Source organism: Balaenoptera acutorostrata, chromosome 2 (genome assembly GCF_949987535.1).
Source record: "Balaenoptera acutorostrata chromosome 2, mBalAcu1.1, whole genome shotgun sequence".
Taxonomy (NCBI): Eukaryota; Metazoa; Chordata; class Mammalia; order Artiodactyla; family Balaenopteridae; genus Balaenoptera; species Balaenoptera acutorostrata.
This window is the reverse complement of record NC_080065.1, coordinates 47,389,805-47,461,893: the sequence shown is the minus strand read 5'-3', so window position 1 is coordinate 47,461,893 and position 72,089 is coordinate 47,389,805. Positions and strand designations below refer to the sequence as shown.

General features: G+C 39.0%; 1 protein-coding gene across 2 annotated transcripts; it reads left to right on the top strand.

Annotated features, from left to right (window-relative positions):
• Positions 1 to 40,545: 40,545 nt before the first annotated feature.
• On the top strand, positions 40,546 to 71,490 carry MIER3 (MIER family member 3). Of its 2 annotated transcripts, none has more exons than XM_057541459.1 (13): positions 40,546 to 40,650; positions 42,094 to 42,118; positions 45,096 to 45,241; positions 53,992 to 54,126; positions 55,820 to 55,940; positions 56,890 to 56,975; positions 57,167 to 57,239; positions 58,969 to 59,120; positions 61,347 to 61,428; positions 62,775 to 62,869; positions 67,023 to 67,150; positions 67,234 to 67,376; positions 67,489 to 71,490. In XM_057541459.1, the coding sequence occupies exons 1-13, from the start codon at positions 40,642 to 40,644 to the stop codon at positions 67,944 to 67,946; spliced, it is 1,653 nt and encodes a 550-aa protein (XP_057397442.1). In that variant the 5' UTR covers positions 40,546 to 40,641; the 3' UTR covers positions 67,947 to 71,490. The 2 variants fall into 2 exon arrangements, with proteins under 2 accessions (XP_057397442.1, XP_057397441.1); XM_057541458.1 differs by lacking the exon at positions 40,546 to 40,650 and adding an exon at positions 41,049 to 41,316.
• Positions 71,491 to 72,089: the final 599 nt, after the last annotated feature.

Genomic DNA, 72,089 nt, shown 5'->3' with positions numbered 1-72,089 from the left:
CTAACTTACGTGATTGGACATGGGAACGCACATTGGCACTTACCGTATTTAGTGTTCTGTTATTGAGCATTAAAATTGTTCTCAATTTTTCCTATAAAACAAATACTGCTATGAATATCCTTGTACATTAATCTTTGCTCACATCTTTATTTTCTTAAGATAAATTAATTGAAGTGGAATTGCTAATTTTTTTAACATCTTTATTAGAGTATAATTGCTTTACAATGGTGTGTCAGTTTCGCTTTATAACAAAGTGAATCAGTTATACATATACATATGTCCCCATATCTCTTCCCTCTTGCGTCTCCCTCCCTCCCACCCTCCCTATCCCACCCCTCTAGGTGGTCACAAAGCACCGAGCTTATCTCCCTGTGCTATGTGGCTGCTTCCCACTAGCTATCTATTTTACGTTTGGTAGTGTATATATGTCCATGCCACTCTCTCACTTTGTCCCCGCTTACCCTTCCCCCTCCCCCTATCCTCAAATCCATTCTCTAGTAGGTCTGCATCTTTATTCCCGTCTTGCCACTAGGTTCTTCTGACCATTTTCTTTTTTTTTTTTTTTTAGATTCTATATATATGTGTTAGTATACGGTATTTGTTTTTCTCTTTCTGACTTACTTCACTGTGTATGACAGACTCTAGGTCCATCTACCTCACTACAAATAACTCAGTTTTGTTCCTTTTTTATGGCTGAGTAATATTCCATTGTATATATGTGCCACATCTTCTTTATCCATTCATCTGTTGATGGACACTTAGGTTGCTTCCATGTCCTGGCTACTGTAAATAGAGCTGCAGTGAACATTTTGGTACATGACTCTTTTTGAATTATGGTTTTCTCAGGGTATATGCCCAGTAGTGGGATTGCTGGGTCGTATGGTAGTTCTATTTTTAGTTTTTTAAGGAACCTCCATACTGTTCTCCATAGTGGCTGTATCAATGTACATTCCCACCAACAGTGCAAGAGGGTTCCCTTTTCTCCACACCTTCTCCAGCATTTATTGTTTGTAGATTTTTTGATGATGGTTATTCTGACCAGTGTGAGATGATATCTCATTGTAGTTTTGATTTGCATTTCTCTAGTGATTAATGACGTTGAGCATTCTTTCATGTGTTTGCTGGCAATCTGTATATCTTCTTTGAGAAATGTCTATTTAGGTCTTCTGCCCATTTTTGGATTGGGTTGTTTGTTTTTTTGATATTGAGCTGCATGAGTTGCTTGTATGTTTTGGAGATTAATCCTTTGTCAGCTGCTTCATTTGCAAATCTTTTCTCCCATTCTGAGGGTTGTCTTTTCGTCTTGTTTATGGTTTCCTTTGCTGGGCAAAAGCTTTTAAGTTTCATTAGGGCCCACTTGTTTATTTTTGTTTTTATTTCCATTTCTCTAGGAGGTGGGTCAAAAAGGATCTTGCTGTGATTTATGTCATAGAGTTTTCTGCCTATGCTTTCCTCTAAGAGTTTGATGGTGTCTGGCCTTAAATTTAGGTCTTTAATCCATTTTGAGTTTATTTTTGTGTATGGTGCTAGGGAGTGTTCTAATTTCATTCTTTTACATGTAGCTGTCCAGTTTTCCCAGCACCACTTATTGAAGAGGCTATCTTTTCTCCATTGTATATTCTTGCCTCCTTTATCAAAGATAAGGTGACCATATGTGTGTGGGTTTATCTCTGGGCTTTCTATCCTGTTCCATTGATCTATATTTCTGTTTTTGTGCCAGTACCATACTGTCTTGATTACTGTATCTTTGTAGTATAGTCTGAAGTCAGGGAGCCTGATTCCTCCAGCTCCGTTTTTCTTTCTCAAGATTGCTTTGGCTATTCGGGGTCTTTTGTGTTTCCATACAAATTGTGAGATATTTATTCTAGTTCTGTGAAAAACGCCAGTGGTAGTTTGATAGGGATTGCATTGAATCTGTAGATTGCTTTGGGTAGTAGAGTCATTTTCACAGTGTTGATTCTTCCAATCCAAGAACATGGTATATCTCTCCATCTGTTTGTATCATCTTTAATTTCTTTCATCAGTGTCTTATAGTTTTCTGCATACAGGTCTTTTGTCTCCCTAGGTAGGTTTATTACTAGGTATTTTATTCTTTTTGTTGCAATGGTAAATGGGAGTGTTTCCTTAATTTCACTTTCAGATTTTTCATCATTAGTGTATAGGAATGCAAGAGATCTCTGTGCATTAATTTTGTATCCTGCTACTTTACCAGATTCATTGATTAGCTCTAGTAGTTTTCTGGTAGCATCTTTAGGATTCTCTATGTATAGTATCATGTCATCTGCAAACAGTGACAGCTTTACTTCTTCTTTTCCAATTTGGATTCCTTTTATTTCTTTTTCTTCTCTGATTGCTGTGGCTAAAACTTCCAAAACTATGTTGAATAATAGTGGTGAGAGTGGGCAACCTTGTCTTGTTCCTGATCTTAGTGGAAATGGTTTCAGTTTTTCACCATTGAGGACAATGTTGGCTGTGGGTCTGTCATATATGGCCTTTATTATGTTGAGGAAAGTTCCCTCTATGCCTACTTTCTGGAGGGTTTTTATCATAAATGGGTGTTGAATTTTTTCAAAAACTTTCTCTGCATCTATTGAGATGATCTTATGGTTTTTCTCCTTCAGTTTGTTAATATGGTGTATCACGTTGATTGATTTGTGTATATTGAAGAATCCTTGAATTCCTGGGATAAACCCCATGTGATCATAATGTATGATCCTTTTAATGTGCTATTGGATTCTGTTTGCTAGTATTTTGTTGAGGATGTTTGCATCTATGTGCATCAGTGATATTGGCCTGTAGTTTTCTTTCTTTGTGACATCTTTGTCTGGTTTTGGTATCAGAGTGATGGTGGCCTCATAGAATGAGTTTGGGAGTGTTCCTCCCTCTGCAATATTTTGGAAGAGTTTGAGAAGGATAGGTGTTAGCTCTTCTCTAAATGTTTGATAGAATTCACCTGTGAAGCCATTTGGTCCTGGGCTTTTGTTTGTTGGAAGATTTTTAATCACAGTTTCAATTTCAGTGCTTGTGATTGGTCTGTTCATATTTTCTGTTTCTTCCTGGTTCAGTCTCGGAAGGTTGTGCATTTCTAAGAATTTGTCCATTTTATTGGCATATAGTTGCTTGTAGTAATGTCTCATGATCCTTTGTATTTCTGCAGTGTCAGTTGTTACTTCCTCTTTTTCATTTCTAATTCTATTGATTTGAGTCTTCTCCCTTTTTTTCTTGACGAGTCTGGCTAATGGTTTATCAGTTTTGTTTATCTTCTCAAAGAACCAGCTTTTAGTTTTATTGATCTTTGCTATTGTTTCCTTCATTTCTTTTTCATTTATTTCTGATCTGATCTTTATGATTTCTTTCCGTCTGCTAACTTTGGGGATTTTTTGTTCTTCTTTCTCTAATTGCTTTAGGTGTAAGATTAGGTTGTTTATTTAAGATGTTTCTTGTTCTTATTTGAAATGTTTCTTGTTTCTTTTTTTTTTTTTTTTCATCTTGATCTTTTGTTAGCACTTTTATGAGTTCATCAGTTTTTCATTAGAGTTCTGAAAATGCTTATTCATTCAGTTCAGCAGTACAGTCAGTTACCAGAAACCTGTACTTGTCAGAGTCTTTTCCATGAATTTCTTGAAGATGAAACCCTTTTATAGGAACATATTTGCAAAATCATCAGAGTACACCCAGAACTGTCTGTAAATGACAAAAGACTTAAAAATGACCATGGTTAAAGATCTGATGAAAGTTCATAATAATGCAGTTGACAAGAAAATTAGTTATTTCTGAGATATACATTTTAAAGTAATAACTAGGATTATTACTTATAACATTATACCAGAACATATAAGATTTTTAGAAGTTTCCTGTAATGTCTGAAACATTTATATTAACATATTTCCATACATATTTCCATACAAATACAAATATAAGATTTTTAGAAATTTCATGTAATGTCTGAAACATTTATATTAACATATTTCCATACAAATAACCCAATGAAAGTTTAGTATTAGTTGTTTTGTTTGTTTTTTTATACTGCAGGTTCTTATTAGGCATCAGTTTTATACACATCAGTGTATACATGTCAATCCCAATCGCCCAATTCAGCACACCACCATCCCCACCTCACCGCCGTTTTCCCCCCTTGGTGTCCATATGTCCATTCTCTACATCTGCGTCTCAACTTCTGCCCTGCAAACTGGCTCATCTGTACCATTTTTCTAGGTTCCACATACATGCATTAATATACGATATTTGTTTTTCTCTTTCTGACTTACTTCACTCTGTATGACAGTCTCTAGATCCATCCACGTCTCAACAAATGACTCAATTTCGTTCCTTTTTATGGCTGAGTAATATTCCATTGTATATATGTACCACATCTTCTTTAGCCATTCGTCTGTTGATGGGCATTTAGGTTGCTTCCATGACCTGGCTATTGTAAATAGTGCTGCAATGAACATTCGGGTACATGTGTCTTTTTGAATTACGGTTTTCTCTGGGTATATGCCCAGTAGTGGGATTGCTGGGTCATATGGTAATTCTATTTTTAGTTTTTTAAGGAACCTCCATATTGTTCTCCATAGTGGCTGTATCAATTCACATTCCCACCAACAGTGCAAGAGGGTTCCCTTTTCTCCACACCCTCTCCAGCATTTGTTGTTTGTAGATTTTCTGATGATGCCCATTCTAACAGGAGTGAGGTGATACCTCATTGTAGTTTTGATTTGCATTTCTCTAATAATTAGTGATGTTGAGCATCTTTTCATGTGCTTCGTGGCCGTCTGTATGTCTTCTTTGGAGAAATGTCTATTTAGGTCTTCTGCCCATTTTTGGATTGGGGTGTTTGTTTCTTTGATATTGAGCTGAATGAGCTGTTTATATATTTTGGAGATTAATCCTTTGTCCGTTGATTCATTTGCAAATATTTTCTCCCATTCTGAGGGTTGTCTTTTCGTCTTGTTTATGGTTTCCTTTGCTGTGCAAAAGCTTTGAAGTTTCATTAGGTCCCACTTGTTTATTTTTGTTTTTATTTCCATTACTCTAGGAGGTGGATCGAAAAAGATCTTGCTGTGATTTATGTCAAAGAGTGTTCTTCCTATGTTTTCCTCTAAGAGTTTTATAGTGTCCAGTCTTATATTTAGGTCTCTAATCCATTTTGAGTTTATTTTTGTATATGGTGTTAGGGAGTATTCTAATTTCATTCTTTTACATGTAGCTGTCCAGTTTTCCCAGCACCACTTATTGAAGAGACTGTCTTTTCTCCATTGTATATCTTTGCCTCCTTTGTCATAGATTAGTTGACCATAGGTGCGTGGGTTAATCTCTGGGCTTTCTATCTTGTTCCATTGATCTATGTTTCTGTTTTTGTGCCAGTACCATATTGTCTTGATTACTGTAGCTTTGTAGTATAGTCTGAAGTCAGGGAGTCTGATTCCTCCAGCTCCATTTTTTTGCCTCAAGACTGCTTTGGCTATTCGGGGTCTTTTGTGTCTCCATACAAATTTTAAGATGATTTGTTCTAGTTCCGTAAAAAATGCCATTGGTAATTTGATAGGGATTGCATTGAATCTGTAGATTGCTTTGGGTAGTATAGTCATTTTCACAATGTTGATTCTTCCAATCCAAGAACATGGTATATCTCTCCATCTGTTGGTATCATCTTTAATTTCTTTCATCAGTGTCTTATAGTTTTCTGCATACAGGTCTTTTGTCTCCCTAGGTAGGTTTATTCCTAGGTATTTTATTCTTTTTGTTGCAATGGTAAATGGGAGTGTTTCCATAATTTCTCTTTCAGATTTTTCATCATTAGTGTATAGGAATGCAAGAGATTTCTGTGCATTAATTTTGTAACCTGCAACTTTACCATATTCATTAATTAGCTCTAGCAGTTTTCTGGTGGCAGTTTTAGGATTCTCTATGTATAGTATCATGTCATCCGCAAACAGTGACAGTTTTACTTCTTCTTTTCCAATTTGTATTCCTTTTATTTCTTTTTCTTCTCTGATTGCCGTGGCTAGGACTTCCAGAACTATGTTGAATAATAGTGGTGAGAGTGGACATCCTTGTCTCGTTCCTGATCTTAGAGGAAATGCTTTCAGTTTTTCACCATTGAGAATGATGTTTGCTGTGGGTTTGTCATATATGGCCTTTATTATGTTGAGGTAGGTTCCCTCTATGCCCACTTTCTGGAGAGTTTTTTTTTTTTTTTTTTTTTTTTTTTTTAATGGCTGTGTTGGGTCTTCATTTCCGCGCGAGGGCTTTCTCCAGTTGCGGCAAGTGGGGGCCGCTCTTCATCACAGTGCACGGGCCCCCCATTATCGCGGCCTCTCCTGTTGCGGAGCACAAGCTCCAGACGCGCAGGCTCAGTAATTGTGGCTCACGGGCCTCATTGCTCCGCGGCATGTGGGATCTTCCCAGACCAGGGCTCAAACCCGTGTCCCCTGCATTGGCAGGCAGACTCTCAACCACTGCGCCACCAGGGAAGCCCTGGAGAGTTTTTATCATAAATGGGTGTTGAATTTTGTCAAAAGCTTTTTCTGCATCTATTGAGATGATCATATGGTTTTTATTCTTCAATTTGTTAATATGGTGTATCACATTGATTGATTTGCGTATATTGAAGAATCCTTGCATCCCTGGGATAAATCCCACTTGATCGTGGTGTATGATCCTTTTAATGTGTTGTTGGATTCTGTTTGCTAGTATTTTGTTGAGGATTTTTGCATCTATATTCATCAGTGATATTGGTCTGTAATTTTCTTTTTTTGTAGTGTCTTTGTCTGGTTTTGGTATCAGGGTGATGGTGGCCTCATAGAATGAGTTTGGGAGTGTTCCTTCCTCTGCAATTTTTTGGAAGAGTTTGAGAAGAATGGGTGTTAGCTCTTCTCTAAATGTTTGATAGAATTCACCTGTGAAGCCATCTGGTCCTGGATGTTTGTTTGTTGGAAGATTTTTAATCACAGTTTCAATTTCATTACTTGTGATTGGTCTGTTCATATTTTCTGTTTCTTCCTGATTCAGTCTTGGAAGGTTATACCTTTCTAAGAATTTGTCCATTTCTTCCAGGTTGTCCATTTTATTGGCATAAAGTTGCTTGTAGTAGTCTCTTAGGATGTTTTTTATTTCTGCGGTGTCTGGTGTAACTTCTCCTTTTTCATTTCTGATTTTATTGATTTGAGTCCTCTCCCTCTTTTTCTTGATGAGTCTGGCTAATGGCTTATCAATTTTGTTTATCTTCTCAAAGAACCAGGTTTTAGTTTTATTGATCTTTGCTATTGTTTTCTTTGTTTCTATTTCATTTATTTCTGCTCTGATCTTTATGATTTCTTTCCTTCTGCTAACTTTGGGTTTTGTTTGTTCTTCTTTCTCTAGTTTCTTTAGGTGTAAGGTTAGATTGTTTACTTGAGATTTTTCTTGTTTCTTTAGGTAGGCTTGTATAGCTATAAACTTCCCTCTTAGAACTGCTTTTGCTGTGTCCCATAGGTTTTGGGTCGTCGTGTTTTCATTGTCATTTGTCTCTAGGTATTTTTTTATTTCCTGTTTGATTTCTTCAGTGATCTCTTGGTTATTTAGTAACGTATTGTTTAGCCTCCATGTGTTTGTCTTTTTTACGTTTTTTTCCCTGTAATTCATTTCTAATCTCATAGCGTTGTGGTCAGAAAAGATGCTTGATATGATTTCAATTTTCTTAAATTTACTGAGGCTTGATTTGTGACCCAAGATGTGATCTATCCTGGAGAATGTTCCATGCGCACTTGAGAAGAACGTGTAATCTGCCGTTTTTGGATGGAATGTCCTATATATATCAATTAAATCTATCTGGTCTATTGTGTCATTTAAAGCTTCTGTTTCCTTATTTATTTTCATTTTGGATGATCTGTCCATTGGTGTAAGTGAGGTGTTAAAGTCCCCCACTATTATTGTGTTACTGTCGATTTCCTCTTTTATAGCTGTTAGCAGTTGCCTTATGTATTGAGGTGCTCCTATGTTGGGTGCATATATATTTATAATTGTTATATCTTCTTCTTGGATTGATCCCTGGATCATTATTTAGTGTCCTGCCTTGTCTCTTGTAACATTCTTTATTTTAAAGTCTATTTTATCTGATATGAGTATAGCTACTCCAGCTTTCTTTTGATTTCCATTTGCATGGAATATCTTTTTCCATCCCCTCACTTTCAGTCTGTATGTGTCCCTAGGTCTGAAGTGGGTCTCTTGTAGACAGCATATATATGGGTCTTGTTTTTGTATCCATTCAGCCAGTCTATGTCTTTTGGTTGGGGCATTTAATCCATTCACGTTTAAGGTAATTATCGATATGTATGTTCCTATGACCATTTTCTTAATTGTTTTGGGTTTGTTTTTGTAGGTCCTTTTCTTCTCTTGTGTTTCCCACTTAGAGAAGTTCCTTTAGCATTTGTTGTAGAGCTGGTTTGGTGGTGCTGAATTCTCTTAGCTTTTGCTTGTCTGTAAAGCTTTTGATTTCTCCATCAAATCTAAATGAGATCCTTGCTGGGTAGAGTAATCTTGGTTGTAGGTTCTTCCCTTTCATCACTTTAAGTATATCATGCCACTCCCTTCTGGCTTGCAGAGTTTCTGCTGAGAAATCAGCTGTTAACCTTATGGGAGTTCCCTTGTATGTTATTTGTCGTTTTTCCCTTGCTGCTTTCAGTAATTTTTCTTTGTCTTTAATTTTTGCCACTTTGATTACTATGTGTCTCGGCGTGTTTCTCCTTGGGTTTATTCTGTATGGGACTCTCTGCGCTTCCTGGACTTGGGTGGCTATTTCCTTTCCCATGTTAGGGAAGTTTTCGACTATAATCTCTTCAAATATTTTCTCTGGTCCTTTCTCTCTCTCTTCTCCTTCTGGGACCCCTATAATGCGAATGTTGTTGCGTTTAATGTTGTCCCAGAGGTCTCTTAGGCTGTCTTCATTTCTTTTCATTCTTTTTTCTTTAGTCTGTTCCGCAGCAGTGAATTCCACCATTCTGTCTTCCAGGTCACTTACCCGTTCTTCTGCCTCAGTTATTCTGCTATTGATTCCTTCTAGTGTAGTTTTCATTTCAGTTATTGTATTGGTCATCTCTGTTTGTTTGTTCTTTAATTCTTCTAGGTCTTTGTTAATCATTTCTTGCATCTTCTCAATCTTTGCCTCCATTCTTATTCCGAGGTCCTGGATCATCTTCACTATCATTATTCTGAATTCTTTTTCTGGAAGGTTGCCTATCTCCACTTCATTTAGTTGTTTTTCTGGGGTTTTTTCTTGTTCCTTTATCTGGTACATAGCCCTCTGCCTTTTCATCTTCTCTGTCTTTCTGTAACTGTGGTTTTTTCATGTTTCTTGTTTCTTAAGGTAGGCTTGTATAGCTATAAACTTCCCTCTTAGAACTGCTTTTGCTGCATCCCATAGGTTTTGGGTAGTTGTGTTTTCATTGTCATTTGTTTCTAGATATTTTTTGATTTCCTCTTTGATTTCTTCAGTGATCTCTTGGCTGTTGTGTGTTGTTTAGCCTCCATGTGTTTGTATTTCTTACAGATTTTTTCCTGTAATTGATATCTAGTCTCATAGCGTTGTGGTCAGAAAAGATACTTGATACGATTTCAATTTTCTTAAATTTACCAAGGCTTGATTTGTGACCCAAGATATGGTCTATCCTGGAGAATGTTGCATGAGCACTTGAGAAGAATGTGTATTCTGTTGTTTTTGGATGGAATGTCCTAGAAATATCAATTAAATCCATCTTGTTTAATGTATCATTTAAAGCTTGTGTTTCCTTATTTATTTTCATTTTGGATGATCTGTCCATTGGTGAAAGTGGGGTGTTAAAGTCCCCTACTATGATTGTGTTACTGTCGATTTCCCCTTTTATGGCTGTTAGTATTTGCCTTATGTATTGAGGTGCTCCTATGTTGGGTGCATAAATATTTACCATTGTTATATCTTCTTCTTGGATTGATCCCTTGATTATTATGTAGTGTCCTTCTTTGTCTCTTGTAATAGTCTTTGTTTTAAAGTCTATTTTGTCTGATAAGAGAATTGCTACTCCAGCTTTCTTTTGATTTCCATTTGCATGGAATATCTTTTTCCATCCCCTCACTTTCAGTCTGTATGTGTCCCTAGGTCTGAAGTGGGTCTCTTGTAGACAGCCTATATATGGGTCTTGTTTTTGTATCCATTCAGCCAGTGTCTGTCTTTTGGTTGGAGCATTTAATCCATTTACATTTAAGGTAATTATCGATATGTATGTTCCTACTACCATTTTCTTAATTGTTTTGGGTTAATAAACCCATTGTTTATTGTTGGGTTAATAAACCTATAAATCATTGTAGGTCTTTTCCTTCTCTTGTGTTTCCTGCCTAGAGAAGTTCCTTTAGGATTTGTTGTAAAGCTGGTTTGGTGGTGCTCAATTCTCTTAGCTTTTGCTTGTCTGTAAAGCTTTTAATTTCTCCGTCAAATCTGAATGAGATCCTTGCTAGGTAGAGTAATCTTGGTTGTAGGTTTTTCTCTTTCATCACTTTAAGTATGTCCTGCCACTCCCTTCTGGCTTGCAGAGTTTCTGCTGAAAGATCAGCTGTTAACCTTATGGGGATTCCCTTATGTGTTACTGGTTGTTTTTCACTTGCTGCTTTTAATATTTGTTCTTTGTATTTAATTTTTGATAGTTTGATTAATATGTGTCTTCACCTGTTTCTCCTTGGATTTATCCTGTATGGGACTCTCTGTGCTTCCTGGACTTGATTAACTATTTCCTTTCCCATGTTAGGGAAGTTTTCAACTATAATCTCTTCAAATATTTTCTCAGTCCCTTTATTTTTCTCTTCTTCTTCTGAGACCCCTATAATTCGAATATTGGTGCGTTTAATGTTGTCCCAGAGGTCTCTGAGACTGTCCTCAATTCTTTTCATTCTTTTTTCTTTATTCTGCTCTGCAGTAGTTATTTCCAGTGTTTTATCTTCCAGCTCACTTATCCGTTCTTCTGCCTCAGTTATTCTGCTATTGATCCCTTGTAGAGAATTTTTAATTTCGTTTATTGTGTTGTTCATCTCTGTTTGTTTGCTCTTTAGTTCTTCTAGGTCCTTGTTAAATGTTTCTTGTATTTTCTCCATTCTATTTCCAAGATTTTTGATCACGTTTACTATCATTATTCTGAATTCTTTTTAAGGTAGACTGCCTATTTCCTCTTTATTTGTTAGGTCTGGTGGGTTTTTGCCTTGCTCCTTCATCTGCTGTGTGCTTCTCTGTCTTCTCACCAGTAAGTTGCTTAACTTACTGTGTTTGGGGTCTCCTTTTCACAGGCTGCAGGTTCGTAATTTCCGTTGTTTTTGGTGTCTGTCCGCAGTGGCTAAGGTTAGTTCAGTGGGTTGTGTAGGCTTCCTGGTGGAGGGGACTAGTGCCTGTGTTCTGGTGGATGAGGCTGGATCTTGTCTTTCTGGTGGGCAGGTCCACGTCTGGTGGTGTGTTTTGGGGTGTCTGTGACCTTATTATGATTTTAGGCAGCCTCTGTGCTAATGCATGGGGTTGTGTTCCTGTCTTGCTAGTTGTTTGGCATAGGGTGTCCAGCACTCTAGCTTGCTGGTCGTTGAGTGGAGCTGGGTCTTGGTGTTGAGATGGTGATCTCTGGGAGATTTTCACTGTTTGATATTACGTGGAGCTGGGAGGTCTCTTGTGGACCAATGTCCTGAAGCTGGCTCTCCCACCTCAGAGCCACAGCCTTGACGCCTGGCTGGAGCACCAAGAGTCTGTCCTCCACACGGCTCAGAATAAAAGGGAGGAAAAAAAAGAAAGAAAAAGAAAGAAGAAGATAAAATAAAATAAAGTAAAATAAAATAAAATAAAGTTATTAAAATATAAAATAAAAAATAATTAAGAAAAAAAATTTTTTAAGTAATTAAAAAAAAAAACACAAAAACGGACAGACAGAACCCTAGGACAAATGGTAAGAGCAACGATATACAGACAAAATCACACGCAGAAGCATACACATACACACTCACAAAAAGAGAAAAAGGGGAAAAAATAATATATCTTGCTCCCAAAGTCCACCTCCTCAATTTGGGATGATTTGTTGTCTATTCAGGTATTCCACAGATGCAGGTACATCAAGTTGATGTGGAGATTTAATCCGCTGCTCCTGAGGCTGCTGGGAGAGATTTCCCTTTCTCTTCTTTGTTCGCACAGCTCCCGGGGTTCAGCTTTGGATTTGGACCCGCCTCTGCGTGTAGGTCACCTGAGGGCATCTGTTCCCCGCCCAGACAGAACGGGGTTAAAGGACCAGCTGCTTCGGGGGCTCTGGCTCACTCAGGCCGCGGGGAGGGAGGGGTGCAGGTGCGGGGCGAGCCTGTGGCATCAGAGGCCGGTGTGACATTGCAGCAGCCTGAGGCGCGCCATGTGTTCTCCCGGGAAAGTTGTCCCTGGATCACAGGACCCTGGCAGTGGCAGGCTGCACCGGCTCCCGGGAGGGGAGGTGTGGAGAGTGACCTGTGCTCGCACACAGGCTTTTTGGTGGCGGCAGCAGCAGCCTTAGCATCCCATGCCCGTCTCTGGGGTCCGCGCTGATAGCCGTGGCTCGCACACGTCTCTGGAGCTCCTTTAAGTGGCGCTCTTAATCCTGTCTCCTCGCGCACCAGGAAACAAAGAGGCAAGACAAAGTCTCTTGCCTCTTCGGCAGCTCCAGACTTTCCTGGACTCCCTCCCGGCTAGCCGTGGTGCACTAGCCTACTGCATGGGCTGCAGTAGTTGTGGCACGCAGGCTCAGTAGTTGTGGCTCACGGGCTCTAGATCGCAGACTCAGTAGTTGTGGCTCACGGGCTTAGTTGCTCCGTGGCATGTGGGATCTTCCGGAGCAGGGCTTGAACCCGTGTGTCCTGCATTGACAGGTGGATTCTTAACCACTGTGCCACCAGGGAAGTCCCTGGAATTGCTAATTTAACATTTTATTCTTATAAATAGTTCAGGGTTGCCAGATTTCATTGGCCTTGACCAAAACCACAGCCATATTTTAATTTCATAGATTGTGTGACCAAGGGAGGTCTTGCCAACTTTAAATCATTATACCATGGGCAATAGAAGAAGGAAATGTTGAGTTTCATTACTTAGAATTACAATCTCTTGTCATAAAATAATTTCGGGGAAAGTTTACTACAAGTGAAATTCTTTGGAAAGTGAGATGTAAGCCTGTCCTGGGGTAGATAGACCCTTTGCCATTCTTCCACACTTTCCTCCGCCTGAGGTCTGCCTGGAAGGGTGCAGTTAAATACTGAGGTACATGTTAATCCAAGTGCTCCATTTAACATTCTGTAGAAATCATTCTGGTAGAGGAGACTTTTATTCTCAAATTTGTTTGAGAAATTATGGTTAGAAAAAAATTCCTTAAAATTTGATTATTTTAACTATTAACACCAGAGTTAGACGAAAATATGAGGGATTGGGTATGATTTTATTTATCTTAGGATAGCTCATAGAATGTTGTATATACTGCAGGTCTTACCATTGGAAGGTTTTTAAATCTCAGTTGACTGGTGGATTTCACAAATCAGTTATCTCAGGGCAAAAAAGGCAGTAGTATTCATTTTTCAATTTCAGAAAGGAGTCCGTGCTCTCCTGGTAACACCTCTCTCGTCTCATTGACGTTTTGCAACCAAGCAGCCCACACACAGTTACAAAGGCTCTTATCTTCCATCTGTGGATGACTTTGTGTGCCGTTGTCAAATGATCCTCTTTGGAGGCTGCGTGACCTTGCGATGAATGCCCTTCAACAGCAGGCTTCAAAGATGAAGAACAGTGCAAGTGGTTGAAGGCACAGATCACATAGATTGTGTGCTCAATTGTTGGTGTATGCAAGAGATATTTTTGGAAATACAGTGGCCAAGAACAGGCCTTCCTAAACATTTTTTTAATCAGGATTACAGATGTACTTTTAAAATATTTCATATGGCAATACTTGGTGTTGGTTTAAATCATTTGAATGGATGGATAGAATCCTAAGACATGATGTAAGTGCTTCACGGAGCCCAGTTTCATAAGGTGCCCTTATTGTCAGAAGGGTAACAAAAGGACAGCAGCTTGACAAAGTTGCACCCCCTCCATATCAGTGTTCCCTGCACAGCTCAAGCACCAAAGCACAGTCTAAGATGATTACACCTCATCAATATCTTCTCTAGGTGGTGTCTTAGTGGCCACGTGGAAAGTGTCACTCTTGGTGGTGTGTTTGTTTAAATAACAACCTGCTTTCCAGCAACTCAAAGCCAAGCAGATTTATGTTTCAAATCCTTTGAGTGTGAAGTATTGAAAAGAACTTAACCTAAAAGCAGAGGCTGTGTTTTGTTTTGTTTTGTTTTTTTAAAGATTTAACTTTATTTTTGGCTGCTTTGGGTCTTCGTTGCTGTGCGCAGGCTTTCTCTAGTTGTGGCGAGCGGGGGCTACTCTTCGTTGCAGTGTGTCGGCTTCTTGCAGTGGCTTCTCTTGTTGCGCAGCACAGGCTCTAGGCCTGCGGGCTTCGGTAGTTGTGGCTCGCGGGCTTCAGAGCACAGGCTCAGTAGTTGTGGCACATGGGCTTAGTTCCACCATGGCATGTGGGATCTTCCCGGACCAGGGATTGAACTTGTGTCCCCTGCGTTGGCAGGCAATTCTTAATCACTGTGCCACCAGGGCAGTCCCGAGGCTGTGGTTTTTATGTTGACCTCTGCCCAATGAAAAAGAAATAACTGTTTCAGTGCTGAATGATTTCTTGGCTCTTGACAATAGAAGTAAGTAGGCTTCCCCCTAAAATTGGTAGCCATATTCATTTTGCTGTTGCTTCAGGAAAAGATGTTTTAATGGTGGTGAGAGTTTTCATAATAGAGATTGCATACCTTGAAATGGAAGCTTACCTAAATTTTTCCTGATTAACGAACCTCTCTCTGAGAATCTCCTTTGAAGCACTGAATTGGCATTTGACACTGGTTCCTTTTCTCCTGCTGCAGGAGATGCTTCTAATAAACCATGCCCATCTACTCTACTTTGTAGGCTTAGGACTGTGTGACAAGGCTTGGTTGGCAGTAGGAGGGAGAGGCCAGGAACCTAAAGATAGGACAGACCCATGGCCCATACACCCCACATTTGATGGGTGAGCCTAACATGTCTTTTCTTTCCCTCAATCAGACCATCTGACCAATTTCCTAAAACTGGTGCTTTGCCCTTTTCAGAAAACAGTTATGTTCACTGATTAATATACATTTTTATACTAACCTCTCTGAATTCTCCTGCAATTTCAGTTGCCATGCTGAGCCATTAGTTAGATGTGTGATATTGGACAAGTCACTTCACTACTCCGGACCTAATTTCTGCCATTGAATAAGATCACTGGTTGAGCTCTAAGGCCCCTTCGAGCAAAGAGGGGACCAAATCCCTCCAAATTCTATGATTATAAAAATATGTATTGAGCCCACACTGCATGGTGGGCATTCTGTTGCGTGCAAACAACTTCAGATCTAATTCCTTGTGCTCTAGTAGCTTATGTCTCAGGCAGTAAATACCAGAATCAGGGCTAGGATGCCTGGGGCATGTGAAGTTCGACGAAGCTCCCCAGGTGATCCTGGTACTCACTCCCTCTCTCAGTTGAGAACTTGATGTTCATTCTGAAAAGGTTATCCACAAGAGACCATTAGGATACATTATTCCCCTATATACTGGCTAGAAAAATCAAGCTGGAAGTCACCCCACTCTTCACAGCCAGTTTCACCACTCCACTGCCTAGTGCGTGCGTCAAGTACTCTTTTAGCCAATGCTGGGTAGCTGGTCTTTCAGAGGCACAGGATTTCATTTGCGTGAAAGCATTAGTTATAAAATCTGTGAGTGATTCTGTTTCTTTTTGTAGTGTCAGGGAGTAAACATAAGGGCCTTGTCAGAGAAAGGACTGGTTTACTGGAGCATCCTTTGACTTGGGCCCCTCTTTGCTCCATATCCCATGGGGGAAGGAGAGAGTTGAACATGACAACCGTCGGCTATCAGGATGCAGCTGCCGCACATCTGTTGCCATTTGAGGGGTGAGGGTTTCTGAGGCAATTTAGGTCTTGTTACTCCCCTTTACTTTGTCACCAATCCCTCTCTAAGAGCCAGAGTAGCCCTCTGTGTACCTATTATACCCATCAACCCTTTGAACTCTTCCTCATGCATACACACACACACACACACATATACACAATCATACACATATCTGTATAGTGATGGTTGCACACTGCCATTTTCCTATCCTCATCAGTCATTTGTTTATCAGTCCATTGATTCTTTGAATCATTCACTGATTTATTCATTTGTCCATTCATTCATTTATTCTTTCCTTTGTAGATCAGCATCAAAAAGATTTATACCCAAGGATGACTCAATCCTAGCACAGAATGCTTTGGAGAGCAACCTGCAGTCTCTCTTTATACCACTTACTTTTCAGTTTCCTTCCAACTTTGACTTCAGTTAGAGCTGGTCCTTTTCCCTCCCCCCGTTCCTTTCGTCCAATTCTCTCTCCCATTTAGACACCTCTGATGGGCTTTGTTCAAAGAGAACGCTCACAGGTTTAGGAGGTCGGGGCTGGCTGCCTAGAAGGAGCTCTAGTGGCAGGTGCAAGGTGGCACCAGGGAGCAAAGAAGTCGACTGAGAATCAACTGCAGAGAACACTGTAAATATTTAAAATCTCAACCCAGAGCGTTTCCCAAGTTTTCCTTTATCTCTTTAGTAATAGCTCTGCGGTATGACCCATGGGGCTACTCCGGGGGCAGCAGGTGAGAAGGGAATGTTCTGCAGCCCAGAGACTCTAGCGTGCGGGGTACTGTGCTCACAGTGGGGCAACAGAGGCGATCAAGGGTCCCACTGCCTCCTGACAGCTGACAGCCCCCTCCTGCTTCGTCCAGTCTGGAGCCTGGTTTATTCCTTTTTCTCTCCCCAGAGAGCAGTCTTTCTCCTCCTGAGCTGAGCAACCCCCGTAGAGGTCCATAAGCGGTGCCTAATTTGTTCCTGAATGCTCCATCTTCTTTCACAGGCCCCATGTCTTGAGTCTGGGCTTCTGTATTTGAGCCTGTTCTCAATAACCTGGTGATGTCCCCATCTCCTCTTAGAACAGCTGCCTCCTTCGGCCTCGCCAGTCCAGATCCCAGGGATCAGAATCACAAATATCCCCAGTGCTGACAGATCCCTGGCTGGGTGTCCCAGACTTCTAAGGGTGCTCCACCTTGAATGCCCCACTCCTGTACTTCACATGCTTGCTGGGATCCTCTTCCTTCTCGGCCACCTGCTCAGCTTTCTCCAGTCGCGCCCGCCCTGGCAACGTGCACAAAACTGGAATTCCCTGCAGACGCAGCTGCTGGTTCCCTCTCCCTCCCTTGCGTTTGAGCCTCGGGACAGAGATGCGTCCAAGTCCTGCTGCCTCCTTTCCTTCTATCCATCCGTGAGTATTGTCAGGCCTGGCTGAATCCCACAGAGTGACACAGGAGACAGTCATGCGTGAATTAAAGGTTATGGCACTTGCTGTTCTGTAGATCCATGCCACAAAAAGAATGGCCAAAACTTGAATGAGCAGAGAAATTTCAGGGCCACATGCAAATCCTCTCTGAGTGAAATGTTTCAAACCAAAAAAAAAAAAAAAAAAGACAACTAGCTGCATAGTTTCACTGTTTCCCAATTTTACATCTGGGACATGACTATAAAGTATCCTTAGGGTATATGCTGTGCAGCTTCCTTTCATGCCAAACCCTTTTATAATGTGATTATTTTGTATTACTTTATCAAAGTCATTTTCACATGTCTTCAAAGGAACTGCTTAGTAGCCTAGTATCTTAGTTGAAAGAGCATTGGTCTGTGTCCCGGCCCAGTCTCTCTGGAACATACCAGCTGTTTGAACCATGCAAAACTTTAACCTGTGAGGGACTCAGTTTTCCCATCTGTGAAATGGGAATAGCATTTCTCTGCCTGCCTGGGAAAATGCCAGGGCATGGGGATGTGGTCTATAATATATATATATATATATATATATATATATATATATATATTTATTTATTTACATTTATATTTATACCCATTTTTTAAAAAGTTGGTTTCTTTGACAGTTACTAAAGACTTTTAGATTATTTGTAAACCTTTCTGAAAATCACCTTTATGTTATCATTTTATTTATTTATTTATTATTATATTTATTTATTACAAACCACTTTATAAAATAGGTTGAAAAGCATTATTGTTTCCATTTTATGGATGAAAAAACTGAGGTAAAGAAAAAGTAAATATGAGATTTTACCCAAGATATTGCTGATAAGCAGTAGAACCAGGGTAAGAACATAGTTCTTCTGCTTCCCTGGGCCAGACCTCTTTTATTCTCTTCATTCAGGACCTTTCTTTAACCAGTTATAATAACTGTGTTCTCCCTTTATCTAATCTCCTCACAGCCAGGGGCAGAGGTGAAGCAAGCATTCAGGTGCCAGGCAGGAGGGTGAGATGCTGAACACTAGTGGATGGCAGGGCTGGGCTCTCCAGAGAAGTGGACCAACGTTGAATTGCAGGGTTAGAGCAAAGTTCAGGTATCTAGCCAGAGATCAACTACCAAAAGAATAATAACAAAATTCTTAGTGGGTAAATATGACAGGCAAAAACAGTATAAGCAGATGAGGATCAAACCAACTAAAGCTGACCAGCTGTAATATGCAGAAGTTGGATCAGGAACAGAGTAGTCTAGATTTTTTTTTTTAATAGATCTTTATTGGAGTATAATTGCTTCACAATACTGTGTTAGTTTCTGTTGTACACTAAAGTGAATCAACCATGTGCCTACATATGTCCCCATATCCCCTCCTTCTTGAGCTTCCCTCCCATCCTCCCTATCCCACCCCTCTAGGTCATCACAAAGCACGGAGCTGATCTCCCTGTGCTATGCTGCCGCTTCCCACTAGCTAACTATTTTACATCCGGTAGTGTATATATGTCGATGCTAGAGTAGTCTAGCTTAATTTTCTGGGAAGGGGTCTGTTTGTGCCCGTTTGAAGTCTTGGGCCCTGACTCTGGGAATGTGCCCTCAATTGTCTCAAAGGCTTCTCTCTCATTTAGTCAGTCCGCATGCATGCACCAACACATACTTATTATTTACTATGGACCATGAGATGTTAAGTACTAGAGATGCAATTGTGAATAAATACCTATGTTACTGTTACTGTTAACAGTTACTGTTTTCCTGAAGTGCATAGTCTAGTGCAGGGTTCTCTACCTGGGCACTATTGACATTTTGTTGTGAGGACTGTCCTATTTAGTACCTTTCCACCAGACACTAGACCACCTCTCCAGTTGAGACAGCCAAAGAAGTCTCCAGACATTGTCAGATATTCCTGGGCTGGGGGAAGGAGCTGCAGGAGCAAGAGACACGTTGCCCAGGGTTAAGAACCACTAGTTTAGTATTAATAATGATTAACAATTACCAAACACTTACTAGGTGCCAGGTGCAGTATTCAGCACAACCAACCAAAAGGCAGATAACAATGGAAACTCCTAAGCAGAATCCACTAAAACAAGTCATCAGATTCTCCAGGGCTCTCCATTTCCTCCGTGACCCACAAGGATGAATTCCAAGGACACATGGAATATTTACAGCCAAGGACTCTGGTTTGCCTGTGCACTTCTGCTCCCCCATGTTGAGTCATACACTTACGAAATTATCTTTGTTCTCAAACCTGTTTGTGCCTATTGTACTTGTTACAATTGTGCAATTTGATTAATTAGTACATAAACATTAGATAGGAGTGTGAAGAGTTGTTCCTGAGAAAATTAAGTGGAATGCTCTGGAAAGGTATTATAAAAAAACTTTCTGTCGATTAAATATGGGTAAGAACAATTGTAACAGGTAGAAAAAACTTGTAAAAATATAGAAGATATAAATTCTTGATATACCTTAAAGAATCCCAAACTGGAAATTATTGCCAATGCGTTGTGGATTGGATTAGGTAAGAAGAAAGATGTGCAGTATAGCCAAAGAAAAGGCCTTTGCTCTATGTAAAGATGTATAAATAAATACATATTTGTATGTTTTAAGTTAAAAGAAAATGTTTAACATAGGTATGGCATTTTATGATTCTCCATTTTAAGTTGATCTATTTATCCCAATTGCTTCAGATGGGTGGGATTCTCTTATATTATCCCCATTTTAGAGATGAAAAGTTGAAAGAGAGGTAACTTGCCTAGATGTACACATCTAGGAGATGGTGAGCCTAGAATGAAGTCTGGATGTTTCTGGCCATGGTTCAAATTTTTGACCATGATGTGATATGTTAACAGCTCTCCCCTTCCCCAAAGATGTTCTTGTATTAAAATGAATGATTTCTGTTCAGTCAAGGATATCATGACCAAAGTTACTAGGTGGTAAATTGTGAGATGTTTGCAAAGTCTAAAATCAACAGGGGCTCAGTATCCAGAATATACAAGGAATTTCTTAAAACCAAAAGGAAAAGAAAGCAATCCCAAGATAAAAATGGGTAAAGAATGTAACAGGCGATTTACAGAAGAGGAATTCCTAAAGACTAAAAAGCACGTGAAGAAATGATCGGTAATTTTAGTAATCAGAGAAAAGAAATTTAAAACAACAAAGAGATACTACTCTACGCTTGTTAGATGGACAGAAATGAGTGGATAATGCCACAGAGAGTCAGAGATGAGAAGATACAGGAATCCCATGTATTGCTGTTGAGAATGCAGATGGGAGCAGCCCCTCCAGGGAGCAATCTGGTCCCACCTTAGGATTCAACAACTTCCCTCCTAGATGTACATCCCCAAGAAATCTTTATACAACTTAATAAGGGACACGTATGAGGATGTTTGGTACAGCATTATGGATTAGCCTAAGTCTTACAAAAAACAGATGCCAAGATGTGGGTTAAATCAATTAAATGTACAAAGATTTTACTAGGGAATATGCCTGTGAGAGAAAATGGGGAGGGTTGGGAGGACTGTCATACCATGTTACAAGTCTGATCCCAAGTGAAGGAGAGAGGGAAGAACTGTTGGTGGAAGTGTCCTAGACTGCTGTACAAACTAAGGAAGGTTCTTTGAGTCCAGCAGGAAGTCTTCAAGCCAAAATCAGCTGTGAGAGGAATCCCATGTCTCCCAGGAATGGGCCTGTCTTCGTGTCCCTGCTGCACTTAGTCACTGGCTGGGAGCAGCCTGTGGGAAACATGACCTCAGGTGAAACACAGAGCTGGATTTCAGAGTACAGCAGCTGGGGCCTTTGCTCAGTTACCCTGCCTGTGGCTGGAGGTCTGTGAGGAGCTTTCTCATGGATGCCACACATTACTGGGGGTAGCAGAGAGAGGAAGGCAGCCTATATTTCAATCACGGGGAGAGAAGTTTGGTAACATGTAGCGGATGCACACCAGTTAGAAGCAAAGATGTACACCTAACAGCATGGCTAGGCCTTAAAAACAGTGTGCTGAGTGAAAAAAAAAAGGGGAGAAAAAAAAAGAACCAGAATGAGCTGTCCAATGCAATAATATTTACTAAATTTAAGAATACTTGCATACAAATCAGGAACACTCCATATGCAAGTGTGCACATACTATCCAAAAGATGTTCATTATGCCCACTAGAATGGTTGCTTGGGTAGAATATAGGAGTAAAAAGGAATAAATATACAGGAATATACCCCCCCCCCCAAAGGCCTTATATGGGATCAAAGAGGATAAAATGTCTTGAACAGAGAATGAGTAAGTCAACTTCCTGACTCTGAGGACCTAAATAAACAAATGAACATGGGGCTCACCATCTGCCCCCTAAAGAGACCTGAGCACAGAAGCAGCCTCTTGGCACTTTTTAATAGCAACTATATAAGCAGTCTTCTGCCATAAAAACAGCAGCTTGCTGTACAGTAGTGTCTAGCCCATCCCTGGCCCTTTAAATTCAGCTCATCCCATCCATGCCTCATGTTGTAGCAAATACAGACCGACAGCAGCGGCACTGTAGTGCGGCCTAGGAACTGCCTCAGGCCATCTGCCTGCTTCCTCTTCCCTCTGGCTAATTTCTGGGTTTTCCATTCCTGCCCTGGCCCCCTGTATGTTTTGGGTATTTTTGTTTTTCTTCTAATAGCTTTATTGAAATATAATTCACATGCCCTACAATTCACCCATTTGAAGTGTACAATTCAATGACTTCTAGTAAATTTAGAGTTGTGCAACCATCACCACAATGAATTTTAGAATACTTTCCTCACCCCAAAAAGAAACACTGTACTACTTAGCCAACAACCCCCAGCCCTTCCATGTGCCTGTTCCCCCTCACTACTCTAGGCAATCACTAATCTGTTGTACTTTCTATCTCAATAGATTTGCCTATTCTGGGGGTTTTATTTAAATGGAATTATACAATATATGGTCCTCTATGACTGGCTTCTTTCATGTAGAATAATGTTTTCAAGATCTATCCATATTATATCAGTGCTTTATTCTTTTTTATGGCCAGATAATATTCCATTGTATGGATATACAACATTTTGTTTATCTTTTCTTCAGTTGATGAATATTTGAGTTGTTTCCACTTTTTGGTGGTTATGAATAATGCTGCTCTGACATTTGTGTATAAATTATTGTATGGACACATGTTTTCCTTTCTCTTGGATGTACATCTAGGAGTGGAATTGCTGGGTTATGTGGTAACTATGTTTAACCTGTTGAGAACTGCCAGAATGCCTTTCAAAGCAGCTGCACCATTTTACATTCCCACCAGTGGTGTGTGAAGGTTCTAATTTTTTCACATCTTCATCCTGAGTTATCTGTCTTTTGGATTATGGTCCCCGTAGTTCTTGCTATTGACTCCTGGCTTCCCCTGGGCTTCCTGACCTCAGTTGTCTTGCACTTCCTTGATATCAGGGCTCTTCACGTTTTCCTACAAAAGACATTTTCCATCACAGAGGCATAAGTAGCTCTTGGCTTCCCCAACTTAAGGAAAAGGAGTTGCAGATAGTGAGGTTCTCAGATTCCACCCTCAAAATAAAAGAGTAGAGAAAGAGGAAAGTTGAATGTGACTGACAGTTATTTAGCCCTTTTCTTTCTCTTTTGCTCTTGTTGCTGGAATGACAAGCTGAGGGGTGCAGGAGGAGCTGACTTGAGGGCAGCAGCTATTCTGGAATTCCAGCCTGAGAGAGACAAGGATGAGAGCATGGCCAGTGCAATTACCAATTTAGAGGTAGACTCTCATTTCCTCCAGTCTTTTCATTTTCTGCAAATGCAAAGATAAGAGACAGGAGGGTCAGCATTAGGCTTGGTTATAAAAAATCATAGTTTTTACTGACAGTAACTTACAATTGCTAATGTTGATTGTTCCTCTTATCAACAACTCTTTTATGGCTGGTTTATTTAGAAACAAGTGTTGGCATTTGTACCATTTCTATGTGTTCCAGGCTGAAGAGTCCTAGTTCAGGGTGAGACAGATTTCAAGATTATCTCAGCTAAAGAAGAAATGCTTTCAGCGCAATGAGAAAAACCATCAGAAAAGTCATGGATTGTGTTTCTGTTTAACCCTTTATTCTGAGGCTGAGATCACTTAAGTAGAGGTTTCTCCCTTGGAAAACTGACTTGGGTTTGGATTTCTCAAACATATTTGAATTTCACCCTAGGAAAATAGGCCCAGTGAGTACACTTCCCTACAGTAATGATTCTAGACACAGCAGAAGCCTTTACTTAACAACCATTTAGACTTGGAAAATAGATTAAATCCATTAACTAGGCCAGTGTTTTCTCTCTTACTGTGGTCATTAACCAAATTGCTAGCTTTAGTTGTAACACAGATAACCATGCTTAAAGTTAACCTAGACCTACTGTTTTAGCATTTTTATTTTAATGGGCATGACAAGGAAATACATTCTCAACCTATTCAGTTTCACAGAATTCAAGTATAAACTCTTAAACATCAACTCTCTTGAGGTGAAATTCACTTACATTTAAGTGCACCCATTTTAAGGGCATTGATTAATGAGTTATACATTTGTATAACCACTACAAATGTAAATTTGTATAAGCACTACCATAATCAAGATACAGAATATTTCCATCACCCTTTCCTCCTGCCCTGTGCTGTCACTCCCCACCCACTTTCTGCCACGAGGTAAGCACTGATTTACTTTCTGTCTCTAGATTAGTTTTGCTATTTCATGAATTTCATATGAATGGAACCAGAGTTCTCATCCATGTTGCTGCATGTATCAGTTCATTCCTTTTTACTGCTCAACAAGATGAATGTGTCATCGAGTGGGAATGATAAAGTAACATTTATCCCAGGAACGAAAGGTTGGTTAGATGTTGAAAATCACCATATTACCAGAATAAAGGTGAAAAACCATATGATCATCTCAATGTATGGAGAAAAGGTACTTGACAAAATTCAACACTCATTTACAATAAATAATCTTAGCCAACTAGTAATAGAAGGGAATGATGATAAAGGGCATATACAGGAAACATGACGATACTTAATGACTGTATTATTTATCTATCGTTGTGTAAAATATTACCCCCAAAACGAACAGCTTAAACAATAAATACTTACCATCTCACAATTTTTGAGGGTTAGGGATTTGGGAGCAGCTTAGCAAGGTGGTTCTGCTTGAGATTCTCTCATGAGGTTGCATTCAAGACATCAGTTAGGGCTATAGTCATCTGGAGACTTGACTAGGGCTGAAGGATCTGCTTCCAACATGGTTCGTTCATGAAGCTGTTGGGATAAAGCTTCAGGTTCTTACTCACTGTTTATAGAAAGCCTCAGGTCCTTACCATATGGAGCTCTTCACAAGGCTTCTTGAAAGTTCTCACGACTTGGCAAGTAGCTTCCCCCAGAGTGAGTGATCCAAGAGAAAGGGGAAGCAAGGAGGAAGCCACAATGTTTTATGACCTGGTCTTTTGGAAGTCACATACCATCATTTCCACCAGAGTCTATTCATTAGAAACAAGTCACTAACTACAGCCCACATTCAAGGGGAGGGGTATTAAGGCTGCACTTTTTGAAGGGAGGAGTGTCAGAGAAATCATGAATATATTTCATAACCACCACAACAGTAAAAAATAAGATGCCTTCCCCCAGGAATATCAGGAACAAGGAAGGATAAGTACTCCTAACGCATTTTTTTTTTAAACGTTGTCCTGGAGGTCCTAGCCATTGTACTACAGCAAGAAAAAGAGAAAGATATTTGGATTAGAAAGACAGAAGTAAAACTGTCTTAACTATAGATGACAAATTTGTGAATATAGAATATTCTACAGATGCTACAAAAAAGCTAGTAAAATAATAAATAAAATTTCCAAAAAGCAAAGTTGTAGGATACAAGGTCAATATATAACATTTAATTAAATTTTTATATACTGGCAACAACCAATGGTGAAATGAAAATTTTAAAATGTCATTTAAAATAGTCTTGAAAACACATAAAATACTTAGGGATAAGCTTAATAAAGGATGTGCAAGACCTGTACACTGAAAACTATAAAACATTGCTGAAAGAAAGTTAGACCTAAATGAATGGAGAGATATGTCATGTTCGTGGATTGCAAAACTCACTGTTGTTCAGATGTCATTTCTTTCCAGATTGATCTGTAGATTCAGTGCAATCTCAGTGAAAATATTGGTAGGCATTTTGTAGAAATTGATGAACTGATTCTAAAATTCATATGGAATAAGCAAAGGATGTTGAATAGCTAAAATAATTTTGAAAAAGAGCAGAGTTGAAGGGCTTACACTACCTGATTTCAAGATTTATTATACATCTTATTACTATAAGTCATCGAGACAGTGTGGAATTGTCTTAAGGATGGACATATAGAACAATGAAACAAAATATGAAGCCCAGAAATAGGCATTATATGTATATATATAAAATGTATATAATGTAATATAAATATCTCAGTTGATTCAGTTGAATATATATATCATATATACAGTCATCCCTGGGTATCCGGGAGAATGGTTTCAGGACCGCCTAAAGATACCAAAATCCACATATGCTCAAGTCCCTCATGTAAAACCACATAGTACAGTCTGCTCTCTGTATTGGTGGGTTCCACATCCACACATTCAACCAACCTCAGATCAAAAAAATTTTTTTAAAATATTTATTTATTTATTTGGCTCTGCCACGTCTTAGTTGCAGCATGCAGGATCTTCACTGTGGCATGCAGGATCTTTAGCAGTGGCATGTGGAATCTTTAGTTGTGGCACGTGGGATCTTTTAGTTGTGGCATGCGAACTCTTAGTTGCGGCATGTGGGATCTAGTTCCCTGACCAGGAATTGAACCTGGGCTCCCTGCATTGGGAGTGTGGAGTCTTAGCCACTGGACCACCGGGGAAGTCCCAGATCGAAAATATTTTTTTAAAATTCCAAAAATTTCCAAAAAGCAAAACTTAAATTTGCCACACTTCAGTAACAATTTACATAGCATTTACATTGTACTTGCAACTATTAACATAACATTTACAGTATCAATATTAGGTTCTGTAAGTAATCTAGAGATGATTTAAAGTGTATGGGAGGATTTAGGTTATATGCAAATACCATACCATTTTACATTCACATTTTACATGTGTCCCTCTCACATTTTTTTTTTAAATTTTTATTTATTTATTTATTTATTTATGGCTGTGTTGGGTCTTCGTTTTTGTGCGAGGGCTTTCTCTAGTTGCGGCAAGTGGGGACCACTCTTCATCGCGGTGCGCGGGCCTCTCACCATCGCGGCCTCTCTTGTTGCGGAGCACAGGCTCCAGACGCGCAGGCTCAGTAGTTGTGGCTCACGGGCCCAGTTGCTCCGTGGCATGTGGGATCTTCCCAGACCAGGGCTCGAACCCGTGTCCCCTGCATTGGCAGGCAGACTCTCAACCACTGCGCCACCAGGGAAGCCCTCACATTTTTTTAAGTTGAATTATAGTTGATTTATAATACAATGTTGTGTTAATTTCTGCTGTACAGCAAAGTGATTCAGTTACACATGTATGTACATTCTTTTTATATTCTTTTCCATTATGGTTTATCTTAGGATATTGAATACAGTTCCCTGTGCTGTGCAGTAGGACCTTGCTTATCCATTCTATATATGATAGATTGCATCTACTAACCCCAGACTCCCAATCCATCCCTCCCCCACCTCCTTCCCCCTTTGCAACCACAAGTCGGTTCTCTATGTCTGAGAGTCTATTTCTGTTTCATAGATAGGTTCATTTGTGTCATATTTTAGATTCCACATATAAGTGATATTGTATGGTATTTGTTTTTCTCTTTCTGACTGAATTCACTTAGTATGATAATCTCTAGTTCCATCCATGTTACTGCAAATGACATTATTTCATTATTTTTTTATGGTTGAGTAGTATTCCATTGTATATATGTACCACATTTTTATTTATCCACACATTTTTTTAAACATCTTTATTGAAGTATAACTGCTTTACAATGGTGTGTTAGTTTCTGCTTTATAACAAAGTGAATCAGTTATACATATACATATGTCCCCATATCTCTTCCCTCTTGCGTCTCCCTCCCTCCCACCCTCCCTATCCCACCCCTCTAGGTGGTCACAAAGCACCGAGCTGATCTCCCTGTGCTATGCAGCTGCTTCCCACTAGCTATCTGTTTTACATTTGGTAGTGTATATATGTCCATGCCACTCTCTCACTTTGTCCCAGCTTACCCTCCCCCCACCCCATATCCTCAAGTCCATTCTCTAGTAGGTCTGTGTCTTTATTCCCGTCTTGCCCCCTAGGTTCTTCATGACCAATTGTGTTTTTTTTTTTTTTAGATTCCATATATATGTGTTAGCATACGGTATTTGTTTTTCTCTTTCTGACTTAATTCACTCTGTATGACAGACTCTAGGTCCATCCACCTCACTACAAATAACTCAATTTCATTTCTTTTTATGGCTGAGTAGTATTCCACTGTATATATGTGCCACATCTTCTTTATCCATTCATCTGTCGATGGACACTTAGGTTGCTTCCATGCCCTAGCTATTGTAAATAGAGCTGCAATGAACATTGTCGTACATGACTCTTTTTGAATTATGGTTTTCTCATGGTATATGCCCAGTAGTGGGATTGCTGGGTCGTATGGTAGTTCTATTTTTAGTTTCTTAAGGAACGTCCATACTGTTCTCCAGTGGCTGTATCAGTTTACATTCCCACCGACAGTGCAGGAGAGTTCCCTTTTCTCCACACTCTCTCCAGCATTTATTGTTTGTAGACTTTTTGATGATGGCCATTCTGACCGGGTAGTTTTGATTTGCATTTCTCTGATGATTAATGATGCTGAGCATTCTTTCATATGTTTGTTGGCCATCTGTATATCTTCTTTGGAGAAATGTCTATTTAGGTCTTCTGCCCATTTTTGGATTCGGTTGTTTGTTTTTTTGATATTGAGCTGCATGAGCTGCTTGTAAATTTTGGAGATTAATCCTTTGTCAGTTGCTTCATTTGCAAATATTTTCTCCCATTCTGAGGGTTGTCTTTTTGTCTTGTTTATGGTTCCCTTTGCTGGGCAAAAGCTTTTAAGTTTCTCTAGGTCCCATTTGTTTATTTTGTTTTTATTTCCATTTCTCTAGGAGGTGGGTCAAAAAGGATCTTGCTGTGATTTATGTCATAGAGTGTTCTGCCTATGTTTTCCTCTAAGGGTTCTATAGTGTCTGGCCTTACATTTAGGTCTTTAATCCATTTTGAGTTTATGTTTGTGTATGGTGTTAGAGAGTGTTCTAATTTCATTCTTTTACATGTAGCTGTCCAGTTTTCCCAGCACCACTTATTGAAGAGGCTGTCTTTTCTCCATTGTATATTCTTGCCTCCTTTATCAAAGATAAGGTGACCATATGTGTGTGGGTTTATCTCTGGGCTTTCTATCCTGTTCCATTGATCTATATTTCTGTTTTTGTGCCAGTATCATACTGTCTTGATTACTGTATCTTTGTAGTATAGTCTGAAGTCAGGGAGCCTGATTCCTCCAGCTCCGTTTTTCTTTCTCAAGATTGCTTTGGCTATTTGGGGTCTTTTGTGTTTCCATACAAATTGTGAGATTTTTTTGTTCTAGTTCTGTGAAAAATGCCAGTGGTAGTTTGATAGGGATTGCATTGAATCTGTAGATTGCTTTGGGTAGTATAGTCATTTTCACAATGTTGATTCTTCCAATCCAAGAACATGGTATATCTCTCCATCTGTTTGTATCATCTTTAATTTCTTTCATCAGTGTCTTATAATTTTCTGCATACAGGTCTTTTGTCTCCTTAGGTAGGTTTATTCCTAGATATTTTATTCTTTTTGTTGCAATGGTAAATGGGAGTGTTTTCTTAATTTCACTTTCAGATTTTTCATCATTAGTGTATAGGAATGCAAGGGATTTCTATGCATTAATTTTGTATCCTGCTACTTTACCAGATTCATTGATTAGCTCTAGTAGTTTTCTGGTAGCATCTTTAGGATTCTCTATGTATAGTATCATGTCATCTGCAAACAGTGACAGCTTCACTTCTTCTTTTCCTATTTGGATTCCTTTTATTTCTTTTTCTTCTCTGATTTCTGTGGCTAAAACTTCCAAAACTATGTTGAATAATAGTGGTGAGAGTGGGCAACCTTGCCTTGTTCCTGATCTTAGTACCACATCTTCTTTATCCATCCATTTGTCAATGGACATTTAGGTTGTTTCCATGTCTTGGCTATTGTGAATAGTGCTGCTATGAACATAGGGGTGCATGCATCTTTTTGAATTATAGTTTTGTCTGGATATATGCCCAGGAATGGGATTGCTGGATCATATGGTAATTCTATTTTTAGTTTTTTGAGGAACCTCCATACTGTTTTCCACAGTGGCTGCACCAGCTTACATTCACACCAACAGTGTCACCCTCCTTTCACATTTTTAAGTTAACATGTAAATTTTTCTCTTATAAATCTAAATAATTGAAAAAGATGTCATTTCTGGCATGTCATATATTGTACCTTGGCCTGCAAATTTAGCCAATTTAGTTTATGGAAATGTCTGCTGTATAATTGAAATGGTGAAGCCAGTCCTCATTGTCAGACCCATTAACCAGATTGAATTTTCAGTCAGAAAAAAAATCTGACTTCATTTATCAATTAATATAAATGTGTTCATATGTCTCCCTGTGATCAACTTCTCTTACTTTTGGATTATAATTCTAAGACATATAGATGGCTGCATAAGGTTCAGAGGCTTGCAGGAGTTTGTCACCTGCACGAAACAAGATGCTGCAGCTTTAGTGTTTTTATGAAGCTCTTTCGCTCTGCACCCAGGGAACTGCCTCACAGTTTCTTCTCACAGGAGGGAGCTGTAGACTCAAATTGTCCCTTACGGGGTGTCTTGGAAGTTTTTATACCTGGGAATGTTTATTTGGGATTTGGGGGAAGGGTCATTGTAAAAGGGAGGTGGGAAAGGAGAATTGGCAGACTGTGGAAGACCAAATTTAGGAAAGATTGCAAATGGAATTGGAGATAAGTAACCAATCAGCTTAGAACAATCTGCCTGCTCACCCCTGGGAAGCCTACATGTACCCTGGGGGTGGGGTTTCTCAGTCTCAGCACTACTGGTGTTTTGGGTTATTTAATTCTTTGTTGTGGGGACTATCCTGTGGATTGTAGGATATTTACCAACATCCTTGACCTCTGCTTACTAAAATGCCAGTGGCAACCCCCTCGCCCCAGCTTGACTGCCAAAAACATCTACAGATATCGTTAAATGTTCCAGGGACCGGGTTGGGGGGGCGCGGCAGAATCGCTGCTGGTTGAGGCCCACTGCCCTAGCATCCTCCAGTTTGAGGATTGCTGTCCTGGAAGACAGTAGCTTCACAGAACTCACCTGCAGCCTGGAGAAGGGGCCCACGGTTGCAGTGTGGGACCCCGTTTTCCTCCTTTTCTGGTCCACAGAAGTGGAACTCGAATCTCATTTCCCCATAGGCTGGGTGGCAGCAGGAACAGGGAGCCAGGAGCATGGACCACGTGGTCCTTCTTGCAGGGGTGAGCAGAGGGGGTGGGCAGTGGTCTTCACCCTCGCTTCTAGCCTTCGGCACTAAGGAGAGGGTGGGGACCATCTGTAAATGTGGTTTGATGACATCATCAGAGATGACCCTTAGAGACCCCAAGAAAAAAACTGAGGAAGATTTTGGAGGACTACGGATCTTTTAACAACAGAGAAGGGCAAATGTTAGAAAAATTCTTTCTTTACCCTTAAAACAAGCCATTTTTTAAACCCCATTCAAGTGTGGTCTAGGGCAGTACTACTCGAAGTATGTTGGTCCATGAACTGTTGGTCTCTGACTAGAGAAGGAGCTTGAGCCAAAATATGAATCAACACATATTGCTTCCTTCATTGAGAATATCTTGCTATGAAAAAATGTCAGCTGAATTTAGTGCTTAATGACTTTAGTGCATAGTGACAAAGTTTATTTACATTCTGGCTCCAGTTCCTTAACTTGTCACGGCAGCAGCCCACACTTAGAGTAGCTAAGAAAATACACTGAGGGTTTTTGAGGGTCATGAAATCAGTTTTGTGACTTGCAACCTTTCTTTAAAAAAGTCTAATGAAATAAAAAGATATCAGAGTCCATGCTACTTAGAATAAATATTGTTTAATGAAACTTTCGTTTAAGTTATATATGTGTAATTATACAAACACACGTGTACTGGGTCACAATGTAAAATTATATTTCTAACTGTGGATATTGGTCAGAAAAGTTTGAAAAGCCCTGGTCTAGGGAAACATGAAAGCACAACTGTGCTGATTTAAGGCTGGATTGTGGTCCATTATGATTCCCAGATCTTTTTCAGTTATATATCAGCAACAGATACTGCCAATGTTTGATCCATATTCCTCAGTCTACCCTGGAGTTGTCTTTGGACAGTACCTGTACACACCTGGTTCCCGCATCTCTATGCCTAAGGTTGTTCTCTGCCTGAGACAGTGGGCCTGGCCCTCCTGAAGGAAGGGCAGGCCAAAAGTGCCCAGGAGTGAATGCCAGGAGTGACCTTCAATGGGGATGGGAATTGGTGGATAAAATTCCAACTTCCTCACCCCTCAGTGGGACAATTCTAAAGCATTACACATTGTTTCTAAGAGGGTTAGAACACAGATTGACAAGAGGAAACTGAGGTTCAGATAAATTAAATGACTTCTCCAAGATCACATGTGCAAATAACATTTGAACTCAGGGCTGTTTTATTCCAATGTCCACTATGCTATAGCTGTGTTACATATATATTTTTCCCCTAAGGTACAGTACCCTGACCTGTAAAGTTATTGACCTTCTAACAACTTCTCCAAGTTATTGACCTTCTAACAACTTCTCCAAGTTAACCTGTCTTGTTTTCTGGGCCAGTCCTTACCCTGTGCTGTTAATTTCACTCTATATCCTTCCCTTGAACTGCTCCATATGACAGGCGCCAATTCCTGCAGGCTGCATTTCCCAGGCTCCTGGGTCAGCTGGCTTCTTCCCAGTTCAGGTAATGGGAGGCACTGGCAGGAAATTGGAGGGGGAAGAGAAAAGCCAGGGTATTTGTCCTTTTCTTTCTATGCCTAGTTGCATCTCCAGCACAGCTTTATCTTCAGCTGTAGCTAGTCAAGCATACAGTAGTGCCAGCTTCCCCCAGTGACTGGCCTCTGGGCTGTGGTAACATTGATTCTTCCTTTTGTCTTTCCAGCTTAGAAGGCGTAGCACTTTCTGCTTTTGCAAATCTATGGATTGCTTCACAGTCCCCTGTTTGGCATCTCAGCCAAACCTATGACCTATGTAACCAATTCATGGATTAATTTCCTTTGTTTTAAATCTTAGAATGGTTCCCAGTTGGAACCAACTGATATACTTTCTAATCTCATATTTCATAAAGAGTGATGAGTCCTCTGAACATGATGTATATAATGCAGGAGCATGTTATTGATTACATGGTATTCAGCTCAGAATCAGCCCCAAGATTCCTTGTCAATGTTTGTCTCTAACTAATAGGGTTGTTTTTTTGTTTTTGTTTTTGCTTTTTCAGTCTCATTTTCCAGCTGGCAAGTATGCCAGTGTTCTATCCTGGGTTCCCTATTAAATAGAGCCTGAGACAAGGATTAAGAGATGATGATTTGGGGAAGTGCAAAGCCATGGTAGCAAGAGTGAAGAAAGAGGGAAGTTAAACAGGGAAGGATGGGAAGCAGTGCCAGGTGATACATAACCATGCTGGTCATTGCTTCTTGACAAAGCCACAGGAGACCCGGCAAGTCACTCAGCAAGTACATCTGCTCAACCACTGGACATCTCAGGACAGGCTGGGTGGAGAAACTGTGCCCCAGAGTCATCCACCCAAGGGAGGGAGGAAAGGGAATTTAATTGCCTGGCGCCCTGCAGTCTCCCACATCCCCATTCATCTAAGCTTGCCTCCTATGGAATTAAAACCTCCACGTTTTTGGCTTACACCATCCAATCCCCCTAACAGTCACTCAGGAAGCCAGATTCCATGCTTTGCAGCTATGTATTGTCTGAGTGCAGAAATGGCAGAAGAAGCCAGACACCAGCAGGAGCTGTGTGCATGGAATTGGTCATCCACAGTGGAGGCTGCAAGTGTGAGAGGCAGATTGGGTGGAAAGAATCTGAGGGGGCACGTGTTATGGATTGAATCATTTCCCCCCTCCCCCGAATTAATATGTTGAAGTCCTAATCACCCAGTACTGCAGGCTATGACTGTATTTGGAGACAGGGCCTCTCAAAACATGACTAAGTTAAAATGAGGCTATTAGGGTGGGCCTAATCCAATCTGAGTGATGTCCTTATAATTGGACATTTGGACACACAAAGAGAGACCAGGGATACGTGTGCACAGAGGAAAGGCCATGTGAGTATACAATGCGACGGCAGCCATCTGCAAACCAAGGAGGGAGGCCTCAGGAGAAGCCAAACCTGCCGACACCTTGGTCTTTGACTTCTAGCTCCAGAAATGTGAGGAAATAAATTTCTGTTGTTTGAGCCACCGAGCCTGGGGTACTATGTTATGGTGGCCCTAGCAAACTAACACAGCACATAAGATGTTTCTGATACAATCAGTTCCTAAAATTCCTTCTTTCTATTGAGAGAAGTTCTCCCAAAGTATAGGCTTGTTCTTGTACAACTTTGACATGGTAATTTTGGAGAGAAATCCACCCAGTGGTGGGGTGGATTCATTTGTGTGTAAGTATAAATGTCGGGGCGTAAGTATTTCAAAAGTTGAAATACGAGTTAGTGAATGAGGAGAGCTGTTTTGCAGTGTAGACTTATGATGAATCTCCTTATAGATCCCAGCACAATGAGATCATATGTCCCTTCTTCTCCCGGATGGAAGGCCAGGTAGAGCTGATGTGGCCAGTATGGGCCAGGAAAAACTTTCAGTTATGGGTGAGTGGAGGTCTCAGGGAGATGCTGAGAGTAAAAGCCAAAGAAGCATGTCCCAGTGAGTCACACAAGTAAGGGAACCCTGTGGGATGTTACTCTGTGGTACGACATTGAGGAGAGTTGGGTATCTGAGGTGGAGGAAGGAGAAAGGACCACAACAGGTCAGAACAAGTGAGCCAGTAGGGCTGCCTGACTGCACAGTGAAGTCAGAGGGCCGGTGTCTGTGGCTGGGCTTCCTGGTACGTGTACCACATGGGCAGTCCCAATCTAACCAAAGGCCAGGGATGGAAATGGTTTTGTAAATCTATTAATAAGTGAATGACTGTTGCCTCTGTAATACCGTTCCTAATGATGCATTAGGACTCATTGCCTATTATCATCATTATTGTATACCTTAGGTCATTTCTCTCTAAGGAAGTGGCTACCATTGAACTAGATTCTGATTCATTCATTCAAATATATTTACTGAGTGTACATGCACTGTGTGCCAAGCAGTGTGCTAGTCCAGATGTTTGCAAAAAACGGGACTGAGACGGACATGGTCTCTGTGCCCTCCACTTACCATCTTTTAAGTACTGTATAACTCAGATTATTTTCCTTACTGTATTATTGTTACAATAAGTTGATCTGATACACATTTTTCTTTTATCCAGTTTCACAGGTTATTCTAAAAGTTGGTCCCTTAGTTTAGCACTTGTTTTTTCCCAAGAGAGATAGCTTAGTCTCATTTATAAAATTATCAAGATTTCACTTAAATGCTATCTTTTCGTTTTCTAATGGTTCTTGGTTCACTCATTAACATCTTAATATGAAGAAAAGAGCTCAGGCTTTAAATTCAAGCAGACTTGGGCCCAAATTCAGCTCTGTCATTTAAAAGCTGGATAAGTTTGAATTTCTCTGAGCCTTAGTTTCCTTATCTATAACGTGGAGACAATAACAGCTACCTCCAAGGTGATGATGAAGAAGACTATACGAAAAAATATGTACTTAATAGGTACTCAAGGGACTTCCCTGGCGGTCCAGTGGTTAAGACTGCACTTCCCCTGCAGGGGGCACGAGTTCGATCCCTGGTCGGGGAACTAGGATCCCACATGCCACACGGTGCGGCCAAAAAATATATATATAGGATTCTAGCATTAAGAAATATTCATCCATAAATACATGAACTAATTTTTTTAAGGTTCCATTCATCTTATTAAGAGATTGGTTTCCAATGTAATTTGTATTTTTGTTCAATAAGATTTAATCAAAATTTTTAATACATTTATATTGTTTTGATCAATTATGAATTAATAATTGTATTGATATTCTAGAGGAAAATTATTTAATTTTGAGTGTCAATTTATAGAGATATATTTGTGGCAGAGAATGATAATGGGGTATCAACAAAGACTTCTAGGCATAAAGCATATTACACTGGGATAAAATTCTTTGCAGGAAATAGAATGAGAATATGAATTCAAGGAGAAAAAGAAATGTAAAATTTCCTATTGTTAAAGAAGAATTATGTTCTTTTTTATAGAATGATGGATATATCAAATTGCTATGGTATTTAGATTCCATTGCATACATTTTGTAGTGTTATATAACAGCTTTATTTTTATTTTAGTTATTTATTTATTTTAATTTTATTTATTTTTGGCTGTGTTGGGTGTTAGTTGCAGCCTGCGGGATCTTTTGTTGTGGTGCGCAGGCTCTTTGCTTTGGTGCGTGGGCTTCTCTCTAGTTGTGGCGTGCGGGTTTTCTCTCCTCTAGTTGTGGTGCGCAGGCTCCAGGGCACATGGGCTCTGTAGTTTTGTGGCATGCAGTTGAGGGGAGCGAGCTCAGAATTTGTGGCTCGCTGGCTTAGTTGCCCTGCGGCATGTGTGATCTTAGTTCCCTGACCAGGGATCGAACCTGCGTCCCCTGCATTGTAAGGTGGATTCTTTACCACTGGACCACCAGGGCAGTCCCTAGCTTTATTTTTAAATGACCACCATTACAATATGTTGGAAAGTATTAATATATCCTTTGCACCTATTTACATTTATAATAAAAAAATTAGATGCAACTTGGATATGTGGAAAGGGATACAGTTATTCAAAATTCTTTTGAGAATGGCCCTTAAATTAAGGGACATTACTGTTATAAGATCTTACAATTGGGTTGCCTTACAAAGGTGTGTTAGCCTGATAATGTCCATCTTGTTTCGAGGACATCCTTGACTCATGGGTCCAGTAGATTCTCATGTCAGTGGACCAGGTTCCTTTTTTCTTTGTAATGAACTGAGGATTCATTCTCTCTTTTTTGTCTCTGTGAAAGCTCTTTTCTTTTCTTTTTTTTTTTTTAATAACTACATAGACCATCTCCCTTCTGTTAACACTCTTTGTTTAGGCAAAGCTTACTACAGTGAATTAGCTTTCTCAGAGAGTAGTCATCCATTCCGTCAAGAAATATTTGAGTTTCACGCAGGATAAATGGATACGTTTAGAAAAATGCAAGAAGTTTGATGTGATAGCCAGCTGAAATGTTGGTATTACAGTCTTACACGAAGCCATGTTGAGAGGTAAGGTTAAGAGATCCTAAGAGTCTGCAGACTGGAAGCTCACAGTTCACGTGATTTATTTAACGTGGTTTATTTAATCTACATTGTGTTGAACATTTTTTTAAAATCAGTTGATAAATTTTAAAAACCAGGAGATGTCACATAAAAATCCGGCTTTCCAGCTGTTCTTGGAAATTGAGAATGCCTGGAAGCACTGGGCCCACGTTCTCACAAGGCTAGAGCCAGTCTGCTGAGACTGAGTTAGTGGGTGCTCCATTCCGCAGGGTCACTGGCTACTGGTTTGCTACTGCCTCTACTTTCGTCCTCACAATGGCCAGCTTCACTTGTTTGTTGCGCCTGCCTGACTAGCACAGGCACTTGAGATTGAGACATTAACTTTGGATAGTCTATTTGGGTTAGATGGAATCTGTAGAAAGCTAAATATTTGTATTGCATTACCGTGGCCCTGTTAAAACTGCTTTCAGTAGGTCATACATTTATAGGGTGCCCTCAACTGTCATGGATGGTCACTAAAAGAAACAGTGTTGTAAACCCTGCCAGTGCCCTTTGAGGATCTGGTAGAGGATATTGCCCTCTACAGTACTACGTTATTATGTAGCTCAGGCAAGACATTTCTTTAAAGGTTCTGAAAAGCTTTGTTTCCATGGAAGAATTTGTACATTTCTTCTCAAGGACAGTGAGAATCAAGCAACGATTGTATTTATTTTTTATTTTTTGCTTTAGCTCCAGAAAGCTCTAAGCCAAATTTATGGTTTAACTCTCATGTTGCGTATCACACCTCATTACCTGCATATTCTTGTTCTAACTTCTTCTCTGGTGTTAATCTCCTAGGCTAATTAGTTTCACTGGCCCTCATTTTTTATACGTACATTTTCTTATTTTATTGTATATATTTATTGTAAGACATCTCAAACCATACATTTATAATCTTTTCTTGATTTATTTCATTTCTAAAGATGGCTGGAGGATGTTATTACATTTTGGTTCTCCTTAGGTGTTACTGTGGTTTCAGTTTTGAGTTTTTCTTGCTCTGATTCCCATCCACCACATATAAAAATTACTCAGTTACACGGTAAGCTTTGACAAGGACTTTTACGGTGATCCCATGGTGCCCAGCGTCCAGTATAGGACTTACTTTCTATATAATGCCACCTGTTGTGTATAATAATAACAACAGTAAAAAGTAATTTTTTATTTCAACTCCCTAGAACAAGGGGACTTTTTATCTGTACCAACTCCTAGAAGCCTTGGCATCAAAAAGAATGAAAGATCCATGTACAAACAGTAGACTTTACACACTTTATCATAAAAGGAATGTGTTATGTAAGACTGGGTGGTATACTTTTTCTCTGTGGATTAGGAGTGGAAAGTGGCTCTGTTTCCTTAATCTGCAAATTAATTTAGCTTCACTTATCTTTCTATGAATCCTTATTTAATAGCTTGGACATAGACTACATGAATTACGTACTAGGATGGAGAGAATATAAGCAGCCAAAATTACAAGTGCCTATGCAAAATCTTTATAGTTTAATAAAAAGAGAATCTGCAGACACTACTAAGTTTACGCAAGTGCAGGAGTCTGTATATTTCTTAGATAGGGCAAAATGGAACCTAAGGCCACATTTATAGTTTGGATTAGCCATGTTTTGCTATGAAGGAAACGTTTCTCCTTAGTGTTAAGTGTGACAAGACACCTGCTGGAGACAATTTCTTCATGACTCGATCCCAGCCCCATCCTGTGGTGGCTTGGCCTGTGGTCCAGCTCAGGGCTCTGTCCATGGGATGTGTTCACTACCACTTTTCTAAAGTTAATCACTTAATTTCAAGCCATTTTTTACTTTGAAAACTCTAAACGCCTCACTGAGGACAGTACATACAATGTGTGCCAAGCCCTCTGGTTTCAAAGTTCAGCTGTTTTTGAGTTATTTGACTGGACAAAATGTCGAAAGATATCTTTCACAGCAGGGAAAGTGTAATTTTCCATGTCTTTATGATGTTTTGAAATGGTTGAGGTGACTTTTCTCCTAAAATTTCCATAAATAAATAACTTTCACCTGTGGAATAACTTTAATTTTGAGAAGCCTTGCTTAAAAAGGTTGAAAGTAATCCTCTCCCCTCCTATCCATAATCCAGTCTCCACCATTGGAGGGGAGAATTGAAGGCAACCCCAGATTAAAATCCAGACCTTTCATGTTTGGACTAAAAGAATGGAAAGTTTAAGCTTCTAAAAAGTCTCTCAATTTGTGAGATTACAACAAATAACCTCAATTATATTATTTAATATTACGGGTTTTAGCAATAGTTGATAGAAGAGCTCTGCTGTCTGAGATTACACTCTTCTCCAAGTTTCTATAGGGCCCTGCTATACTTTTGTAATTGTGTTTGCATCTCACTTATCCAGGACCTTACAGTCGACTTCTCTTTTCCACTTTTTTTTTTTTACTTTGTTTTCCATACATATTATTTCTGGCCTCCTGCCTCAAGACATTTGTGTGCCAAGGCAACTAGGAATACGGACTCGAACTTCTTGCAGGATTTACCTCTGTGGGCTACCAACGAGTTGTTGGTGAATATTTTTGTGTACTTTGCTCAAGTTGTTCAGTGTGAAAATGGACCTGCCAGGAGTTAGACTTAGGTCTCCCAATGAAGACCAAACGGCCATAAGACATGCCTAGGAGAAGGTACACCTCTTAAACCTTGTCCTCCATCCTCAACCCATCCACTTGCCCACACGTCTAGTTTCCCATTTGACCCTAAGCAAATGCTTGACCTTTTGGGAGGGAGGTGGGTCAGTTTCAGGCCCTTGAGTATTCCTGCCCTTCCACAGGTCTATCATGTGTGTACCTCTGGGTCATCCCTATTTGGGATCAACCCTATTCCATTATCACCCTATCTGGCGATTAACAACCTCTTGAACTGTTCTAATTTTTTTTTCCCGAACGTGCAGAGTTTGTATTTTATAAGCATCCTCTTTGAATCGTGCAAGTCTATTCACTATCACTTCTTTGCCCTGTTGATCTTTTGCCTTTTCTTCCGTACTGTCACTATCTTCCAGAGCCTGTCTGGCAAATGACCACTTCCACCGTCCACTCCATGGGCCAGTGTACGCTGATCTGCATCCCCCATTCCTGCAGGCCTCTTAGGGGAAACCGCAAAATGCCTGGTCGCTGTCCTCTCATTCTGGGCTGACACTGCCTTCCATCAGCCACTTCTTCCATTTCTCGGGGCTTCCTCTCGGCCATCCACCACCTCCTCTCTTCTTACTTAGGGAAGTCTGTCGAGTTGTCCCTCCAAGTCTCTTGCCCCTCTCCCCAACGCCCTCCCGGACCGGAGCGTCTGTCGGTCGGTCCGCAGCCGCCCCGGCCGGTTCTTGGGCCTCGACTGGCTGGACGTGGGTCTGTCCTGCGCCGATGTTTCCATCCGTCCCCCGTCTGCCTCCAATTCGGCAGGAACTTTACTCCAGCCGAGAGGGGATGGGCGGGTGAGCGCGGGTACGGGTCGAGGCGCCCGCAGCGGGCGCGGGGCGCGGCGAGGGGCGCCGGATGGGGTGGGCTTGCGAGCGGGCCGGGGGTGTCGCGGGCCGCCCTGCCCTATAAGGGGCCGAGCCGCCTCCGCCGCCGGGCGGGTGCCGGGCGGACCGCGGCGGCGGCGGCGGCGGCGGCTGCTATTGGCTCAGGCTCCCCATCCGGGGACTGGGCTCGGCGCTGCTCGTTCGCCCTAAAGGTACCAATATGGCGGAGGTGAGCAGGGAAACCGGGCAGGAGCGGCCGGGCTGCAGCGGGTGCCCGGCGGCCTCCCGCGGTCCCCGAGCCGGCTTGGGGGATCCGGGGCCCTTCCCGCGGCCCTACGGGGGGCGGCGTGGCGGCGCGGGGCCGCGGGGCGGCGACGGGCGGCGGCGGGGCCGGCCGGGGGGCGGGAGCGGGCGCGGGAGCGGTCTCCCTCCGGGACTAGGCCGCGGCGGCTCCTGCCCCGACCCGGCCGGGCGACGGGCCCGGACGGGAGGCGGCGGCCGGCGGCAGCGAGCCCCGGCCCGGGGACGCCGCTGTGCCGTGCCCCCGGGCAGCTGACGCGGGCCGCCGGAGCCTCCGCGCCGCCTCCTGGGGCCGGGGTGGGTGGAAACCGACCGATCCCCCCCCCTCCGCGGCCGGATTGCAAAGCGGGGAGCGGGCTGCGCCACTACCCTGCTGGAGGAGTGTTCTGTGCCCCCGGCCCATTGGGTCCAGGCTGCGGCGCGAAAGAGCCTCACGCTCCACTTTGCTCCGGGCGCGGAGGCGAGCGGGATGCGCGGCCGCTGGGCTTCGCGAGAGGCGAGCGGGACTCCCCGCCCCGCAGCCCGGGAGGTGCGGGAGCTCCTGTGGGTAAACGGGGAGAACCAAGACCCTCGACGCTCTCTCCACGGACTCTCGGTAGCCCCACTTTCCTCCGGGTTTAAGGGGGGAGGCAGGGCGAGCGGAGCTGCCCTGGCCGTGTCCCCCGGGACTAGTGAGCTGGGGGGAGGGGGTGGCGCAGCAGAAGCCCCTCGGCAGGAGCCCGCTAGGGCGAGGGGCTCGCTGGCGGGCCCGGGAAGCGACTGAACACCCTGGAAGGAACCAGCATCTCTGGGACTGCGGATCCGCGTCTCCGGACGCCGGAGAGAGTATGGGGGGCTTGAGCTTTGGTTTGGGGGCGAGTGTCCGGTTGAGAGCTGGCTACGCTCGGGGGCAGAGGAAAGCCCAGGAATTGGGGCTACCGGGCCCCAGGAGGTGGACTAGATGCGCAGGGCGAGTCCCTTCTAGGAAAGGGTGTTAGGTTGCGAGTTGTTGTTTGGGGCCGTGGAGAGCCGGGTGGGATTTTGGGGACTCCTGAGATGCCGGGGTATGGGGGACCGATGCTGTGAGCCGACTGCTCTGGGTTCTGCTTCTCTACTTTGTAACTTGCTGAGCTCCAAGCGGAGTCTTGGAGTTGCCAGTTAGACACCGGGCTTCGTCCCCGGTGTGCGAGTTTGTACATTACGGACTCGGGGAGGAAGGCGAGGCAGCCAAGAGGGGCCCGAAAGGGGCCGGGAGCGATTGGAGCGAAGCTACGTCTTGCACTTTTGGCAGCTGCGGAGGAGCGCTGGGCTCCGCCTCCTCTGCGCCCTGTTGCCGGCGCTGCCTCTTTCCCTGGCTGCGCGATCTAACCGCACGTTTTCTTCTCTCTCCTAGGCTTCTTTTGGAAGTTCGAGCCCAGGTTTGTCCTGTTTTCTTACTTTTCAGTGGGTCCCAAAGGGTGATGGGGACCCAAAGATCTATTGCTCAATTTTTCCAACAAAAATTTGTCTTGCGAGTTTCTCATCATTTGTTTTTAAGACGTTTCAGTGTTCATTTTGGTAATTAAGCTGTTGGAGGAAGGAACAGTTATACTCTTTTCTCTCTTTTATCTGGCATGTTGAAAAAATACTTTTGTATCGAGAGCTGCTACTTTTGTTACAGAGCTGCTAATTGACAAACGTTCTTTTTAAGTAATAGATCTTTAATTCTCACATATCATGTTTTTTTCTCCAAGGCTGAAACGGTTAATCCCAAATCTTTCCCAAACTTTCCACTAACTTTAGCAATTTAGTTTAGATTTTAATTTTTTTGAGAAATCGTCTCTTTAATTTGTCAGAACTTTGGGGGTGCTTATATTGATCATTAATCCTGACTCTCCATCTCCCCCTATTTTGTCTCATACATTTTTCATAATTGAGAAGTGTCTGTGGATTGTATTAAATTCAAAATTGAGAGTTACGTAAAGCTGTCCTAATCAAAAGAAACACATACTTTCTGAGTTTGGCACAGAAAAGTGGTAATACAGAGTTTTTGAGGTGAGACAACATTAGATCATCTAGGGCAGTGTTTCTTAACCATTTTGGTGTTAGAAACCCCTGTCAGGATCTGATGAAAGCAAGGGACTCTGTCTCCAGAACTCTGCACATAATGGATAATTGCATATAACTTGGGGTTTGTGGAACCCCTGAAACCCAGCTATGGCAGAAACCTTTCCTCATGTGCTAAAATGTTAAGGACAACTTTGTTTCAGTTTCTTATTCTCTTTCCAGCCCCCTTTTGGCTGCCTCTTTTCCCTCTCATAGTCTCCAGGAAAAGTGCCTCTGAACTAGTTCAACTCCCTAATTTTACACTTGAGGAGACTTCTAAATAACTCTATCAAGAGTTACCTAGTTAATAACAGAGTCTGGATGGGCTCCCAAGTCTTCTGTTACTACATGTTGCCTTAGAGTCCATTTCCCTGCGTATTACTTCGTGTCTTTAGTCAACCTTTAATGTCTCACTTGATTATCGTTTAAGGTATTATAAAATAATTAACACCAAGTAGAAGAAATTTGTGGCTATTTTGAAAATAGCTATGTCTTTACATTTAAAAATTGTTTAAAGTTTCTTTAATTTTGAGACAAACATTTCTTTGTTATAGCTGATTTCAGGGAAAGAATATTTATGTACATGATGCCAAACATCTGGATGATAATGGAATTTTTCCATTTTGCATCACTGTCTGCTTTTAAGAAGTTGCAATCTAAATAAAAAGCAAAAAGTGTGGTTTTGGTGTTTAAACAAACTTATAACTTGTTTATAATCAATTAGCCAATTTTTAAGAGCATTTTAGAACCAGAAGAGACTAGAGGTCATTAAGCCAACCCTATGAATTTTATAAATGAAAAACTGGACCCAGGCCCCGACGGTTTAAATGACTTGCCTCAGATCCCAGAAAGCCAGGGACAAAGCCAAGAGTAGACCCTCAAGCCCTTCCATTTCTGGCCGTTATTGAATGAACACTTTCCTTTTCAGGGGAAACCCTAAAGTGTGCCAGGTGATATGTGGATTAGAAGGAGGGTAGCGCTCTGCCTTCCAGGAGGTAGAAAAGTTACCATCTACTTCATACCTTGCACTTTGGCATACCCCAGAAGTTTCCAGGAATTTCTCAAAAAAAGAAAATTTGTAATGGTTTCTGTTCTGCTTTTCAGCTATTTAACAAATATTCATCTTTCTCTAAAGTTAACTTAAACTACCTGTACTTCAACAGGCTTTTAAAATGAGCAGGTTAATATCTTTCAGCATTCAAAAAATAACATTATAATGTAAACCTCCTAAAGAATAGAGTCCCATAGAAATTTTATTATTTTTAGGGCTAATGATTAGAGTTCTCTGAACTCAGAATCAAAAACATTGAATTGTCTGTGGTTTTCTCCATAGTGAAAAATCTTTGGTCTAGTTCAGTGTTTTGGTAATGATCTTAAATGTTTGAAATTTTAAAATATTAAATAGCTTGACTAAAAACACATCAAACTTTTTGTGTTGAATATGCTTCCTTCCATTTCTCCCTTTCTCCACTCCAAGATTCTAATACTTCTTTCCTTGCCTGCTCTGAGAGTGATCTAATTAAATTACATAGTAGAGTAAAACAAATGGAGAAAATCCTGTTTTTCATAAATTTGACTTCATTTTCTCGGGATTATGAATAGTATTCATTTCTCCACTTGGTTTTCAGGGTATCCTGTTGACTTCAGATTTGCCATTAAAAAGCATTACCATCTTTGTTTTTTTTTTTTTTTGGCCACACCACCTGGCTTGCAGGATCTTAGTTACCAACCAGGGATCGAACCCATCCTCCCTTAGTGGAAGTGCAGAGTCCTAACCACTGGACCACCAGGGAATTCCCAAGCATTACCATCTTATAAACAAGTTGGAATTTACCAAAACAACTTGCAATGGGATACATCTTCCAAAGCTCTTAGATATGATTTTCTGTATTCCCTTCACATATCCTGAAGAACTTTATTAGTAGTCCAAAGAAAAGCGTGCTCTTATGGTTTAATGCTGGGGAGCTTGAAATACTGTTATAGACGTGAAAAGTGAGGTAGTGCTTTTGAAGACTGAATTGCTGTATAGCTGCTTCACAGAAACTTGTATATGTTCTAAAAACCACATTTCTGTTGTGATTTGAACCTTTATTTGAGGGTTAGAATTTGAGTAAAGTTAATATTCCCTTCTACTGAAGTTTTTAGCCTCACTGTATAAGACTCTTGTTAAGTCTTCCTTTCATAATCCTTCTCACATTTTTCTACTGCTTTTAGACAAGTGTATTAAGGAACTGGCAGTAGAACACAAATTATTTTCTTTTGTAAATAGCTTTGTGAACCTGTAAAGTGATTCAGTTTGTTTCCTTCCAGTTGGGTCTTTGTCTTCTGAGGATCATGATTTTGACCCCACTGCTGAGATGTTGGTCCATGACTATGATGATGAAAGAACTCTTGAAGAAGAGGAAATGATGGATGAGGGTAAAAACTTCAGTTCTGAAATTGAAGACTTAGAAAAGGTAAAGGATTTTACTTTAGTATTTTGATACAAACTTATAGTAAAGATTTTGACATTCTATTATAAATTATTTATAACCTACCTGAAATAAAAATAGTATCAGAAGGACCTACTGTATAGCACAGGAAACTGTATCTTGTAATAGTGTATAATGGAAAAGAATCTGAAAAAGAATATATATATATATACACATATTTATAAGAATATATATACACACACACACACATATATAAATAGCTGAATCACTTGGCTGTACACCTGAAACTAACACAACATTGTAAATCAACTGTCCTTCAATTAAAAAAATAGTATCAGCGTATTTCCTTTTGACCTAACTTATACAGAAAGTTACTGATTTTCTTATTATTTTGAAGGCTAGCCTAATAAGTACATTTTCATATAATTTTTAAAAGTTATTTTATTTTTGTTAACCTGTTTTTAAGTTTATACCAGGACAATGAACTAGGTACATTTACAGATGAGAATATTGAGATATAGAGAACTGTAGGAAACATAGTTCTGAATCATAGCCCAGCCTCTTTGCATTATATCACACTGTTTTACTGGGGGGCAAACTTGAGTTTAACTAAGCACTGCAGTAGATACAGGGAGAAGTCTTTCCTTCCAGAAACTTAAAATCTGATAGATTACTATAAGGAAATTGAGAGAGAAAAGGTTTTACTCTGTTTTTAAATGTGAATTAGTAATATCCTGTTTCCTCCCCACCCAGTCATCTTTTAGAAAGTTGGGGAGGTAAATGTAGTTTATAACTTTTAAAACCCCAAATCAGTATAAATTCACATGAACTGGATTTTAAACATATATTTATACCAGGAACTATAGAGAGAGGGGTTCCTTGAAAAGATTATACTTATCTGTAAATTAACCTTATTTGTAAATTTCTAATCAGCCCAGAGTAACAAAAGTTTTCAGGAATAATACTGAGTTTTCATACTTCTTTTTCTTAAAGAAGACAAAGCACATTCTTATGTAATCTCTTCTGTTATCTTTGTGAGGCAGGGCTGTGCTATTATTGCATTTCTTCTTTCATCTTAACACACAGGGAAACTGAAGCATAGTCTTCAGGGCCTAGACCCCAGGCTTGCTCCTGTAGACCTGAAATCTTCTAAACATGTTTATTCCTTTGGCAGATTAATCCAACATGGTTGTGGTTAGATTTAATCATTAAAAAAAAAATACATATATCTCCTATAAAAGCCAAACAGATTTGGGAATATAGAGATAAAATTGTTAGGAAATAATCAAGAAGAAAAGTCTTACCTATCACTTCTTTCAGGGGTGATGATAAGTTGTTGCCTGTTGATGAGAAAAGATACCCAAGAGTCTCAAGCTCTGCCTTGACTTTATTCAGGGAATTCGTTTCTACCTCTTATGAATAGGTAGCCTAGAATAATTGAGAATTATAATCCAGCTAGCATTATCACTAAGCCAAGGACTGTGGTGGGTCCTGGGATTGCAAAAACGAGCAATTTGACAATGTTTCTGATCTCTAGGAGCTTACGGTCTAGTGTGGGGTGACGAATGAGAACAAAGATATTTTTGATGTCCTCTGCTAAGAACTGTGAAAGCAGTAAGCAGTGAGAGCTATGGGAGGAAGGATTTGTCTAATAAAAGGTGTTTAGCCTCATGTGGAAGTTCATGGAAGGCTTCTTAGAATACATACTTCTCTCCTGTAGTTTTTTATGTCAGGACACTGCTGTGGGCTTGGTCAAAAGTCCCAGGTGGTCTCATAATGCACCTTCCTTAATTATGTGTTTGCTGTTAAAGATAGGGAGACAGCAGTCTATTTACAGCATGACATAAGAAAATAATATAAATGTGCTAGACTGTGCTTTAACCACACAAATAGATGTTTTGTCAGTAAACTAGTAAGAATTTAAAATTTCATTTAATGTGTTAACGTAGTTACTACTTGAGTATGGGTAATCTGGTAGAGATTTTTATGGGTTGGTAAAATTTTGTTTTTCAGATTTGTAGGTTTTATTCTTCCAGAGATTATAGTAATAGCTGCTTTAATCTGTGTGGTGAGTTTTAAAAGAAAATTAGGGAAGATATAGAGAAATAATCAACAGCAAAGAGTTACTCACTTAGCTATTCACAGAAATACCTAGTTTCTGTTCCTATGATTTTCATTTTGTTTAGTAAACTCCAGTAATTAAATCTTTGTAATGATACCTATCACTGAATTTGTAGATTCTGAAAAATTACAGGCCTTTAAATGTTTCAACTTCTCTGTACTTAGGCAGTTTTGCTTCTTGGCATTTTGTCGCATTCTTGGAAATTGAGACAGAAAAATCCAGGTGATTTTTAAACAAATTCTAGTGAAGACCTAAGAGCTGTGTCCTTGCTCAGAAGGCTAATCCTTCTCTCATTGAGCAAAGGGACAAGAGGAGCTGTCTCTGAGAGTGGCTGACTGCTCGCTTCATCTCAACTGTGATTCTTACCTGCAGCAAGATGTAGATGTGGTCTCTGTTCTTTATTGATGTTTAATGAAACATGAAAACAAAGAAAAGAAACAGTAGATAGAGACACAAATATAAAGAGTAAGGATCATTTTATTTTTAGAAGAAGTTTGAAATTATTTCTATACAATTTAAAATAATGTATTCTATTAATCTTATATTATTGGCACAGTGATTTAGGTGTTGGTACATGGTAGCAGTCTTAGAGCCTTGGTGTTAATGTTTTAAAAAACTACAAGTTGTTATGCTCCTAGTAAATAAATTTGATAGTTTGTAGTCCATACATATGGCCTTTATTTTGGTGCTTACAAATTTTTAGTACATTATATGTTGTGGAAAATAAGAGCGGTACAAAATCAGTTTTCTTACAGTAGCACTTTGGTAAGTATAGAGAATAGATTATGTGACAAGATTTTAGTTATTAACCATACTAAAATAAGGTTTATGTTATATCGTTCTATATTTTAATTTATTCATGTTACTGTTTCCTGAGAGGTTTTAATTTAATAATCCTAGATTTAGACCTATAACTTTTAAAAAAGTAATTTACATTTCTTCCTTTATTAATATATAGATTTCTCCTCTGATATGCATTGTGAAATGAGACTTTGGTCTAGGTCCTTATTGATTTATTTTTAAAGCATTTTAAAAAGTTATATGTATGCTGTTTTGCATCCTGTATTATAAGATACCAGACTGGTGTTATGTGAAAATTAATTTGTACCTCACTTAGTGTCATTTGACCCATTCAGCAACACCATCAGGTGTGTCAGACAAGTATTAGCATTATTTCCTTGGCTCAGAGGCCTTGTTGATTGTAAGATGTACCATAGATTTAGAAATAGCATAGATGGGAGCAGGGAGGGACATTACTATGAGAAATCTGTACAGTGGTAATGAGATGCATCCTGATTTCTGATATGTGAGGTTATGCATGATAGGATTAATGAAATAATGTGCTTTTCTATTTACAGATGAGGAAATAGAGGTGAGAGGGGTTAGGTGATTTGCCCCCAGTAGTAGTTAGCAATTAGTGAGTCCTCTGCCTCTAAATCTTGTGCTCTTCCTGTTACAAATCCTTTGACTTACAAAACAGTTCATTTGTAAGTGTGACTGGACTCAGATGTGTCCCTTGAAATTTAAATAGGTTCAACAAAATGCCTGAGAAATATTGTAGAAGAGAAAAATCCTCATCCCTGGGATAAGGTGCTAGATCAAACTTCTAAGCTGATCTAGCCACCACAGATCCTCAGAGACTTTGAGATTTGCTAATTCAATTTTGAAAACATTTCTTCTATGCTTCAAAGGACTAAGTGCTTTATTAATAGGCTCTAACAGAAAGCTCATTTGTAAAGTGCTTCAGAGACTGGATTAATCTTTTCCAGTTTTGCTTTAAAGTTTTAGTACAGATAATTTCTGTGTTTTAGCACCAGCGCCTTCTAGGGGTCATTACAGTGTCATCCTTTGACTGTATTAAGGAGGTTTCCACTAAGATGGTCACCTTCTCCCTCAACAGATGATCATGCTTGTGTGTTTGTAGAGAAAGTAGGATTTTCATGAATGACTACCCAGAACCTCCTGTTTGCCCCCCACATGCAAACTTAACTTTTATGCTCTTTCTTCCTTCCTTCTCTCCGATCCCAAAAGTATCTTCCACATCCCAGGCTAGTCCCTAGATTCCACCCCTTTAGCCCTCAGTTTATTCTTCTACTTATTTTTTTATTTCAGTATGGCCTCCTACTCATATATTTCCCACATTTGGAAATTCTCTTTTGACCCTGTGTTGCCCTTCAACATTTTCTTTTTATAGTGTATGTACCTTCTTCCCTCCCATTCAGTCCTCAGCTTTGCTTCTCCCAACAGGCTGTAAGGTCACCAATAATTCTTTTTTTTTTTTTTTTTTAATGAGGATCTTGAATCAGATGCGTATGTTTGATTGATTGATTGATTGATTGATTTTGGCTGTGTTGGGTCTTCGTTTCTGTGCGAGGGCTTTCTCCAGTTGTGGCAAGCGGGGGCCACTCTTCATCGCGATGCGCGGGCCTCTCTCGTTGCGGAGCACAGGCTCCAGACGCGCAGGCTCAGCAGTTGTGGCTCACGGGCCCAGCCGCTCTGCGGCATGTGGGATCTTCCCAGGCCAGGGCTCGAACCCGTGTCCCCTGCATTAGCAGGCAGATTCTCAACCACTGCGCCACCAGGGAAGCCCTCACCAATAATTCTTGATTGACAGATACAAAGAATTCATGTCTGCTTTATCTTGCTTGATCTTTCTTTGATATTTGACCCAAGTGACCATCCATGGTTTCTCCACCCTTGCTTCTTTCTTAACTTACATAATCCTGCATTTTCTCCTAGTTCTACTTCTACCCTCTGGTGTTTCCCTCTGTAGTATTTATGGACTTTTCTTTCTTTACCCTCATTTTAATTGATGGAATTCCCCAGGGTTCTAGCTTTTGTCTTCTCACTCTGTATTCCTTTTCTGGATAACTCATTCAAGCCCAGTGCTTCAACTTTCACCTTAAATCATCTACCATCCCACCTTCCACCCTTAAGTTTATTTGTCTTTTGTTTTGGTCTTATAATGATGCTGTAGCTATTTAACCTTCTCAGGCCAGAAATGGGCAATCCACTTAGACTCCTGTGTTACCTACTTCCCTCTATCACGTCAGTCAAGAAACAGATTCTTTAATTCCCTTCTTAGTTCAGGCTCTTATTCTTCTACTCCCCCTAGGATGTTTTTCTCAAAATGCAAATCATATCTAAAATTTTCCAGACGTGTCCCATTGCCTATAAGGTAATATATCTGAAAATTCTTCTAATAAAGCATAGATCCCCTTCTCTTTACTCTCTCCCTGAGTGAGCTCATCTACTCCTGTGGCTTTAAATATCATCTAGATGCTAATGAATGCCAGATTTATATCTTTAGCCCAGCCTGATCCTCTGAGCTCCAGGCTCTTAGCCAACTTGACTTTTCCACTTGCATGTTTCATAGTCCTCTCAAACTTAACTTTGTGTCCTCTGCAGAACTCTTTTTTATTATTTTTTTTAATTATGAAATTCACCGTATTCTTCTCCTCTCAAACATTTTGGGTTTTGGTTTTCTTTTTTTAATAAATTTATTTATTTATTTTTGGCTGAGTTGGATCTTTGTTGCTGCACATGGGCTTTCTCTAGTTGTGGCAAGCAGGGGCTACTCTTCGTTGCTGTGTGTGGGCTTCTCATTGCAGTGGCTTCTCTTGTTGTGGAGCACGGGCTCTAGGCACGCGGGCTTCAGTAGTTGTGGCTCACGGGCTCTAGAGCGCAGGCTCAGTAGTTGTGGCGCACGGGCTTAGTTGCTCTGCGGCCTGTGGGAACTTCCCGGACCAGGGCTCGAACCCGTGTCCCCTGCATTGGCAGGCGGATTCTTAACCACTGCGCCACCAGGGAAGCCCTCTCTGCAGAGCTCTTAATTTTTTACCTTCATAAACCTTTTCCTTCCTTTAGTCTTTTCTATCTCAGTAAAAGTAACCACGATAGGCAGTTGCTCAGATAGAAATCTGGGGAGTTGTCCTTCTTTCTCCCTTTTACTCCGGTAGCCCATTTGATTCCACCTCAGAATACATCTCATCTGTTCACTTCTCTCTGTGTCTGTATCACTACCCTAACCCAGCATGCAATTCCTAAGTGGTCTCCCTGCTTTTCTCTTCTCTCTTCACCTCCCCAAACTTTTCTTCATACAGCTGCCCAGGATTTAAGAAGAAATAAAGTCATGTCACTCTAGTTTTATAATTCTCCAATGGCTTCCCATTGCCCTGGGAGTATAAAGTCCAAGTTTCTTTCCCATGAGGCCTTTTGTGATCTGCCTCTGCTTGTCTTTCTAGTCTCCTCTTGAGCCATTCTTCATTCTACTCTCTGTGCTCTGGCCATTGGCTTAGTGGAAAACCATATTCAGGCCTCAAGTGTGTTGTTTCCTTTGCCTGGAATGCCCCTCACAGGATTGGTCACTTCTCAGACTTCAGGCCTCAGCTGAAGTCATTCACTGTCTTCCTCTGTAACCCTATGACAGTAGGCCCTCCACATAATTCTGTATCTAAGGATTCTATTGATTTCTTTTGCACTCATCTTAATTGGCAGTTCCATATTTGAGTATTGTTGGTTTCCCCCTCGTCTGTAAGTTGTAGAAGGGCAAGACCTGCGTTTCATACCAGCACCTGGCACAGTGGGCTCCTGGCACAGTCACTGCCCAGTCAGTGTGTCTGACGATGAACCACAAGTCCCTAGCACACAACCCTCATCTGTTAAAAGCCTCTTCATCTTTCAAGGCTTAGCTCAGTCTTTGTCCTCTGTGTGATACTTCCCTACCATATACTATTATTCCTGGAGCATAGGTCTTCCCTTCTCTGTACCTACCATTTCATAGCACCAATTCCAGAACTGATTAAAGCAGCTATCACAGTGTTTTACAGTTGTTAACTTATCAGTTCCTTCCACCAAGACTGAATTCCTTGAGAGCAGGGATTTCTTTTTTTTTTTGGAAATTTTATTTCTTTACCCATAGCCAGTAGTCCTCCACGTGGTACCTAGAGCTCAGTAAATGCTGTATTGATGGGAAGGTGGACTGTCAGTGCCTGGTGAGTGAAAGTTGCCGTCTACCAGTTCATGGAGGGAATCTGAAACTGTAAAGTTTTGGAGAAATATTGCTAACAGGTGGTTGGCAAAGGCTGTAACCAGTCTCCTCTTACAACTAGTGTGAACCAAAGGGAATGGGCTGCATGGACTCTGCAAGGAGCAGGACTGGAGAAACTCAGTGTGGTTCTGGCACCTTCGAGGGGTTCTTTCATTTGGGAGAAGAATACTTCATGAGGTTTTCCCGTGGCGTGGGTGAATTTCTGTCCATCCTGACCATCCAACTTAATTTGTGCTGAATTTGTCCATGCTCCCAAAGCAGCTTTTTACTGATTTCAGTTCCAAGCTGAAAAGATTTCCTGAGTGGCATGGTCATTGGAAAGGTGCATGTCTGCTACTGCAAATTCACAAATTAGCATTCTGTCATACACCTTATTCTAAGCTCATAACATGAATCTGTTTCATTCAGGCATAGTGAAAAACGTAAGTTCTATACTGCAAAGGTGAAGGCCAATTCTTAGGGACCCCCAGAACCTGTGTCCCCTGTGGGCCCTGGTGGGCAGCCAGCTGGCTCTCTGGGAGACATCACTGGCTCTCCTCAGCTCACTTTGTGATCAACTGTAGGCATGTTTTGCATACTCTGCTTTCACGTTTTCATGCTGTGTGCTCATGACTTAGATATTTTTTTTTAAAGGGAAAATTAAACCGTAAGCTAGTTTTAAAAGTGAATCTCTTAATAGATGGACATAAACATCTTTAAAATATTTAAGAAATTAACTAGTTCATGAATATATGGTTTTGAAGTTATTTAAATGATAATTATAAATAGTTCTGTGCATTTTAGTGGTTGAATTAAAATAACTTTAAAAAAGGAAATATAGCACTTATTTTCAGATTAGTGGAGGGAAAAAACAGTGACTGGATGCCACTATGTGGCATGGCGTGAGTATTCATAACACAGGTAGCCCTGCAGCCAGAGCCTGTAATTTTATCAGAGCAGCACTGCCAGTAAGAGAACTTGGGGGCCTGGGATTCGAACCCAGAACTCAGCCTCAATTTCCTCATCTGTAAGATGGTGGTAATGCAAACTTCATCAGACAGTTGTGGGAAAAAAACAACTGGTACAGAATATAGATACAGTAGTAGGAATATCAAAGGATAAGTGTGTCTTGAACATTAATATATAAACATAATAGTGTTAGTAAATGTTCAGCAAAGGTTTCTCATTAGGTATCTTCTAAATAACATGAAGAATAAACCAAGTGGTCAACTGTTAATTGCAAGGAAACAAGCTAAAAATTATGTGAAGTTATTGATTGATTAATTGGAAATGTTTTCAAGGCGAATCTTTATAGTAATGTAAAAGCGAAAAAGAAGTCTGCACTAAGGCAAATATTTGAGGAAGTTTTTAAAAAGTAAAATGATGCTGGAAAATGAAAACTAAGATGTTAATTGTTAGACTTTTGTTCATACATTAATTATAGCTCTAGGTGTTTGATCCTGTTTTCTGGATACAGTTACAAAAAGCAAAACTAAAACTTGGTTTTGATTTGGTACTGCTGTTTTGATAATGTGCTTTATGAACATTAATGGCATCAAGGTTTATCTGAGGTTCAGCATTGTGGCATCTGCTGAGTTCATGTTTGTGTTCTGGCTTGAATAGGAAGGAAACATGCCTCTAGAAGATTTATTGGCATTCTATGGCTATGAACCTACAATTCCAGCAGTTGCAAATTCCAGTGCAAATAGCTCCCCAAGTGAACTTGCAGATGAACTACCAGATATGACACTAGACAAAGTAAGTACAAGCATGTAGAAAAAAAAATTCCAGATCTGTTACCATTGACTGTTTTTATTAGTTTATTTAATTTAAAGCATTTCATAATTCTGAATTGTAAACTTCTTATGCATGCATTGCTCTTATCATTTTGGTGACTGATTTGAATATTGTTTGGCTTTGATCTCACTACTTTAAAAGTAGTAATAGCTTCATAATACTTTGCATATTTGAGTACTCTTCCATAACTTTTTATCTTTCCTGTGTAGACATATTGTATCTAAACTTAGATTTTGCCCTAACTTCTTTTGATCCTGTGGACACTTGAATGCATTGATTAATGAATCCCCCAGAAGTTTTCAAACCAATCTGGCTTAGGCATGGAGTGGTTGGAGAGAAGTTCTGTTTTCTTGGGCTCTGGGAGTGACAGAGGCCATAGCAGCCAAGGCCTCAGTGATACATCTTTAACATAGGCTGGTTGTAGGGGAGGCCTAGTCCCTGCCAAGGAGAATTCAGTCATGGTCTCTGCTAACAGATCCCTGGGAAACTTTCCTCATCTTTCAGGTCTCAGGCAGGGAGAGGACTCCACATCTTCCTGTGAGTTATGTTGTTTCCACTTTTCAGTTAAATGTGATATTAATGTACCAAAAACCTTAATGACCATAGTCATTCAGCAAATATTGAGTGCCTACTATGTACCAGGCACAAGGATGACTATATACTTACATAAAAATTAATTCTGAACTGTTTCTTTTAAAATTATATCACTAGTCGGAGTGGTGCATTAGTTGGACTTTTAAAAAATTATCGACTGATTCACTTTGTTATAAAGCAGAAGCTAACACACTATTGTAAGGCAATTATACTTCAATAAAGATGTTTAAAAAATTATCGGAAGAGTGGAGTTTGGAGACTTTTTTGTTTTCTTTTAGTTTTTTTTTTTTTTTTTTTTTTTTTTTTTTAAAGATTTTTTTTTTTTTTTGATGTGGACCATTTTTTTTTTTTTTTTTTTTTTTTTAATGAGGATCTTGAATCAGATGCGTATGTTTGATTGATTGATTGATTGATTGATTTTGGCTGTGTTGGGTCTTCGTTTCTGTGCGAGGGCTTTCTCCAGTTGTGGCAAGCGGGGGCCACTCTTCATCGCGATGCGCGGGCCTCTCTCGTTGCGGAGCACAGGCTCCAGACGCGCAGGCTCAGCAGTTGTGGCTCACGGGCCCAGCCGCTCTGCGGCATGTGGGATCTTCCCAGGCCAGGGCTCGAACCCGTGTCCCCTGCATTAGCAGGCAGATTCTCAACCACTGCGCCACCAGGGAAGCCCTCTTTTAGTTTTTTAAGTTGGCAGAAAGTGAGTTTAATTTTTAACCACTTAGAAGTAAGATTATTTTTGTTGTAAATTCACTAAAAGTCTACCGTTTCAGATAAGTTCTCTACGTACCCACAAATTAAGCAAATTGTTTGTTATATCATAAATGTATAATAGTATAGCATTAGATATTATATATAATTAACTAGTAAATGTTATTAACTAATTATGTACGTGAAGTAAATTATAGAATTTCAATTCTACTTTTCTCCAAACTGAGACTTCAGTTAGTTCTTAATTGTATTATAATACCATAATGTTTATGAATAGTGTTATAGAGACCTTTTTTTTCCAAATTGATGGGATGTAATCATTTCTAACCCTAGCATTGCATTCCTATTCTTATAGGAGGAAATAGCAAAAGACCTATTGTCAGGTGATGATGAGGAAACTCAGTCTTCTGCAGATGATCTGACACCATCTGTGACTTCCCATGAAACTTCCGATTTCTTCCCTAGACCTTTACGATGTAAGAAATCCAATCATTACTGATTAGTAGTAGCACTGATACTGTAGCTTGAGTACATTTTGTTACATTCAGTAGTTTATGTCAGAATATCTGAGTGTTTTACTTAATTGAAGTAAAATACTATTATAATCTGAATAAGATTATAACCTCTTTTTATTGGGGGAGATGTAAACTAATATGCTCTTTAAAAACGAAAGCATTTGCTTGGTTTTGCAGGGCTGTTTTCTTTCCCAAGACTCATCTGTTGCTATGGCAACCAATCTTAGTTCAGCCATGAAATTTTATAGACATTTTTTGGATTTCTGTTAAAAGGCTCTTACTCTCCTGGTAAACTACCATCAGTTTGAAAACTACCATCAGTTGCTCCAAAAGTATTTTTTATTTTTAGTGATTTATTTAATCCTTTTCTTTTAGTTCTTGGTGTTATCCCTTAATGTATGTCAGTAATATTTAAAAGGTCTTTGAACTGAAATAATTTCTTATATGCAATCTTGCTTATTTCTCAGGTGTTTTTATGGTAGAAGAACTGTTCAGATAACAAGTTCCAATACACATACACATATGTGTGCAAAAAGATAATTTTTATGGACTCAATGTGCAGCTCTTTGTGTATGTCTCACTCTAGATTAATGTAATCAGTGTAATCCAGTGCTTTACCTTCTTTTTTTAAGGGGACCATAGTGGTTTTCCTCTTGCCTTTCCAAACTATATGACTGTACACCAGATAATTATAAGGTTACTATGCACTTTCTTCGTGTTTTCAGTGTCTTGTTTTGACTAGTTTCAAAATGTGAGAATAGTACAAGAGGTTTAGTGTATTTATGCTGATCTCATTTATTCAACAAATTTTTATCATAAGTAAAATATAAAATAATATCAGGCACTCTTTCAAGTGCTGCAAAAATAGGCAACAAAACCCTTTTTTAAAATTTAACTTTCTTCTTTTAAGCAAATACTACGTGTGATGGAGATAAAGAATCAGAGGTTGAAGATGTTGAAACAGACAGTGGTAACTCACCTGAAGACTTGAGGAAGGTATGTTAAGTTGCCATCATAATTTAGTAGACCATTTGGATTAAAGTAGCTTTTAAAAACACTTCTGAAACAATTTATGATAATTTTGCGAGATAACTTTAGATTTGTAGTAACTGATTAATGAATTGGAACTTTTTTTTTCAGTATTTATTTTTGTAATAAGTTGTTTTTACTTCTGAATTTTCCTGTAGGAAATAATGATTGGTTTACAATATCAAGCAGAGATTCCACCTTATCTTGGAGAGTATGCTGGTAATGAGAAAGGTAAGGAAGGCTTTTAATTTTGATAATATTTGGTAAGCCAAATTACCGCTCAATATGTTTATTTAAATATCTGATTGTATGCTCATCCTGTGAGTATAAAGATAGATTTGGAGTCAGGGAAGAATTAGGCCTGACTTAGGAGTAATGTATCGTGAGACTCAGAGAACTACCGCCCACTTCCCCCAGCCCTGGCCCCTTACGGTGCTTCTTACCCAGTATGCTAAGCACCTGTTAAAACGGTGGAGCTGCTCTTCAAGTGCAACTCTTTGGCCTACATCCCACTCCAGTGGAAGTTGGTAGCATCCTATCACCTGAGATAATGAGAACGTTAGGAATATAATCCTCTTGGGAAGAAACGCTTAAGGAAAAAAGAAACTAGAAGAAATTCTCTTGCCCCAGCCCTGAAAGATAAGGTGGTAGAATGTAAAGATTCTGTTGCTTTTGTTATATACCCCTACTTAAGTGTAATCAGTTTTCCTCACATTTTTGGTAGATTCCAACTATAGCTGGTTCTGAAAATATGGAGGGGTGAGGTGGTGGGAAGTAAAAATCCAGGTACACCTTCCTAGCTGAACTTGGGAAACACGTAGATTTGGCCATGGGCAAAGTACATGCTCAGCAGCTGCTGGCCCTTAGATGAAACAGAGCAGAGGTAATATCCTCTCAGTTCTACACCTTCAGAAAGGAACGTATACCTTCTCTATCTTTTGAGGGAATACACTCAAACTATATTACCCATTTCAGTTTTGACCAAAGTTTCTTTATGAAACTGGTTCCAGAAACTTACCTCAAAAGTCAGTCTTATTGCTTCACAGGCACACTTTATTTTTAACTTTCCTGCTCATTGGGAATAGAAATGCCTGACTTATACAGTTGTGAATGTAAAGCACTTACCACGGTCTCTGCTGCATAGTGAGCTCTCAGTAAATTACTTTTATTCGCTATATTTAGTAGTTATTTTACAATTGAAGGATGGATTTTAGTTGAAGCAATGGGTTAAATACTTGGGCTATCTGTATGACTTTATTGTGTGAAGTAGAAACCTTCAGTATGGCAACAGTGTTTGCGTTAATAAAATATAGTTTGTTTTAGTGTCATTTCGCTTATTAAATATCAGCTTCTCTAAGAGATGGAAAGTTTACTTATCTTACTGTTTATCATTTTTTTCCATTTTTAATTAGTCTGCTTCCTTTTTATTTTATTTTAGTTTTTTTGCTTCCTTTTTAAAATAAAAATTTACCTTTTGGGAAGAAATCAGTAAAGGAAAAATATATCTTTCCTAGGTATTTCAGTATTGGCAGATATTTTGATTGTTATTTTTAACCTCTAGACATTTTCATAGAGCCATTTAGGGAGTTTAAGAGAAAATTGCAATAAGGTTATTAAAGAATTTACACAGGTTATTTTTATCCCCTCATTAGAAGAATGTAAGACACCACTACCAGGTTTTATATTAGACTACTAGGCATAGAAAGCCTTCTAACTTGTTAGTAAATCCAATCACCAAAAAAGCTACTTGCTCTAGTGACTGGAATACTTGGACCTTAATGAAGTTAAAAAAAAAAAAATTGTTTTAAACCTTTACTAATGAAAGACTCAGCTTGCCAGACAATCAAATTACTGGTGTCCTCAAAGTTAGTTACTTGTATAGGAAGAGGAAAAACAGTTTTGTATACATCTTTAAGTGTGGTCACTACTTTTAATGTGTTGATGGGATTTTCTTTGTCAGTGTATGAAAATGAAGACCAATTACTTTGGCTTCCTGGTGTGGTTTTGGAGAGCAAAGTTAAGGAGTACCTTGTTGAGACCTCATTAAGAACTGAAAACGAAAAAATAATGGATAGGATTTCTGCAGGAACACACACAAGGGACAATGAACAGGTATACATCACTCTTGTTGAAACAGCAGCTAACTAATATAGTATCTTCTTGATTTTCTTATATTTGATTCAAATGTTTCTTACATGTGAACTGGCTATCTCTTTCTGATTTTTAAAACTTGGAAAATACTGGTTTAAAAAAAATCCCAAGACCTAATAATAACCGTTCTATTGTTTCATGTCTTCTTCTGGGCTTTTTTTTCTGTATACACACACATATATTTTACTTTACCTACCATTTTATATCCTTTTAATCACTTAGTCTTATTTTCTTTGCCATTGAGATTTCTTTAATACCTCATTCTTGATGTCTGTATGTTCCACTGTATATTTAAACATTCTCTGTGGTCGGACTTTTAGATTTTATGTTAAAGTTATTTTTTGGATTATTCTTGAACTTTATTCAGGATGTGATTAAAGTTTATGTCTATTAAGAGTGTATAAATTTGCTTTAGGTGCATTCGTTAAATACTGTGTGCTTGTAGATGGAGTACACTCCTGATGGTGTGTGGGATAAGGGTGGAAGTATTGCCTATTAGGGTTTTTTCTCTCTGACGTTGTTTGCCCCTCTCATATACCTTTTCACTCTATCTCCAGCCTAGCTAATCCTAACTAATGAGTGCCCAGAGATAGGTGGACTCAAACTTGAATTTCCGAATAACGTAGAGAAGTCAAACTAGCTGAACTTCAAAGGAGTTTTGTCAGCTGTCAAAAAGAAATCTCATTGGCTTTTTCTACTGATATTCCATTAAAACTATAAATTAATTTTGGAAGAATTAGTACCTTTAAAACATAAAACCTTCTACTTCAAGAGCATGTTCTGATTCTCTATGTATTTGACTTATTTTTTAATCACTCAAATGTTTTTGCTTGTTTAAATACCACATGCATCTAATTAATTCCTCATTATTTTTAAATACAGTATTTAGCACTGTTGTAAATGGGATCACTATTATATTTGTATTTTGTATATTGTTGATTTAGAGAAATATAAATTAAAAAATTTTTTTCTCAAGCTACTGAAACTATTTAATTTAGTATAATGATTTTTCAGTTGTTTCTCTTAGGTTTTCTAGTTTTAAAGTGAATTATACGTTTGTTCCTTCCTTACCATTGTTATATCTCTTATTCCTGTAATATGTCTTACCGCATTAGCTATAACTCTCAGAGACTTTTGGTAGTTACAGTGGTTTGAGGCCTGCTTTTGATGGAAGATAACACATGTAAGGTTTTTACATTAAGAATAATACCAGCCTTGGGACTTCCCTGGCAGTCCAGCGGTTAAGACTCCGCTTGCCAATGCAGGGGGCACGGGTTCAATCCCTGGTGAGGGAACTAAGATCCCACATGCCACGGGGAGGGGCCAAAAATTTAAAAAAAAGAATAATACCAGCCTTGGTTTGATACAGGCTGTCTTTCTTATAGTAAGGTAGTATCCATCTCCTTAAAACCGTTACAGTTTTTGTCTTTTTAAAAATAGAAATGGGTACTGATTTATCTGAAGCTTTTTTAGCAGCTGTTGAGATTGTTTTTAATGATTGATTATTAATGTATTGATTATTAACCTATTGATGTATTAATAGGTTTACTAATATCCTTGCCTTTCTTGAAACTTACTTGGGAAGGTGGATTATTATTTAACTTTCAATTGAGTTCTGTCTGCTGCTATTTAGTATATTCATAATTCCAAACAGATTTAATGGGAAGAAATTCTGATTTTTAAAAAATGATATCTTCCATAGTAGGTGGAAATAACTATAAACTCCAGTCACTAAAATATCCATCCTTCTATTCCAGGCCTGCTGCTATTCTCTTTTATTAAAACTCTAAAAGGCAGGCAGAAGGTGCTATCAAGAGAGAAGACCATAATTCTGACTTTTCCCGACTAGAAATAATCATCTAAAATAGGGATATTCTCCCAGCTCAGAAGGCCTGGCAATAAAAAAAAAAGTGAGGAATGATACTGGTAGATGACTTCTGAGAGGTAGAATCAGAATGAACAAACTCTTTGGGTACCAGAGTCAATCTACAGGATAGTTATGTAGATTAAATGTCTGGGCAAACATACGCTTCAAATGTCCTGAAATTAGAGAGCACTTCAGCTAGTATTTGTCAGGACTCTTATAATACACCTGTTTTTGTTTGTTTGTTTGGGGGTTTGTTTGTTTTTTTTAAGTATGAACTTTTGGTAAGTTTTATTGAATAGTTTTTTTCCCCTTGCCCTTAGGCATTATATGAACTTCTCAAGTGTAACCATAATATAAAGGAAGCAATTGAAAGGTACTGCTGCAACGGAAAGGCCTCTCAAGGTAAGAAACACTTGGGATCAAGAGAGGGAAACGATAGGGGATGGTCATTTGGGGATCAGAATAAGCAAAGTATAAAGGACGGAGCAATCCTATAACACTTTTGTATAAGATCTATTTTCATCTTCATAGCGAATAATTTTTTCCTTTTCTTGCCCTCTATTTTTAGACGTACCAGAGATTGTTCAAATACAAATTAGTTACCCCCCTGTCACCTCCAGAACAAAGCAGACCCCAGAGATGACAATATATCCAAAGTAATTAATAAGAATGATTTTATGATTTCATTGGGGGAAAAAAGTTGTTTTTTCTTTTTCTTAAACCAGACAGGAAATGAAAAGGAGATGAAAGATTAAAAAAAAGAAACGTATAATATATTCCATTCAATTTATTGCAAGAAGTGTATGTTAATAATCATGTGATAACATTTTTGCAGTGCCTAGGTTTTGGTTTGTGTGTGTCAAGGAAAATGGTTAACTTTAATTTCAGTATTTTTGTCATTATATAAATCAGTTGCATGCACCATAGCTTTCATTAAGTATATGTAGAGTGAAATAATGCTTACTAATATTATATAAATGACTTGGAAAAATATAAAAGCTGGAAACAATACACTTAAACTTGTAGGTGAGATAGTCTATTGAAATGTTTCCTTGTAAAAGCTGCTTCTTTGAAAAAATTACTTTATGCTCTCAAAACTCTGAACAAAGTTTTCACATTTGTGGTGGGCTACTCTTAATGGCTTTGGGGACCTGGTCCCCATTGTGAGTGAGGCACTTCAAGTCTCCTCTGCCCCAAGTAGATTTGATTCATCAACATTGACATCTGCCAGGAAGCTGAATGGGATTTAGTCTTTTGAGAGCATGGGCTGTTTTGTATTCCCTTTATATTCCTACAGTATAGCACTCTGCAAACTGACTCTAAATAAATATGTGTTGATTATTTATGGTCTCTAAAGAGCTTATGGTTTTGACATAAGACCAAAGTAAGGCTTTTTTTTTCTATAAAGAAAATAACCTTTTTTTTCCCCTAATTAAAAAAAATGCTCATTGTTTAAAAAAATCAGAAAAACAATGTGCATGAATTATAGTAAAAAATATAAAATTCTTGTCTCATCATGCAGAGGAAAAAAACCAGTTGTTTATATTTTGGTATTCTAGATTTTTTTAGTTAAGATTACTAACTAAAACCTCCACATAAAGAACTTTGTGTGTGTGTGTGTGTGTGTGTGTGTGTGTGTGTGTAGAAGTTTATAGCCTTTGTATTAGGAAAACATACTGAAAGTAAATCAGTCATTTATATATATAAGAGTTTTGAGGCCAATTTATTTTGTTTTAAAATTTCTTTAGAAGGAATGACTGCATGGACAGAAGAAGAATGCCGGAGCTTTGAACATGCACTCATGCTTTTTGGAAAAGATTTTCATCTTATACAGAAGAATAAGGTGAGTTAGGCAAATTAGTATAGAGAAATTGCTTAGTAAATACAATGAATATAAGCAACTAATTTATGAGCCTCTTGGGTAGGGAAAAAAAGCTATAACTTGTTAATGCTCCCCTGCTATTAACATTTCTGTTACTTTCTGATCAATTTTTCTGTAAACCCAAAACTGCTCTGAAATATAAAATCTAGTTTAAAAAGCAGTAGGTGGGGGTTCCCTGGTGGTGCAGTGGTTAAGAATCCGCCTGCCAACGCAGGGGACACGGGTTCGAGCCCTGGTCCGGGAAGATCCCACATGCCGCGGAGCAACTAAGCCCGTGTGCCACAACTACTAAGCCTGCGCTCTAGAGCCCGCGTGCCACAACTACTGAGCCCGTGTGCCACAACTGCTGAAGCCTGCACACCTAGAGCCCATGCTTCACAACAAGAGAAGCCACCGCAATGAGAAGTCTGCGCACCACAAGGAAGAGTAGCCCCTGCTCACCTCAACTAGAGAAAGCCTGCATGCAGCAATGAAGACCCAATGCAGCCAAAAACAAATAAATATAATAAATAAATTTAAAATTAAAAAGAAGCAATAGGCATAGAATATTGACCTATCCACCTAAATATTTTAGAATCCTGTGTTCCTTAGGACAAAAAGAAAGAATAAGCAAAGCATATTTTAATGAGATTTAATTATCCCAAACTGTTAGAATATACACACACTTCTTAAAAATAGACTTTATTTTTAGAGCAGTTTTAGGTTCACAGCAGAATTGAGGAGAAAGTATGGAGAGTTTCCATGTACTTCCTGCTCCCACCCACACATGGCTTCCCCCCCACCAGCCCCCCCACCAGAGTGGTGCATTTGTTACAACTGGTAAATCTACTTTGCCATGTTTTTATCCCCCAGTGTTCGTAGTTTACAGTAGGTTCAGTCTTTGTGTTGTTATAACGACACCTATCCACCATTGTAGTATCATACAGAATAGTTTCACTGATCAAAAAATCCCTTGTCATGTAATTGGAATCATACAGTATGTAGCCTTTGGAGATTGGCTTTTTGACTTAGTAATATGCATTTAAGGTTCCTCCATGTTTTTTTGTGGCTCATTTCTCTCTCTCTCTTTTTTTTTTTTTTTAATTAATTTATTTATTTGGCTATATTGGTCTTAGTTGCGGCACGTGATATCTTTAGTTGCTGCATGTGAACTTCTAGTTGCAGCAGGTGGGATCTAGTTCCCTGACCAGGAACCGAACCTGGGCCCCCTGCATTGGGAGCATGGAGTCTTAGTGTGGCTCATTTCTTTTTATCACTGAATAATATTCCATTGTATGGATTTACCAATTTGTTTATCCATTCACCATTTGGAGGACATCTTGGTTGCTTTCAAGTTTTGGCAGTTACGAATAAAGCAGCTGTAAGCATCAGTGTGCAGGGGTTTTTTTGGACATAAGTTTTCAACTCCTTTGGGTAAATACCAGTAAGTGTGATTGTTGGATGATATGTTTCTGTAGTTTTTTCTTAACATCTTTATTGGAGTATAATTGCTTTACAATGGTTTTGTTTTTGTTTTTTCCTTTAAGCAAGTATGGATAGTTTTGTAAGAAACCGCCAAACTGTCTTCCAAAGTGGCTGTGCCACGTTGCATTCCTACCAGCAGTGAATGAGAGAGTTCCTGTTGCTTCACATCCTTGCCAGTATCTGGTGGTGTCATTGTTTTGGATTTTGGCTATTCTAAAATGTGTAGTGGTATCTTGTTTTAATTTGCATTTCCCTGATGACATATGTGGGTCATTTTTTCATATGCTTATTCGCCATCTATATATATTCTTTGGTGAGGTGTCTGTTAGGGTCTTTAGCACATTTTTTAATTGGGTGGTTTGTTTTCTTATTGTTGAATTGCAAGAGTTCTTTATATATTTTGGATAACAGTCCAAAAAAATACGTGTGATTTTTGAATATTTTCCCCCAGTCTTCGGCTTGTCTTTTCATTTTCTTAGCAGTGTCTTTTGCAGAGTAGAAGTTTTTAATTTTAATTAGTCCAATTTATCAATTTTTTCTTTCATAGATTGTGCTTGTATTGTTGTTCCTAAAAAGTCATCAGTATCCCCAATGTCATCTAGGTTTTCTCCTGTGTTATCTTCTAGGAGCTTTTATAGTTTTGTAGTGTACGTTTAGGTCTTATAATCCATTTTGAGTTTTTGTGAAAGGTGGATATAGATGTCCACTTGTTCTAGCGCTGTTTGTTGAAAAGATGATCCTTCCTTCATTGAATTGCCTTTGCTCCTTTGTCAAAGATTAGTTGACTATATTTCTGTGAGTCTGTTTCTGGGCTCTCTATTGTGTTCCATTAACGTATTTGTTTATTTTTTCACCAGTACCACACTATCTTGATTACAATAGCTTAATAGTAAGTCTTGAAGTTGGGTAGTATCTATCCTCTGACTTTGTTCTTCTCCTTCAATATTGTGTTGGCTATTCTGGGTCTTTTGCCTTTGCATATAAACTTTAGAATTAATTTGTCAGTATTTACAAAATAACTTGCTGGAATTTTAATTGGGATTGCACTGAATCTATAAATCAAGTTGGGAAGAACTGACACTTTAACAATAATCAGTCTTCCTATCTGTGAACATGGAATATCTCTCAATTTATTTAAATCTTCTTTGATTACTTTAATCAGAATTTTGTAGATTTTCTCATATAGATCTTGCATGTATTTTATTAGGTATATACCTAAGTATTTCATTTTGGGGGCGCTAATGTAGATGGTATTGTGTTTTTAATTTCAAATATCAATTGCTCATTGCTGGTATATAGGAAAGCAATTGACTTTTGCATATTAACCTTGTGTCCTGCAACCTTGCTATAATCATTTATTAGTTCCAGGAGGGTTTTTTGTTGCTTCTTTAGGATTTTCTGTATAGACAATCATGTCATCTGCGAACAGACAGTTTTCTTTCTTTCTTCTCAATCTGTATACCTTTTATTTCTTTTCTTATTGCATTTAGCTAGATCTTCCAGTATGATGTTGAATACTTCAGTGCTTTTTTGTATGTATGAAAACCTGTTGTTTTCTCAGAGATGAGATTAAGTGTTTAATTTATTGAAAGATAAAACAGTTGCCCTTTTAAGTCAAAATAAAACCTCAGTTTTGCAATGACTTATGAAATATATCCATTTATTTCACAAATAAGCTCTATCATTTACCAGATATTATTTTAAGCTCTAGAGATACATCAGTGAATAAGACAGGAAAGGTCTCTGTTCCCAAGAAGCCTATATTCTTTTTGAAGACTTATGGCTAATGTGTTTATTGAAAGGTATACCTTATTTCTTGGTTTAAAAAGCTTGTTCCTGTATTATGATCTTATATCACAACATGCTCACTAATCAGGATAGAGATTCTGAAACTTCCTTATTGGGTACTGATTAAGCAGGGGAGAAAGTGTTTATTGGGTAAAGATACAGAATTTTGCGTACATCTGAACTCATACCTTTAGCTATATATAGTTAGAAGAGCCCTAGTCTGCATGTGGAACCAAGTTGAATGAGGCTCAAATTTTATTGTTTTTGTTGTTCTTACCAAACTCTGTTGGCGCTAAGAGCCAAATGCATGTTAAAGGAAAAAATTCTGCCTTTATCTGGCAATCATCTTAAATTCCAGATGCGGTACAGTACTGATCCCTTTGCAAACGGTTCTTAATCTCTTTTGGGCAATGGAACCCTTTGATAATCTGATGAAGCTGCACCCTTCTCCCCAGAAAAGTGTACGTGCATGAAATTTTGGGAATTAATAGATCCCAATGAAGCTCATTCATGGATCCCTCAGGGTTAAGAAGGACCCCTGCTACAGTCAGAATCACAGTGAAAGTTCAGTGAAGAAAAGTAAAGGATTGTCAGTGTTTTAAGATTTTCAGTAAAGGTGTAAGATAACTTCTGGATATGCATTTATTATTATTATTACATTCTGATTTAAACAAAAAGCCTTGGGCTTTCGAAGGCAGCTTCATTATTAAATAGTGTAAATGTAAAGACAGTTCACTAATAAAATGTTCAGAATTTCATAATTAGGAAGATAGAAAATAAGACCTATTGGTTGTAAAAAAAAATAGTTATTAAAAAATGCATAGAATATGTTGATTTTTAAAAATGCAACTTTTTTTGTTAGGTGAGAACTAGAACAGTTGCTGAATGTGTAGCATTCTACTATATGTGGAAGAAATCTGAACGTTATGATTACTTTGCTCAACAGACAAGATTTGGAAAGAAACGATATAACCATCACCCTGGAGTTACGTAAGTACTGTGGGATTGACTTCCGGGACTTTTGTTTTCAACTGTGATATGCAGTCATAAAATTATTGGGGTGTGTTTTTTAGGGACTATATGGATCGTTTGGTGGATGAAACAGAAGCTCTGGGTGGGACAGTAAATTCTTCAGCCTTAACATCTAACCGACCTGAGCCTGTTGCTGATCAACAGCTGAACATTCTCAACTCTTTCACTGCCAGTGACTTGACAGGTAACATGAACATCTTTTTGCATTTTTTACCATAGCTTGGGGCAACCTTATATCATCTTTGTGGCATGACGTCAGACCGCTTTACTTAAACCATTTTCCGTCTCTTTTTTAGCTTTGACCAGCAGTGTAGCGACCGTCTGCGATCCAGCGGATGTGACTTGTTTGGATGATAGCTTTCCTCCACTGGGCAGCACGCCCCGTGGACAAGTCAATCATGTGCCTGTTGGAACAGAGGAGTTACTCACCCTGCCCAGCAACGGGGAAAGTGATTGTTTTAACTTATTTGAGACTGGATTTTATCACTCAGAGCTAAACCCCATGAACATGTGCAGTGAAGAGTCAGAAAGACCAGCAAAGAGATTGAAAATGGGCATTGCTGTTCCTGAATCCTTTATGAATGAGGTTTCTGCAAATAATTTGGGTGTGGACTTTGAAAATCACACACATCATATCACCAGTGCCAAAATGGCCGTGTCTGTGGCTGACTTCGGCAGTCTGTCTGCCAGCGAGACCAATGGTTTCATCAGTGCCCACGCTCTGCATCAGCACGCCGCCCTTCATTCTGAGTGACATGAGTGAGGGGCCCAGAAACAGTGGGTGTGCAGTACCAGTACCAGGAAAGTATCAGGTTTGCTTAGTCTTTCACTGGAAGTTTGAACTTTTTTCACTATGACATCAGTGATGTCAGTATGTATAGAACTATATCTTGATTTATCAAGAGTATTTTCATTTTCAATCCATAAATGTGGAAATGAACTATGATCAGCAGAGTTGGGAACTAAGATTGAACTCTGTGGTGCAGCTTTAAGCTCTGCTTATCTCTTCCTCATCCCCGATACCTCTTCCCCACTCCCTTCTTTTTCTATTCTTTTCTGTTCCCCACTGCCCTCACTCCCAATTTTAAAACCTGTAGACAGAGGCCACCAGCTCAAAACCAGCACAGATGTTCTGAACTGAATGGAGTGGCTTCTATTCATGTAAATTCCTTTTGCCGTAATGGATGCAGTGGAATAACAATGTTTACAGGTACCGATCCCGATCCCTGCTCAATGTAGCATTTTTTGGTTTTATTTTCTTAATTAAATAAAAGCAGGGGTAGGTTTCTTTAAACTGCACAAACATGCAAGGATTTTTTTAAAAATGGAAACTTCTCTCATGTTGTTCAACTAGAGCACTTCAGTTTACAAAACAGCAAGTCCATCTTTATGGAAGCCAGCACGAGGAACTGCGTGCAAATTATGAAGACGCTTGCTTGGATCCTGTTTCAGAATTCTAGACCAGGGCTACCTTACACAGAATGGGTCATTTTACTGCCGGAAGATTTCTGTGTAACTTCATTTATTGGCTAAAAATTTGGCATTTGAAGGTGTGGTATTTAGATGGGGTTTTGTCCACCATTATCAAGATTGTAATCATAAAAATCATACCAGTCATTGATAATTTAGTTTATCCTGAGGCAGTTGACTTGCGGGGCACAGTCTACAAAGCCTAGGATGTTGCCACTCATTGGTTTACATTTTGGGACACCTCTTAAGTTGTTTTATAGCGGTGCAGTTCAAAGTGTTAATATTTAGGAGGGATTTCTAGATTTTAGACATAAAATGCAGTAGAACCTTGAAGTATATTTAAACTTTTCTGTTTAGCTTGAACAGTTACTGGCAAGAAAAATGTGAGTTCCTATCTGAAATAGAATGGTACGTTACCACTTTTAAGTTTTAAAAAGTGATTGACGTTCAGTTGCATCTCAAACTCAGTTTTATTTTTATTCCAAACATTGTGAATGAGAAGCCATTGTCATAAACTTAGGCCATTTTTGCTGTATAGACATGCATCTTTAAGTTATAAGGTGAATTCAAACAATATGTAATGCAGTATTAGGATGTGATAAGCTTTGCTTTTATAGTTCAGTTAAAACACAGAATTTTACTTTTTTTTCTTTTTTTTTTGCACTGTCTTAATTAAATGTTTCAATTTCTACTAGTTGTCTTGCTTTGCAGAAACTTAAATGTTTGGCTACATTGCTGATATTTGTAAGTATAAGTCGCTTCAAGGTTGTGCTGATGAATAGATAGAATGTAGTTACCTTAGTAGTGATGGAAAGGGAGGGTATTTATTATACAAACTGTGAACTGCAATGACATCCTTAGTTTTGGATGATGTGTATTCTTTTCTTTGCAGCATTTTAATGAAGATTGCTTTGAAGTGTTTACGCATTAGCACATTTACTATAAAAGTTAGTTTAGCACAGTGGACGAAAAGTAGTTAAATTAATAACTTAAAGTCAGTCTCTAATTTATACATCTAAAGTCTAGCATTCCTGTATGCACACAGTAAATAATGGGTAGCCTGGGTTCTATGTTGCTTTCAGATATTTTTTTCCAAGTTGTCAGCTTCTTATTGCTGTGGTGTTGTGCTAAACTTTGAACCTAATTTCTTTTGTTAAAAATGAATACACCTATAATTTAGTAAGATACTGGCCATAATCTTCCATTGTTATAACTTTAATTTTTACTCTGGGTTTACAGTGGCTGGTCTGTATAAAATAATTTACACAAAGATGACTGAATGCTAATACCAGTTGCACTTAAATGAACATGCCCATTCTCAGTAGCTGATGCAGTAATATATTCAGTTTATCTATGCATTGCTGGGATCTTGATATAAGATGGAAACAGTGTTTCTTATCTAAAGTTTTGATTATCAGCAAGTTGAATGGACACTTTAGTTATTTAAATAAAGATTTTTGACCAAAATCCAGAAATGATATGAGAGAAAAATAATTTCCAGCTAGTTTAATAGATTTTTAAACGCCAATCTGATTTTAGCCTCTTAGAGAGTGCTAACTAGCTGGTAACGTTTACTTTTAATTCCTTGTTAAAATGAGGCAATAATTTGCAAGATTTTTGTATATATATGTAAAGTCTTCATCTCTTTTTAGATCTAATTCAATATTTTCTGACTGCTTCCTCCATGTATAATACCATTTTTGTGCATGCTTGATGTGACATTCGTAAATTGTACCACTATGACTTTATTCATGTAAAATAGCTATTTATTGAATTTCCTTTTAAATCTGGATTTACTGGGTTTTTTCCTCTCCGTTTAAGCATCTTAACAGAGAATTTGTTACTGTTTATTAGAAGAATTGCGTTTGAGAGCATGAAAATAACTGATTTGCAGTCATACGAAGAAACAATAATGCCTTTATTATCAAGTGTTAAGCACAATTCTTATAACAAACTGTGATAAATTCTTTTTTCTTTTTCCTTTGCCATATTATTTTTGTATGAACAAACCAAAAATCCATGGTGAGCAGTTGCAGTGTTGGCTGATGTGTCTTTTATGTACAGGGGGTTTGAAGAGGACAGCGGATTCATTTAGAAGTGAAACTGGTGCTGTGATTATAGCAATACTTTACTTTTGTTAGTTGTACTCCACTTTTTCATGCTAGCTTTTTCAGTGTTTAGTTTTCCTCTTGTCATGGTCAACTGCTGAATTTACTTGAAGGAGGTAGAATACTGTGTAAACAATACTAAAGTGTGTACAATTAGGTCAAAGAATTGTGCAATTGTTTCCTTTTTAATTTTTACAATTGAGGGTCATAATATTTGAGAACGTCAGATCTAATAGAGCATAGTGATACTATTTAATTTAACCAAAGTCTCTAGTGAATACTTCAACGTTGAATGTAAACCAACAAATAAACCTGACCACCAAGGAGATTGTTCGCCCAGAGTTTCAAAGCACATTGTCTACAAATGGAAATTGAAATAATTTATAAAAATATTGACATTACTATGTTTTTTAAAAAGTTCTTAATTTTTTCACTAAAAGGAGGAAACTATTAGTTTTATTGTTAAATATGGTAGATATGAAAACTCCTCTTAGATGACCAGTGATTCCAATTGTCCCAGTTTGAAATAAGTACGCTGTGAGTATGAGATTGATTAGTGACAATCAGAACAAGTTTTAGTATCAGATGTTCAAGAGGAAGTTGCTATTGCATTGATTTTAATATTTGTACATAAACACTGATTTTTTTGAGCATTATTTTGTATTTGTTGTACTTTAATACCTGGTGTACAGTTCCAGAAATAAAAATCTGGAAATCTTTTTTTTTCTTGGTTCGTGTGAGTGTTTGCCACAGATAGATTTTTATTTAATAATTCTTAAGCTATAACACATGGGTAGATATTTAACCACTGTTAAGTTGGTTTTAGATGTAGTAAATAAGATATTTGATAGGTAAGTAATAAAATTGGTAGATAAAATAAGTTTTCTTTAACTCCTCTAAAATAAATTTCCATCTATAACAAAATTCTAGCTATCCCAAAGTGAGGATTGTACGTACTTTTAGTTTCATTCAGGAAGTATTTATTGAATGTCTGTTATGTTTCAAACAACGTTCTCAGTAACTGTTGTCATTTAGGAAGACATGAAATCTGAAATTTGATCAGATGTTATTATTTGACAATATATTTATAGTAAACTAGTCTTCTTATAATATTCATAGTTTAGTAGACTCTAGAAATATCTTCCCTAAGTCTTCATCTTTTCAAGCTAAATATCTCACCTTAGCCTAATTTCACAAGTTTGTCCCCATATTTCACTTGCTCTGACCAGAGCTTTTGCTCTCTAGTTCCATTCTTTTTTTTTTTTTTATATAAATTATAAATTTATTTATTTATTTATTTATTTTTGGCTGTGTTGGGT

Coding starts and splice junctions, on each gene's coding strand:
- MIER3 (XM_057541458.1), top strand. CDS start 41,191: ATGCGCGGCCGCTGGGCTTCGCGAGAGGCGAGCGGGACTCCCCGCCCC. Junction 59,121..61,346: donor ACACAAGGGACAATGAACAG/GTATACATCACT, acceptor CCTTGCCCTTAG/GCATTATATGAACTTCTCAA. Junction 62,870..67,022: donor ATCTTATACAGAAGAATAAG/GTGAGTTAGGCA, acceptor TTTTTTTGTTAG/GTGAGAACTAGAACAGTTGC.